General features: G+C 44.5%; 2 protein-coding genes across 12 annotated transcripts in view; both read right to left on the bottom strand.

Annotated features, from left to right (window-relative positions):
• Positions 1–6106: 6106 nt before the first annotated feature.
• PWWP2B (PWWP domain containing 2B) lies at positions 6107–40212 on the bottom strand. Of its 4 annotated transcripts, none has more exons than XM_083505985.1 (4): positions 39891–40212; positions 35190–35589; positions 16252–17896; positions 6107–6698 (listed from the first exon to the last, which is right to left on the bottom strand). In XM_083505985.1, exons 2-3 carry the CDS (start codon positions 35330–35332, stop codon positions 16270–16272), a joined length of 1770 nt encoding a protein of 589 aa, XP_083362111.1. In that variant the 5' UTR covers positions 35333–35589; positions 39891–40212; the 3' UTR covers positions 6107–6698; positions 16252–16269. The 4 variants fall into 4 exon arrangements, with proteins under 4 accessions (XP_083362111.1, XP_083362109.1, XP_083362110.1 ...); XM_083505983.1 differs by lacking the exon at positions 39891–40212 and adding an exon at positions 39119–39200; XM_083505984.1 differs by lacking the exon at positions 39891–40212 and adding an exon at positions 38654–39139.
• Positions 40213–52318: 12106 nt separating this feature from the next.
• Positions 52319–72089, bottom strand: part of LRRC27 (leucine rich repeat containing 27) — a 38586-nt gene continuing 18815 nt past the window's right edge. For 5 of the 8 annotated variants that reach the window (XM_083505992.1, XM_083505989.1, XM_083505986.1 and 2 more), the window contains 6 exons: positions 71717–71957; positions 69076–69219; positions 67945–68038; positions 56574–56707; positions 54218–54344; positions 52319–52506 (listed from right to left, as the gene is read on the bottom strand). In XM_083505992.1, the coding sequence (XP_083362118.1) occupies positions 52357–52506; positions 54218–54344; positions 56574–56707; positions 67945–68038; positions 69076–69219; positions 71717–71957 (890 nt within the window). In that variant the 3' untranslated portion in view covers positions 52319–52356. The remainder of the gene's footprint in view (positions 52507–54217; positions 54345–56573; positions 56708–67944; positions 68039–69075; positions 69220–71716; positions 71958–72089) is intronic. The other 3 variants (XM_083505993.1, XM_083505990.1, XM_083505991.1) reach the window with 1 other exon arrangement.

Below are 72089 nucleotides of genomic sequence, written 5' to 3' on the forward strand. Positions count from 1 at the left end.
AGAACAGTCTGGGATGCAAGTAAAGCTGTAATGAGAGGGTTTCTGATACAACAGAACACAATAAAAAGAAAATTTTGGAATGGAAAAAAGGAAAAAATCTTAGAGAAAATAAGTGAAGGAGAGAAAAAGCTGAGGACCAAACCAAAATCTAAAGAGGTATTAAGAGAAATCAAATTCCACCAAGCACAATATTCGAAATTGATTAATCAAGAAATTGAATGGAAAATTAAACAAATGAAACAGAGATCGTTTGAATCAGCAAATAAATGTGGAAAATTGTTAGCTTGGCAGTTGAAAAAAAGACAAAAGTTAAATACAGTTACAAATTTAGAGATTCAAGGAAAAATAGTGCAGAAACCAGAAGAAATAAGGAAGTGCTTCCACAGATACTTTAAAGATCTTTATGCACAGGGGCCTTAGCAAGAATTGGAAATAGACCAATTTTTGAGAACAAATGGTCTAACTAAAATAAGCCAAGACCAAAGAGTAATTCTCAATAGTAAAATAACCCAACAGGAAATTGAAGGTGCCATTCGAAATATGCAACTCGGCAAATCTCCAGGCCCGGACGGGCTCACCTCCAAATATTATAAGACTTTGAAGGACTTTTTGATACAACCATTATTGGAGGTTTGCAACCAGATTATGGAGGGGAAGAGGGCACCGGAAACGTGGAAAGAAGCATTCATCACATTGATTCCAAAGTCGGAGATGGAAAAGACCCAGCTTAAGAACTATCGTCCCATCTCACTCCTGAATGTGGATTACAAAATATTTGCAGACATTTTAGCAAATAGATTTAAAAAAGTATTAAATGAAGTAATTCATAAGGACCAAGCAGGTTTTCTCCCTGGCAGACATATGTCGGACAATACCAGGAACATTATTGACATATTGGAGCTTTTGAGAATTAGGAACACAAGCAAGGCTTGCTGCTCTTAAAGGAAGAGCTTTGCTGAGTCTTGGCTTCCCTGGATCACAAAAACTGGTTGCGCAAGCAGGCGAGTTTTCTTTGGAGCCAATGTAGTGTTTAGGGCAGGTGCTGCCCATTGCTGGAATACAACTCCCAGGATCCCTCATCACTGGCCATACTGGTTAGGGCTGATGGGAGGGGGGGAGGGAGTCCAGCAACTTCTGGAGGCTCCCAAGTCCCTCCACACTTTGGTTAGTAGGACAAGGGAGACATAGGTTCAAATCTCCAGTTGCGCCCTGGTCTCTCAGCCAGCCTTCCTCATGGACCGCTGCAGTGCTAAGAGAGGGAGATAACTATGGACACTCCTTGGAGGAATGGCAGGATACAAACATAGTAAAATAAAATAATACGAAACCGTTGTTGGGCGAAAACGCTTGAAGCCTGGGGGAATGGCTACAACTGGTGCTAGCCTAAAGGTGGGAAGTATTTTTTCAGGGGAGCAGGGACAAAGTAGAACATTGAAGGGGGACAGGGAGATTAGGGAGAATAGTACCTGTTCATTTTCTCTCATATTTCAGGCTCTACATGTTAGAAACTTGTTCTTTCTTCTATGTGAAAGTTGAGAATCTGGGGATTATGGCTCATTGGGAAAGGGTGGGTGCAGGTGACCTTGATGGGAAGTGCAGAAAACAAGTTCAGCCCAGTCTTTCTCTTTAAAGTGATCAGAATTACTCACAATGTATAATATACTCCCCTGGTGGTGTGACAGGTGCTTTTGATCTACATTTACACACACACACATTTTGCATTTTTAAATATGTGAAACTGGCTCAAATAATCTGAATATAAAGATATATCAAGAAATGCACATAAATTTGATGAGTGGCATAGAAATAATTCTGCCAAAGATTTTCTTCCTCGGGCATGCCCTTTGAATATATGTCAATTATTAGCCCCAAAATCTTATCATCTAGCTACTATATCAGTTCCTTGGTGAGACACGCTGCCAATAACCATTAAAGCACATGGGGAGGATTTTATTGTGTGTTGTCCAATCCTAGCTCTCCAATTACCGATCCAGTGTTCCAAGAGAAAGACTGAAAGGTGGGCCTCCTTCCTCTGTCTGAAACATATTTAGAAAATGAAATGCCTCTTTTCTCATATAAATTTGTTTTACCTGAACATATGTAACACTAGCGCATACTTCACACCGCTCTTTTTTGTTCTTTCACAGCAGGATAGGGGGAAATTGGTAGGGGTCCTGCTGGCTGTTCTTTCCAACATGGCTTTCATGCACTGTGGTCTAACAATCCAGTTTTCCTTTTTTAAAGAAACCCAAAAGGGGCACAAGTAAGCACTTATTGTGCCAAAACAGTGATCGCATAGCCAAACCCTTTCTGTGAGCTGTAAGGGAAGGATAATTTCTCATTTCCATAGGCCGAACAGTGTCCCTTAAATTATCATTATGTTGGAAGAGAAACGAGACCCTCTCTCTGCTTTGATAGTCGCTTCACCTACCTGTACCTTCAAGAAATTGTGTGATTTTTACAGTCAGGCCTTGGAGGGATCAGATAGGGACACAGAAAGATGGAAAAAAGACAGTATGGAAGCCTTGTACCATTCCTACCCCTATTTTGGTTTGATCTGTGGAACCCATGAAATGCAAAATTCAAGTATAGAATCAATGGTTGTACTAATCACCATCGTAAACAGTACGGACTCTGCCTTGAGAAGCATAAAGCAAAACATTTACAATAAAATTACATGATTAAAAAATTATAATTAAGGGGACAGGTTTGCACAATACAGAACGTCTTAAAGAGCAGTCTTGGCCATTCATGAGGACATGGGGGAAATGTAATGTGCCAAAAGCAGACAACAGATGCCATCAGTAATATTTCCTGCAGTGAAACCAATCCATTTTTCCAGATTCAGAGGCCACAGGAATTGTTGGCAGTTCACATATTAGATTTTTGTGTGCTCCAAGGTCACTCCCATGGGGAAGGGGAATATAAAAAGTATTGAGAGAAGTGGCTACACGTTTTAGTTCACTTCCAAGCAACCTAAGGTCTATTTACATGAACACCATGTCAAGTTTCATAAACCTTTCTGGAATTATTAACAACCCAGTAATGTAAAGTTTCTCTGAAAGTCTTAAAGCACTTGAAGACTTCAGAAACCAACCTGTTTCTTCTTTTTTAAAAAAATTAACTTCAGTTTGTCAGAACTTGAGCAGCTGGGAAAGTTTACTCAGCTGAGCAAATATTTCTGCAGCCTGTTTGTGAACCTCTCGACTTCCAAGCTTCTGCAAGATGGCATTTAACTTAATTTGACCAGGATATCTTCATATTCAGGCTGATCCTACACTATGAGTTTGGGGTGCGGTAGGCTGTAGGCCTGAGTGATGCAAGCAAGAAGTTGGATGCAAAAGTATCGGGCTGGAAAGGCAGAGAGAAAGAGGGAGAGGGAGAGAGGCCTAATTTCTGCTGGGATCCAAGGCTGTGGCTATGGGAGAGGTCAGACCTTTTTGCTTTGAGCCCCTCTATCCTAGGCTCAGGTTGTATATATGTGTAAACAAACCATATATCATAAAGACCCCACAGCCATTCCCTCCTTCTCAAAGGAAACACAAACCCTGGACCCTTTGGATCTTGCACAGCTTGGAGATTGAGGTGGCGTGCAACACCTACATGGCATCACAGTCAGGTGGGTGGGGAAGAAGTACATTTTGCACCATTTGCCAAAATGGAACACAGTGTCCATAGCTTTTATAACCCACAATAGATTTGAGTCTTTTTTACCATTCCCTTCAGAGTCTTAAAAATTGACTCCCCTCCCCCCCGCCCTGGAACGCTATTTGCAGAGACCAGGCTGCTTGCTCAAGAAGCATTCCCTGCCAGCAAAAGAACAGGCGGTTCTGAAAACTTAATACTGTACACACCAGAGCTGGATTCCAAAAACGCAGACGTCAGTTAATATGAATCAATGAAAGAAATACCTCTTTCATATCCTAATGCAACTTTGCATGTGAGCCACCAGTGGTTCTAGAACCCATGGATTCTTCCTTCTGAGGTTTTAAATATGTTTGGCAGCCTTCGAACCAGTATTTCCCCAAAACTATGTACCACGTGGGCACAGAGCCGTAATTAGGTCATCTTGTGCCCCTGGCAGAACTGTCCACATTGCGCCCCCTAGCCACGGACAAATTAGCTCTTCTTTCCGCCTCTCCTCCAACCCACCCATTCAATTCCTCATGCACTTCACCTCACACATATCAAATAAAGACCCTCTATTAAAAGACCTTTTATTTTGAGGCAATAATATTTTTATTTATAGACGTATTTTTAGCCAATTTTGTGGGGAGGGGCCCCTCGCCTGTGCCCCTGGCAGGGGCCTTCCTCACCACCCCCTAGCAACAGCCCTGTGTGGGCAAGGACATTAAGTTACTGACACATTGCAATGCTACACATGTCTATTCAGAAGTAAGCCTTCCGAGTAAGTAAGTGGGGCTTACTTACTTCCTGGTAAGGCTGCAAACAGTTATCCACAATGTGTCACCTACTCCAAGGGCAAGCAATTCTATTGTTTGCAAATGACCAGATCATTCAATTGCTCCTGAAAGAGACAGAAGAATTACTCACAGTCAAAGGAGGATTGCCTTTCACAGAGATTCAGCAGCCACAGGTTGTGGGCTTGCCTCCTTCCAGTCAAGGAGACTCTCAGACTTGGTGCAGAACCATCTGTAAAGCAGACCTTTTAGGCGCAAGAATGAAGTGATGAGGAACACGTTATACAGGAGGAAATAGAAGTGTGCATTGGTTATCAGAAGTTTCTGAAAGCCGAATGTATGATGTGCTTACCATGCCTGCCTCTGCAGCAATCCACCCTTTTCTGTGCATTTCCAGTGCTTGCACAGAACACTGTCCCTGGGTGAAGCCAAAAAGCAGCAATGACTAAATATAGACTGCATAGATGGATGCATGCCTATATCATGCGGAAGACACAGATGTCAAACTACAACAAGACATCTCTACAGATAAAATTACACGTAGGGAAACCACAATCCAGAGAGGAGCCTCAGGCACATAAAAAATTAAAGGGCCAAGATGTCCTAGCTCAGGGATGGGGAACCTGCAGGTGCTGGTGAACCACAACTCCCCTCACAGCCCTGATCACTTGGCTCATGAAAGGTACAGTATGACTACATAGAATCATAGAGTTGGAAGGGACCCTGAGGATCCTCTGTTGTTGTTGTTTAGTCGTGTCCGACTCTTCGTGACCCCACGGACCAGAGCACGCCAGGCACTCCTGTCTTCCACTGCCTCCCGCAGTTTGGTCAGACTCATGTTTGTAGCTTTGAGAACACTGTCCAACCATGTCGTCCTCTGTTGTCCCCTTCTCCTTGTGCCCTCCATCTTTCCCAACATCAGGGTCTTTTCCAGGGAGTCTTCTCTTCTCATGAGGTGGCCAAAGTATTGGAGCCTCAGCTTCACAATCTGTCCTTCCAGTGAGCACTCAGGGCTGATTTCCTTAAGAATAGATAGGTTTGATCTTCTTGCGGTCCATGGGACTCTCAAGAGTCTCCTCCAGCACCATAATTCAAAAGCATCAATTCTTTGGCGATCAGCCTTCTTTATGGTCCAGTACTCACTTCCATACATCACTACTGGGGAAACCATGGCTTTAACTATACGGACCTTTGTTGGCAAGGTGATGTTGGCAAGGATCATCTAGTCAATTATTAACCACTCTCAATTCCACCCTGATAACTGCCACCTGCCTGGATTTTAACTTGTCTGAATTAATTTTAAGATGTATTTTAATTAATTGATGTCTGTTTTTATGCTTATTGTGTTGTTTTTATGATGTTAGCTGTGGGATACAAATAAAATTAATTATTATTATTATTATTATTATTATTAGTCCAACCCCCTGCAATGCAGGAATACACAGGTGTCCCATATGGGAATTGAACCTGCAACCCTTGTGTTTTCAGCACCACACTCTAACCAACTGAGCCACCCAGGCCCTCATCTGGAAGGCTTCAGGGTCCCCACCACCCTGGTCTAGCTCTTTACTTGGGACGGCCAAAGTTGTGATGAGAAGGGAAGCTTGGCAAGATTCCACATGCAAAAGCTGACAAAGGAGGCCACAGCCTGTTGTTTTGAATAAAAGCCACCCAGGGATGATGCGTTGCTTACTTTTCCGAAGTTTAATAGACGCAAAAGTGAGTCCATTTTTAACTTAAGACTACACCGGTTCCATTCTATTGCATTTCCCTTGCAGAAGTGTACATAATAGGAGTAAACAGTTTGTGGTGTTAAAATCAAAAACAAGAGAGTGAGAGAGATCTTGTTACATAGAAGCAGCAGAAGCAGCAGTGTGTGTGTGTGTGTTTTTGTGTGTGTGTTTGTGCGCGTGTAGGGGAAGGGGGAGAGGAACAGGGGAATTATCAAGAGTAGCTAACATTTCATAGGTAATAAATACATTCCGAGGTGTTGCATTTCATTTCCCCCCAAGTCCACTGAAAAAGCACTCGCCAAGGTTGCTTTTCTCGCGTTAAGTAGCTTTGTGACTTTTGGTCAGACTAGCCCATGGAGGGCTTTTTACTAAGCAGTCCAGGTGCTTGTTATAACTTTCACAGATTATGAGCTGCGAGCCAGTCCGAAAACTCATCCTGCTGCCACGAGCACAGAAACCTTAAGATTCTCCCAGGGAAGTGTGTGTCAGGATGTTTACAGACTTTGTGAAACTCTAGGACAGCTGTGGTCTTATCTTCTGTTACCTTGAAGAAAGTGAAAGAGGGAGAGGTTACTGAAAGTGGCACTGCACACTCAAACCAGAATTGTCACCAGAAACGTACACACAGCCACTGGTCCAAATATAGCATGGGACTTCACAGTCTAAATTGGTCACAGCAAACTTGAGAGAAGGCACAGGGACTCTACAAAGCTCTTCAGTCTAAAGGAAGAACCATAGCTAAATGGAAAAACCACACACTACAGTGGGTTGTGGGTGGGACGTGGGTGGTGCTGTGGGTTAAACCACAGAGCCTAGGGCTTGCTGATCAGAAGGTCGGCGGTTCAAATCCCCGCGACCTGGTGAGCTCCCGATGCTCGGTCCCTGCTCCTGCCCACCTAGCAGTTCGAAAGCACGTCAAAGTGCAAGTAGATAAATAGGTACCGCTCCGGCGGGAAGGTAAATGGCATTTCCGTTCGCTACTCTGGTTCACCAGAAGCGGCTTAGTCATGCTGGCCACATGACCCGGAAAAACTGTCTGCGGGCGAACGTCGGCTCTCTCGACCAGTAAAGCGAGATGAGCACCGCAACCCCAGAGTCAGCTACGACTGGACCTAATGGTCAGGGGTCCCTTTACCTTTACCAATTTTTTTTAATTAAAAAAAGAATAATAACAATCTGACTAATCAAATCTGCTCACGCACATCTTGCTAAACCATGTTTTGGTGCTGGGGAGCTTGCAGCTCTTCAGATACTGCTGGGACTCCCAGCTCCCATCAGCGCCAGCTAGCATGGTCAGTGATGATGGGATTTGTAGTCCAGCAATATCTGAAGAGCCACAGGTGCCTCTTCCCTGGTTTAATGTGACACATGAACACAGGCCGCCTGCTCTTTGCATGTATTACTTCAGATTTTGTTATACATCTGCAAACACGCTTGAAGATCCATCTGTCAATCCAGCCCTATGACAGACACGACTTTGGCCCTTAGCATTCCCTGTCCCATGATGCAGTCCCTCAAAAACTCTCCCCTCCCTCTCTGTTTACACCGGTAAGTTAATACATATTTCTTCCAGTCATTCATTTTTATATTGGGGTGGGCAATCTGGTGCCATTCAAATGTTACTGGACTACCATTTCCAACAGTCCCGATGGCCAAGCAGTCTGAGGTGGAAGGGAAGTGCAGACACAACAATATCTGAAGGAGGCCGGATCGTCTATCCCCCATTTGAACATCTGTTTTACTGAGCAATGCTGAGCATGTTTTGCAGCACACCACATGACAAATAAGGCTGCAATCACACACCTACTTACCTAGGAGAAACCCCTATTGAATTCAACGGGACTTATTTTTGAGTAGACCGATATAGAATTGTGCTGCTTGTTAGGAACAAAATGCACACAACATACTTTATAATATATTAAATACTTTGGAATTTTAAAGCATAACCAGCTTGAGAAACAGAGAGGGAGACCTGACAAGATCCATTTCCGGAAAGAATTTACACTGTAGAGCAATAGAGATTTCTTATTTCTCGAGAATTTCACAAAAAGGAAGCAGTAGCAGCACACACATCGAAGTAAGTTACGGTAATCTTCACATGCAATATCAGCTTGTGCTGAAAAGAAGCCTTCAAAACACTTAGGATGAAGTTACTTTAATAGTGGAATAATTCTTGCCAGACACACCTGCTGCTTTAGAAATGGAATTAAATTTGTCAAAATGTTAAAAAAATTGAAAACATTTCTGTCTACCCAAGCATTTGATGGCTGAAAGATACTGTTCTTGGCAACCTTGAAATCGTTAGCTGTAAGAGTATGTGACTGTTTTACATGATTTTAATTGTTTTTAGATGTTCTTATTTTATTTTTAATTGTATTGTTTAATCACTGCTGTGTTTGCCACCCTGAGCTCTTTTGGGAGGAAGTGGGAGGGGGGAATAGAAATTAAAAAATTAAAATAATCACAATAATGTACTCCTTTTAGAACCAGTGGCCACTGAATTTTCATTTTGCCTTTTGTTGTTGCTGAGGTTGTCCAGTGTCCAACCACAAAACATCTGTATCTCTTAAGAATTGATTTTAGGATCTGTTTGAACAAAAATGATTTTAACCCACCCTGAGACTGAATAAATGATGAATAAATGTACTCATGATTATGTAACTTCCCCCAGCTTTTCAACATCTACAGAAGTTTAATAAATAACTCTACATTTTTTGATGCCTTAAGTAAAGAGGTCTCTTCCTGAAACAAGTGCCTCTTTCATAAATCCACAGAGATGGATCGAGTCCAAATATTACAATCAAAAGCTAAAGACCATTGTTTTTGACAACAAAAGAACAATTTGGGGTGACCATATTCTTGGAGACAAGCCCTGCGGCTGCAAGATACACCAGATAACACCACTTAAAAGAAAAAGAAAAAGAAATCTAGCTCCAGAGTTCATGATTCATTTCAGTTTATAATAAAAAAACCAAGAAAAGAATAATTACATTACTAAATCAGGGACTGGCAGAAGGTAGATTTGCAGTAGGTGAGCTAACTCCCAGTTGTTAAAGCAACAACAAAAAGGATCCCACCCTCTAAATTAGACTGCTGAAACAACAAAATCTTAGGAGAAAAACAGGAGTGGGTTTTCTGTGTCAAAGGACTGCAAGTTCCATTCTGGTGCCGAAAACAAGTTTCCTGGGCTGAACTCAGAGGAATCCTATTCCTTGATCCCAAGTGCTGAGCTGCTCTGGTTAGTGGACCTTGGGTTTGTAGTGAAACAACCACCACCAAGAACGAAGAAGATCCAACAAGCTTGGAGCACATCAACTGCACTTGCACCGTAAATCACACAAAATACTTATTCAGTTCTGGATCAAATACATAAAGAAAACTTGTGGCCACACAGAACATACAAGTCATCACAGGAGACTCTCCAAGGCTAGCTGTGTTTAGCAATATGTACCTACGCTTCAGAGCTTGGTTTTCTAAACTGTTTCCCAGAGAACCCTATGGCTTCTTGGAAACTTATCAGGTTCCTCAATGAGAAGGACCAGTGATAGCAGAGAAGCGTCTTTGGCTGACATCTTGCTTACTTTTACCAATCTTTTCCTGCAATGCGCTACAGCAGAGCTAGACTGCTAGATGCACTCTAGTTCATACTCTCCATGATCTCTTCATACTCTCCAAGCTGCCCAGCATGCTCCAGTTCAAACCACAAGGGCACAACAAGGAACACCTTGCTCACTGATGGGTTCCTTGGATGTTTTTAAACAGAGGCTGGATGGCCATCTCTTATGGATGCTGTAGCTGAGATTCCTGCACTACAGGGGGTTGGACTAGATGAGGAGAGAGAGTGGTGGTTCTGTGGTATAAACCACTGAACCTCTTGGACTTGCCGATCAGAAGGTCGGCAGTTCGAATCCCCGCAATGGGGTGAGCTCCTGTTGCTCTGTCCCAGCTCCTGCCAACCTAGCAGTTCAAGAGCATGCCAGTGCAAGTAGAAAGATAGGTACCACTGTGGTGGGAAGGTAAACTGCATTTCTGTGTGTTCTGGTTTCCATTATGGTGTTACATTGTGCCAGAAGTGGTTTAGTCATGCTGGCCACATGACCCGGAAAGCAGCCTGTGGACAAACACTGGCTCCCTTGGCCTGAAAACGAGATGAGCGCCGCAACCCCATAGTCGCCTTTGACTGGACTTAACCATCCAGGGGTCCTTTACTAGATGACCCATTGTCAAGGGACAATGACAGTATCTCTCTTCAACAATTCCCATTAATTTTGTCTCTTAATGAACTTCAGCATGGGCATTTGTAACCCCTCAACTACCCACCCAATAAAGCCATCATCACTTATTTATCTCCTCAAAGAAACCAGCTTTTTTTGTCTTGACAACTTCGATTTCACTCATCTCACCTGTATTACATTTCTCACGATCCCAAAAGCTAGACAGGAGTAGCACTGCTTAAAAAAAAAAAGAAAAGACAACCCAAACTAAGAACATTTCTGAGAGTGCAATCCTATAATACCTACTTAGAAGTAGGCCCCACTGAGTTCAATTGGACTTGCCCCGTGTAAGCTAGTATAGGGTTCTATCCTCAGAAATATGGAAACAGGACAAAAGCTCCACCAGCACAGAGGCCGGTTGGTGTCATATTGGTGATGCTAGAGAGCTCCAAAAGGGAAGGAGGGGGGCAATCATAGGGCTATAATAAAAGAAAGCTTGCACTTCTCGCAAGCATCTTATTCAATGACTGCAGATTTGTGACCAAGATTGCAAAAACAAAAACCAAACGCCGAATCAGTCGACCATAAATTTTGTTTGGCCACCTGCTAAAACACTAATTGGCCTTTCTTCGTTATGTAGCCCTGCATTCTTATTAGCCGCTGCATTCTTATTAGCCTCTGACAGCTACACATTACATTTAGTGGCTGCTTAACAGCAGGACTCCACACTACCAGAGTGCAGCTGGTCATCATAGATTATCTATTTCTAGGTCAGATAACTGCAGTTATTACCCTGACTTCCCACTAAGCATTTTCTTTCCAGTCTTATCGCGTGGAAACCAGTTTGAAATGACTGCATCTGATCCCCTACAACAATAACCCTCTACAGGGGGAAAATGATAAAAAAACCAAATTACATTAGCACTTTTATTTCAGCACTATTACTGCCTGCAGTTAGAGAAAATCCTTTAGAATTAAGATATACGGTCAGAGGCCCAGCCTTCGCTAAGAAGAGAAGCCCTTCAATTTACATGAAGTGATTTCCTCTGGAACTTCCTCAATTTCCTTGCATTCATCCAGCAGAGTTGTTCATTTGCCCCTTTCACGCAGACACTTATTTTCTCCATCCAACTCTCGGTCATCTTCGGTAGCCCTGGAAACAATTTCCAAGGGAATGGTTTTTGCTGAATTGACTGGTTTGGCTGAACAAAACAGTTGACCAGCAAAGTTTTACAGATCTGAGATAACTCAAGCTAGAGAAAAAAAGGAGATGATTTTTCTGGGCAGGGTGGAGGGTAGGGGGAGGCACAGTGGATGATGAAGTTGGGGTCTTTGGTTGCGTTCAATGACTGAAAGAAAGAAAGCTGCTAGAGAGGTAGTTACCATATTTTTCGCCCTATAGGACGCACCTTTTCCCCTCCAAAAATGAAGGGGAAATGTGTGTGCATCCTATGGGGCAAATGCAGGCATTCGCTGAAGCCTGGAGAGCGAGAGGGGTCGGTGCGCACCAACCCCTCTCGCTCTCCAGGCTTCAGGAAGCTATCCGCAAGCCATGGGAGCCCGGCGTGAAGTCGCGCAGCTCTCCCACAGCTTGCGGAGAGCTGGCTGCGCCCCGAAGCCTGGGGGGTGCTGAGCTCAGCGCCCCCAGGCTTCAGGCTTCGCGCAGCTCTCCGCAAGCCGTGGGAGAGCTGTGCGAAGTCGCGCAGCTCTCCCACGGCTTGCGGATAGCAGCCTGTTCTGGGGGCTGGGGAAGCTCGGGCTTCCCCCGCCCCAGCCTCACGCCTGGGGGGGAAATAAAAATGTTTTTCTTTATTTCCCCCCCAAAAAACTAGGTGCGCCCTATGGGCCGGTGCGCCCTATGGGGCGAAAAATACGGTATCTTCTTCAGACAAAGCCCAAATACCAAAGCATAACAGATTAACTGCTATTCAGAAGCTGAAGCTCCTTCAAAGCCATCCCATCTGAAGCAGGTTCCACAGCAATGCTTTCCCCTCTCCACTTCCTTCAGGAGCTGCTGTGGTTGTGGATAAATTTGATTTTCTTTTTAAAGAAAAAAAAAATCAATGGTGACTTTTACCTGGAAGCTAGTGGAAGAAAGCTCACTGAGCAAAGTGGGAGTTACATCAGAGTCAACCTGTGCAGAATCAGGCCGCTTACAGGATGACTTCAGCAGGGATGTGTGAGAATGAAGCAAACAACCTGGCAGATGAAGCTGATTGACTGTATGGGACTGGCAGAAATGACTGGCAGAATCCGTGACCAGGGAGAAGAGTCGGCAGAAGAAGACTGGAAAAAATTTAAGGACTATCTACAAAAATATTGTAAAATTAAGGAATGTTGAATGATGTTGGATTGAACTTAAGATGTTTCAAGCTGTAATTATGATAAAATGACTTTCTTCTTGTAAGTAAGAATTTAAAGCTACAACAATTTAAGAGGTTGAGATAAGGATTTGCTGTATAAACAACTCAAACTGGGTATACAAGAAGGGGAGGTACGAGGAGGTCGGGGAAATAAGTTACAAGAAAATAAGTTGTGAAATTTATGTGTTTTTAATATTTTTATGTTTGTTTTTTCTTTTTGTTTGTTAAAAATTGAAAACTTTAATAAATATCTTTTTTAAAAAAGAGAGAGAATGAAGCAAACAACCATGTGGATGGGACGATTGCACCCTGCCCACAAACTTGCATCACCCCCACAATATTTCTTTCCATAGGGTGGGGGTGAGAATTGTTTTAGAATCAGATATGAAAGCTAGGAGCTAAATGGCACCTTAAACCTAGGTTATGGGCGCCACAACCAAGTGCCTAGGCACACTTTTTTATAACAAGAATACAAAGCTGAAAATGAATGAACTGCAGCTAAAATCCTATGCTCATTTTTCACATGGTCTTGTCCTCATCTGAAGACTGTAAAAAACAAAGACATGCACCCCCTGCCTACCCACCCAATATTCTTATGAGGGTCCCTTCTCTAGTCTTCAGAGAGTGGCTGGAAGTAGGGAGGCAGAAAAGGCTCCTCTTTTCCTTCCAGCAGTGGCAGTTTTAATCTGAAATCTTAGGCACAGTATTGTGCCCAGAGCTCAGAAACTGCTCGCATTAATGAAATTCCCTGTCGCAAAACGCGCCTAGAACAATGGGAGTTTCGAAGGCTGGGTGTGAAGCCAGGAGGCGGGGTTAAGTACCCCTTCTCTTACCTTATATTTATTTTCCCCAACCTGGAGTTTGTCATTCTGCCCAAACATTACAGTTCCCAGTTGTTTTTGTTCCTACCTTGAGAAACCTGGTCTAATTCAGCTAGACACAGAAGGGGAAGGGGGAACTTTAACATGTACCTCAAATAAATTGGATTGCTTTGGGCAGAGAAACCCTTGCTGGACCACAGAGCCATATTCCTTATGCTGAGTAAGCTATGAAGAAAACTAGCCGACAGGATGAACCAGCTGATATCTGCCTGTTGCCTGGCAGCTAATGCACCAAGAAGCTGCAAAAGAGGGTCTGTGCATTAGGTGGAAGGGGAAGCAAGAGAGAAGTGCAGAGACCCACATGGCTCAAGAGCAACTTGCAATGACTATGGCTTAGAAATCAGTTTCCAGATGCCGCAGGTGGGGGGGGGACACACCATAAATAGGCACAATCTGCAATTACTGCAGCAAAGCTCCAGCCATTTTGCATGTTAGGTTAGATAGGCTGCTGGCAGGGGAATCCTCAAGTGTACTCAATGCTCACAGTGAATGTGCCGACCCAGACATATAATTTAATTACCAATATCCATTTTAAGAAGCTGCTGGTTTTACCTTTGCCTTTAAATGGATTGCAACAGTCCATATAAGTGGTGTACAAATAAAATTGAAAATATTTGTACGCCACTCAGAGATTTTTTTTATTTTTTTAATTGAGCAGACTACATTTTCCCTAAGTTTATTCACTAAGTATCTTTCCGGAAAAAAGGATTTTGGAAGATATGCTGAAGGAATGAGAAAAAAGAGAGAGGCTAAGAAGCTTCTCCAACAGGATGAATAATACATAAAAATCTCTTTTTGACACTATTTTATGGAAATATTTCATAGCAGCCATTTAATGCTGGCTATTTAGCAAACATAAGATGTAAGAGAATAAGGACACACACACACACATGCACCATCCTTTTTTTTTTTTTAACAGGTAATGTAGACTTGCAGAGCCTAATGACTGAAGTGAGAAATGATGCGGGGGGGGGGAGAAATATAGCATTCCCTGTAGCCTCTTGGTTAAGCATGTTTGGGGCCAGAGTATAAAATAGGTTAAGAAAAAAATGCATGAAAACCAAGCCCAAATTCTGCATTAATAATAATGTACACCCTGATAAGAATTAAGTTTGCAGAGATCTGCTTAGGTGGTTTGGAACAATTTATTCTGAACTCACAACTTGAATTCTGGCAACAATGGACAGCTGGTGAAGAGAAATAACAAGTCATGGCAGCAGGATGAATACGAAAGTGGAGAGCAGGAAGAGACCCAAGGGGGGGGGGGGATAAGAGCATAGAAGTCCCTTCCAAAATGGCAGCTTGGTTTCCCAGAATCTGTTTTCATTACTAGGGTCAAGTCCTGTAGCATGTGAAGAAATGATGAAGAGGAATGCACTGAGCATGTGCCAACTCCCTGTCATTCTCCATGGAACTGACACCACTGGCTCTCACATTTTCAGGCTTTATAAACAGGGTTTCCAGGATAGATGGTCTTGTTTCTAAGCAGGCCTGGTCTCCAACACCTCCTGTGAGAAATCAAGCAGCGTGCAGGTCCTGCCAGCACATTCCAAATGTTGCATCATTTAAACAAAGATGGAGCTAACAGACAGCAGATTACACCCAAGATCACCTGCATTTCTCACACTGCAGGAAACAAGAGACAGTGTTGTGCGATATAGATGGTCTACAAACATCTGGTATTCAGGTTTTCTCTACCCGGATTTCAAAAAAGGAGGGAAGTAACAAGCTCTGACAAGCTAAAGGATTAGCAATCCTTACTACAGCAAAGAATATAACAGAGGGCAGGAATGAGACAGGCAGGCAAGTCTCTACATGGAGGCATGAGCTGGGTGGGGGAGCACCAATAGTGTGTCCCCCACAAGTGTGTGAGAACAATTTCATCAAGTTTTGAGGGAAAAGCTACCCAACAGAAAAATAGTTTATTGATGATGATGATACCACAAGAAATACAGGGTATCTAGATGGTACTTTCCACTACAAATTCATTCCCAGTTGTCATTGTTTAAAAAAGACCCCCAAACTAAACACTCCAGGCCACACAGAGGAATTCCCTAAATTATATTTTCTACCATACGCATCTCATCAATACAAAGCGATTTGTAGAGAGTGCTGTTGTGTGTTCAGGTTCTGCTTGCAGGCTTCCTGTCAGCATCTCATTGGCCAGTGTGAAAACAAGACACTGTACTACAGAAGCCTCTGGCTGATCCAGGAAGTTTTTCTCAAGTTCTTATTTGTCATGAGGAACAACAAGACCCATACAAGACCAATTCACAGTTGTCTTTCAATAAGGGTATTTGGCAAGCTCTCTAAAAAATGCTGACTTAATCTCCCCGCACCCCCGCCACCGAAAAGCTCTAACTCCAAATTTTCCAATTTCAAAAGATGGAAAAGATACTCTGGGGTGACTTGGTGGTGACCAAGACTAAGCGCTTAATATACCCAAACTTTTATATCACAGTGCAAGATACCCCCAAATTGCACACACTTTTAATAGTGTACTATACAGCCCCTTTGATTAATTCCCACTGAAGCAGTCCATCCCTCTCACTTTTAAAAACTCTGAAAATCAAACTCCAATCACACAGGTGCTTAAGTCAGCTTGTGTAATGCTCGTGTCGTCTCCCAAATGCGCTTACCTGCAACTGAAGCCAAAATTATGTTTCAAACTGCGTTAAGAGGTCTCTTATTTCTGGGGTTAGGTGTTCCACTGCCTTGGCAGCTTCTGTTATAGCTTTCCGATACATCCCTTTCTTCTTACGATTAAATCGCAGTTTGAAATATTCAGAGAAAGGGGAGAGTTTTGAGAGAGACAAGAAAGATGTCGTTGGAGAACCAAACCATGAAACTTTTGCTTCTTGCCAGGAAGGGTCTCCATTCTCCTTCTGGCTGACGTTTATGTCAAGCACACGGGCCGGCCACCAGGGGAAGCCATGGATTTTGCCCCAAACGATATCCCCGACTGAAATAGTCCTTCCATCTTCAGTGATACACTTTGTGACACTTTGCGTGTGCAGTCTTACTGTTAATGGGGGCACAATCTTTCGCTCATCTTTCGAGGACGAAGAGACGGACGCATCGTCGCCAGGTAAAAAGTCACACATGTCTGGCGATGTTACTTCCGAGCTAGAAGATTTGGATTCGTCTAGGCTGTCATTGCTACACACCGATAAGCTAGAAGAATCCGCTTTCCTCTTACGGTAATTCATAAGGAAAGCCAAGTTATCGTGTCCATCTTTACCTTGGGGAAACCTTTTGAAGTCGTCGTCTTCACAGGAGCTCCCTGAAGACATCTCGGCTAAACTTCTATCCGCAGACTCATTGGTATAAAAAGAAGCAGCACGAGACTCTCTGTGACCAGGAAGGACATTCATCTGGTCGATAAGTTCCGCTTTGTAAATTGAAACGTTGTCCCCTTCGTTGATCCGATGGGGTTTCAGCCTGATCTTGGGAGGTGGAACATCTGCACTGGAATGCACAGGCCTGGTTAACTTTAACTTTGGAATGGAAGCAAGCTGACCGCCTGCAGACTTATCCACAAAACATTTGGTTTCCCGATCCTCTTCCGAGTCTCTGGTCTCCTCTTGGTCTTCCCCTCTGCTCTGAGGACAAAACAGCTTCCCTGAGCCATGAACCCGGGAGGGGATTTTCACCACCTCCCCTTTACCTTGTGGGGTGCTGTAAGATATTTTTATAACCGGAGTCCGGTGCATCAACTCCCTGGGGAACTTCTCCTCCTCCCGCTTTTCTCTTTTGCCCCTTTTCTCTCCGTAGTCGGACTCGCTGTGCCTCTTTTGCTCCTTGTCCTCGATGCTCAGCTTCCTCCTGGTTTTTGTGTTCTGCCTGGCCTTGTTCCCCTCCTCTGGGCTCAGGGTGTTCTTGCACTTCTCACAGAGCACTCGCCTAGGTCTCAGCCTAATGGTGCTCATGATGAGCCGGCCAGGGTCTCTATTGCGGGACATGCGCCGCTTTGTCCTTTTTATAGTCCTTGGAGGGGGCTGAGGCACCCACTGATTATATGAGCGCCTTAGCCACAACGGAGGGGGGAAGGGGGCTCCCTCAAAATAGGGAGGGTAAGGAAGAACATTGCCCGACGGTGGTGGAGGCAAGAGAGGGGGGACTTGTTCCTCGCCATTGACTTTGGAAGGCTTTTCGTCCAAAGTCCACTGCCCAGTCTCCAGCTGTATGGACTGCCTGTCTTCAGACGTCCCGTTAGTGCAAGTTTTATCCAGAGGCTCATCTGTCTTTGGTAACGAAGCTGGTGGAACACAAAACAACCCAGACCTAGAGCAACGTGGGTAGGGAACAAAAGGCGGGGGAGGGGGAGAGAGAAACACAAGATCAGAATCAATTTAACCACCCCTAAAAATTACAGAGAGAACAGTTTGAAAATATTTCTACGCAGCAGAATTTGAAAGCATCCTTCTTATCTTACAACTCTGAAGAATATCACCTTCCGCTTTAGAAAGGTAGTTTTGCTCTTTGTATGGAGAGCCCAAGCAAAGCTATGTGCTAAAGATTCCTCTCATGTGTGGCCAGTGTTAGAAACTCAGGTATATAAGCTAGGGGCCAAACAGTTCCTAGGTTATAGTCGCCAAAGTGGAATGCCTAGTTACCATTTTGGGGCCCGGCAGCTCTAAAGTCTTATTTTTAAAATGATGGACCAACTGTGACATCTGGCTAGTTCAGATGACAAGCTTGACCTAGGTTAAGAGCTTTGAGAACTTACAGAAAAGTCACTTTATCCAGGGGCAGTCTACACATATATTAGCCAATTCCTACCTCTTTTTTCTTAATGGTGACACGAATCATACATAACATTAAGAATATCTGTGAGCAGGGCAGTGGGGTGGGGTAAGTATAGACAAGCTATAATAGTTAACTATAACATTTTTCACTGCTCCTGCTCAGCCTGAACAGAAAAAGCATTTTGGTTCCTGAAATTCACTCTTGATTGTGCAGATAAAATATAACTGATAGAATTCTACAGGATGGGGTATTAGCGTGTGAAAACAGTCAAGATCCAATTATCCCCAGGAATGCACCTCCAGATGGTGGAGGTGTCCGGGACCATTCTGGCACCCAGGCATCTTCACTTGGTTGCAAGTGGACAATAGTTAGGTGCAACATGCGCCTGGCTAATTTCGAACACTAAAAAGTTCCAATGAAAAGCAAGCACAACGCAGGAAGGGTGAATTGTGCATAGCCATCAAGTTCTCAAGATAGACTCTTATGCTGTGTCCCCCCCCCCAAAAAAAAAACCCCTTAGCGTTGCTTGGGAACTCTCAAGGAAAAGCGGTCCTCTTCACACAGCAGTCATTACGGTGCCAGGTGACAAAGCTACTTCTTGTTAGAATTCCTGCTCCATAATTGCAGTCATGGGATTTTTGTCTATCACATGATGGTGTATGTTTTGACTCCACAGAGTGGGAAGTGACGGAGACAGGATGTTTGTGTTACTGTGTTCTGTGAAGTGGGACTATTGTCCTTTGTTCTTTTTCTCTTTGTTGTCTGTTGCTAGAGAGAGGGGGAGCCATGTTGCAGTGCTCCGTGTGTGTTTATATGTAAATAAAGTAGATTAGCCAAAATGCTGAGTTGCTGAGGTCTGTCACTCAAGGTGTGCAAACTCTGCGGATCCCTAAGTGTGCTGGTGTCTGTTGGCATCGGTCGCTGTGATGTTCAGGCTGAAGAAAGCTTTTGAAGCTCCCGAACGATCGACCAGGAGGGAGAGAACATGCCAGTCGGGCATGTGTCTCTGCCAGGGACCTACTCGAGAGTAGGGACAAACTGCATATGAATAATTCCAACCTGTGGTGAAGCATGCTCACACATACAAAACAATGTGGAGAAACAAGCAAGAGTGAAGATTGTTGGGGTTACATATTTAGGTACAAAAAAACCCCCATGAAGACAAAAGCTTTTAAACAGAGGACAGCAAGGGCTGTGACATCTAATTTATTGGGGCATTCATTTGATGATGGACTTCTGCTCCAGACACAAAACTCATTACTCAAGCAATAAACCAGTTGTTCTTCTAGGTGCCCCAGCATTTCTGAGTAACTGGTTCCCAAGGAACATATTGGCTCTTTTTCTGTTACTCAGCTCCCATGAGGAATCCTGAAGTTTGTAAATTATATTGCACCTGAAAGAAATGAACTAGCTGTTCTCAGGCCACGTAAGGGTGGAGCAGAAAGTTTTCTAGTGAACTCTCTGGCTCAAAAGGCAACAGGTAGATTGGGATGTTAGAGGAGGATCGGGGAGAAGACACGGAAATTGAACCTTACTTCTCTTTTCTGTGGCCTGTTTGTTTGTTGCTGCTGCTGCTGCCAGCACCACAGACCTGGTGCAATTTGCTGCCCTTACCAGTCTGGAGGGCAGTAAGCTCTGACTTCTGAAGCCAAATCAGAGCAAAGGCATTATATAGGCCAACCTCATTGGCTATGTGGCACCATCACAAAGCCAAATCTGAGTGACGGCGGTGTTCTCTCCCCACTATTTCAGCATCATGGGAGCAGCAAGGGGGTCATAAGTACCATCCTAGAGGAATGGATGTTCTCTCTTTGTAATTTATGAACACAATGGGGAAGAAGTAAGGGCAACAGTCATTTCAGCTCATGCTCTACATTCCAGATACCCAGCCTTTTAAAATGCAATTCCTGTTTATATCATATCATTAATGAGCAAACTGAGGATGGACAAACATGGGTTCGTTTCATTAGAATGAAAAACATACCTTTGTCTATTTGATGTCGCTCACCTCCCCCACATTTAGACTAGATTAGCCCACAGGAAATAAACCCAGACTGTTGAAAATAAGGCTTATAAAATAAACCTTTTTTTGGTATAATCTTCTTTCAAGTAAAGCCCTTAATAGCAAGCAAGAGCTTGAAGCAACTGAGACTGCTGAATATTTGTTTAGAAGCAGGCTTTTGATGAAGGTCAGAAAAATGCTTAGAGACGAAAAAATTATTTTAAAGCAGCCGGTCAGTTATCTCATCCGCTTGAGGAGAAGGCAGGTTTTAAAGGCATCAAGGAGGATTAGGGTAAAAGTGTTTAATGTTCAGTAGGTTGGTGGGCAACTGTTGCCTGCAAGTTGGATCTGAAGACCAAGTAAACTCCTCTTTCACCTCTCTCCTGTTCCCCTACAACCCACCCAAAGCCTCTCTGAATGGTCAAGAGTCCCTCCTGAACAGCACAGTGCCATGGCAGGGAGCAGGGGGCTTCGAGGTATGTGTGTCAAATTGCCCAAAAGGAACCTCTTGCCATCCCCAAAGCTGAAATGGCATGGATGTTAACAGCCACTACAATGATAAATTAAAGGAGTTAAAGAAATGATATACAGTGGTACCTCAGGTTACATACGCTTCAGGTTACATATGCTTCAGGTTGCAGACTCCGCTAACCCAGAAATAGTGCTTCAGGTTAAGAACTTTGCTTCAGGATGAGAACAGAAATCGTGCTCTGGGGGCGCGGCAGCAGCAGGAGGTCCCATTAGCTAAAGTGGTGCTTCAGGTTAAGAACAGTTTCAGGTTAAGTACAGACCTCCGGAACGAATTAAGTACTTAACCTGAGGTACCACTGTACTGAAAGTTAGGATTTTCAACAGCCTGGTGCAAACCCATATACAGTCGTACCTTGGAAGTCAAACACCTTGCAAGTCGAACGCCTTGGCTCCCAAACACCACAAACCTAGAAGTGAGTGTTCCGGTTTGCAAACGTTCTGTGGAACCCGAACATCTGATGCAGCTTACGCGGCTTCCGATTGGCTGTAGGAGCTTCCTATGGCCAGTCGGAAGCCGTGTCTTGGTTTCCGAATGTTTTGGAAGTCGAACAGACTTCTGGAACGGATTCGACTTCTGAGGTACCACTGTACTCTATAATCTGTGCATGGCATGGATCTGAATATAACTTCTACGTTTGCCCTGAAGTTAAGAAACGAAACAAATATATATATAATTATTCTTCTCATTAACCACCAAATTATTAATATACATAGCCCTACAAATGAGATTTAAGCAGCCATAATGTGTGGCATTTCCAATTGCTCTAAACCAATTAATTTTCTCATTTGGCAACTCGTCTTGCTCTAAAAGTTCCCTCTTTGAAGGCCTTCTTGTTTCACGTTAAATGTCAAAGGTTTAGGTGCAAAGGTAGGAGGGCAGGTGGGATGTTGTAAATATGGCCAAAGTACAATGTTCTTTAGTTGGGGATGTGGCCTAAATGTGACCAACTGACTAATTTTCTTTTAGAGATGATGAGTCACCATCTAAGCTTTTACTCAGAAGCTCCTCAACCAAACAACATGTACCATCTTCCTTCATGTTCCACCTTTGTCTCAAGTGGCTTCCAAAATGGCCACCACTCTGGTTATAATAAGTTAAAGGAATCATTGACTTACTGCAATTTCTTCAGCCACCCAATAACTAACAATCTCTGAGCCATGCACAGTGCAATAGAAGGACAAAATACAAAAAACACTATTCTAAAAAGCAGCGCAGAACAAAGAGAAAACTAAAGTCATGCTTTTATAACGCAACTGCAGTTCAGTTGTATATACCAAGTTCTCAGTACTCTGCATAGTGGAAGAGGGCAGGATTGTGTCAACCGCACAATACCTCTATTCCAGAGAGTGAACAGAGTTAGACAGGATTGCCAGCAAATCCACAAGAACATTCAGGAATCCCATCAGACGCCATTAGCCTCCAAGGGCAGATCACCTTCATGGGTCCTTTGTCCTTGCAGAGCGGAGAGGCCATCATGTGCCTAAATTTCTACAGGAAATTATCTGACCGGGATCCAAAATGCTCAAGTCAGGAGGTGGTCTGTTTGAAATTAATTTCACTACACTATGTCTGGTGGAACTGCCCAAGGGTTCAAACCTACTGGCAGCAAGTCTCTTAGAGCCAAAGCCAACAAACAGAGAGAGACAAGCCCCCAACTCCCAAACAGTGCAAAACATTGTTCAATTTAATACACAGCAATCTCAAAACAAATAGGGAGGTGAAGAGAATCAGGATCGCAATGGCTGTCCCTGCTCCTGGCTTCAGTTCGTTCTCCCAATTGTCTACACTAACCTGGTGTGGGGTGTGTGTGTGTGTGTGTGTGTGTGTGTGTATGCATGTGTACAGCACTTGTACAGGCATGGCTCTCTCCAAATGACCTAGAACCCTAAGAAATTGCAGATTACTGATCACATGGAAATCTGTACATGTTGCAGATGCTTGGGCTATGTACACATAATCAAATGAATTCGTGGAACAAGATTGAGATGGCATTTCCTGATCCAATCCTTTATTGTTCTTTTAATTCACTCTGCCACTCCTCCCGAATTCCAGTTTAACTGGAAAAACTCTAAGCTTAAATCCCAGAATTAAAGAGCATGCTGTTTTCACTTGCTTCTGCTTAATTGATCAGTCAATTAATTGGTGGGGGGGGGGCTTAATCCATGAAAAAGGTACATGGTTGCACGTAATCTTGAAGGGAAGCATTTTTATTTCTCTCACACAAAGGAGGGACTCTAAGATTTATTCTTTTCCTTACATTTACACGCCACCTTTCCCCCAGAAACTCAGGGAAGCATACATTGTTCTCCACCCATTTTATCCCCATGTCAACTCTGTGAAGTAGGTCAGTATGAGCAGTGATGAACGAGCCAAGATCATCCAGGTGGCTAGACAACATAATAAGGATTTGAACCCAGGTCTGCCCAGTCCTAGCCAGACACTCAGCATGTGTACATCATCATCAAAAAAAAAGCATCCCTCTTGTTTCAGAAATCTTGTTTCTACTCATTTTTGATGAATCTATATTTCAGAGAGCTATCAAAATATCTTTGGTCCAGTTGCAGGCCTAAATCAAGTATTTAGCATTCTCATTTATATTTCTACAATCAATCCATATACAGTGGTACCTCGGGTTTACATACGCTTCAGTTTACAGACTTGGGTTAAGAAGTTTGCTTCAGGATGAGAACAGAAATCGTGCAGCAGTGGCGCGGCAGCAGCAGGAGGCCCCATTACCTAAAGTGGTGCTTCAGGTTAAGAACAGTTTCAGGTTAAGAATGGACCTCCAAAATGAATTAAGTACTTAACCCGAGGTTCCACTGTATACAGAAAGTATATATATGTTACAGCAAAGAACTCCCGAGCTGTTGCAATAGCAGCAGGACACCAGAAAAGAGGCCAGCACAACATTTGGCTGACTGAAGTCTAGCGCAGGGGAGACTGAAGTAATATTGGCAGCCAGCTTTTGAAGACTCAGCTCTCTTGCGTGGGAGACTGCACCAACCACTTTGTACTCAGGTCTGCAATTTAGGGGTCAAATCCAGGCAGCAATAGCACTCCAGAGTGCCGTTTCTGTGCCTGGGGAAAAGATTTGCATGCAACATGGGTCACAGGTCTCCATAAAAGTGCCACCTGGAAATTAGTCTACTAAGATACATTATATGGCCTCAAGTGCAAGGTCATTTAAAAAAAAAACAAAAAACCACCCACAAAACCCCCTAATGTTGGCACTTGGGTTCTTTTTCAATCAACGATACCTGGCTTCCACAAACTCCCCAGGGATGCAAAGCTGCTTTTGCAAAATTTCTAGTCAACTTTGATGGGCGCAAAGAAAAGTACGCAAGCAATGCAGAACTGTCTTTTTGAAAGTTATCAAGCCATATTTGCCTCCCAAAACTGCAGTCTAGTGCCTTGGCTATTTCAGATAATTTTTTACTTCTGATTAGCAGGGTGCCATTCAATTCACGAGCTCAAATCCTTACAGAGATGCAAGCAAGCAGCTCCATTCATTTCAATGGAAGGGCATGGTCTGTGCATCTGTTCCTTGGCATTTATAAGCTGCTTCCATCCGCTGAATGAAAAGGTTTTCCATATAGGAGCATATTAGTGCCCTTGGACAAGGAACAAGTATACCAACTTCACCCAAAAGGTTCACTGAACCTGTGGAATAATTCTACTTCATGAAGATTTTAACTTTCATTTTCCAAAATATTTTTTTTAAAATGATCACTTTTCAAATCTTCACTGCAGCACAAACTGAAACATAACTTCAGTCTCTTCTTTCCCATATATTTAGCGTGTTCCCTGTCAAATCTTTCACTGGTCCCTTACTGAAGGGGGGGAGGGATATTTCTTTTGCAAAGCTTTCATTTGGCAAAATAAAAACTGAAGCCAGAACTGAGCAAATCTGATTTCTACAGTAGAGAATGTGTGTTTCCTTGGTTCAGAATCCCATTTATTATCCCCGCCCCGCCCCCCCCCCCAGTGTTGCCATCTCTGGCTATTGCATTTGGGACAGCAAGTAAATGTTCAGAGACAGCAATTGTACTCCTTACAGCACTGGTCTACTTCTGAAAGTGTCAGTGGTATAAAAGAGAACAATACCCCCAATTGTTCCTCATTATGCCCTGGGAGGGGGAGAGAAGAATACTTCAGCCGGAACTATTTTAATCCCAAGAGGATATTATTGCCCTGATCTTAACAGAGATTTTTGAATTAAAGTGGTGCTTTGCAGAGAGGGGAGGCTTTCGCTGCTGCCTTCAAGAAAGTTGCCATTAACACCCGTAACCAAAACGATACCTCCTTGCTGTCGAGAAGGCATCTCCTAAAAACTTCTGGGTAAACACAGACCTGCCCTCTCCAAAGCCAAGCCTCCTTTCCCATCAAATATAAAGATGTTCAACGTCTACTATTCCTTCTCTATGCTCAGAAGAGCCAGTTACCAGAATGGGCATGCTATACTAAAGCCAGGACAGGCCACACACATCCGTAAAATCTTATTTGTGTGTGCCTGAGTACTGACTGACAAAACCCCAAGTACTCAAGCTTTACAAAGACCAATTTGCACAATCCAAAATGGAAGTAGGATGAGACAGTCTTCCAGAGTACCTGATGTCCTCCAGCTGCTTTAGGCCACAGTTACCGTCAGCCCCTAGCAGCGTGGACAGAGGTCAAGGATCATGGGAGTTGTAGGTCAACAACATGGGGAGAACCTGGGTTATATGGGGTAAAGGGATAGGGCACTCACCTCACACACATTCCCAGCATGGAGACAAACACACTCAATCAGTGGCAGCTAGACTGGTGACTGGGAGTAACCGCTGAGACCATATAACACTGGTCCTGAAAGACCTACATTGGCTCCCAGTACGTTTCCGAGCACAACTCAAAGTCTTGGTGCTGACATTTAAAGCCCTAAACGGCCTCGGCCCAGTATACCTGAAGGAGCGTCTCCACCCCCAACATTCTGCCCAGACACAGGGAACCAGGCAGAGGGCCTTCTCGGTAGTGGCGCCTGCCCTGTGGAATGCCCTCCCATCAGATGTCAAGGAAATAAAAAACTATCTGACTTTTAGAAGACATCTGAAGGCAACCCTGTTTAGGGAAGTTTTTAATGTTTGATGTTTTATCATGGTTCTAATATTCTGTTGGGAGCTTCCCAGAGTGGCTGGGGAAAACCCAGCCAGATGGGCAAGGTATAATTTATAAATTTTTATTATTATAATTAGAACCTCCTACCTCAAAAAAGAAATTAATAAGTAGCATGCTCACTGGCTTGATATTTCACTTCATTAGACAGATTGTTCTAATGAACTTTTCGGCAGGGAAATATTTTATTTTATTTTAAAGGAAAATTGAGACTAAAATATCTGAAGGGCAGTCACATGGAAGATGGAGCAGGCTTGCTTTCTGCTGCTCTGGTGACTAAAATTACAAAAAGGAGATTCTGAATAAACATGAGGAACAACTTTCCAGAAGACATCTGAAGGCAGCCCTGTTTAGGGAAGTTTTAAATGTTTGATATTTTATTGCTTTTTTATTCTGTTGGGAGCCACCCAGATTGGCTAGGGGAACCCAGTCACATGGGCGGGGTATAAATAATAAAATTACTACTACTACTACTACTACTACTACTACTATCATCATTTCTGATGTTAAGAGCTGTTTCAACAGCGGAGTGGACTACCTCGCAAGGCGGTGGGCTCTCCTTCACTGGAGGTTTTTAAACAGATGTTGGGTGGGCATCTATCAGGGATTCTTTATCTAGGATTCCTGCATTGTAAGGGGTTGAACACAAATCAAGAAGGAGAACACACCAGGGCATTCAGATACATTATACAAAATACTGGATGCTACGGATAGAGGCCAATTTTCATCAAAGCCACAACCATGCGTTATCAGTTGTCGCTTGGTATATATGCGCAAAACGCATGCAGTTTAGTTTATGCAAAATTCATGAAGGTGTGCCCATTCTATGCAGCCAAGAAATACCTTAGTCAGCTGAGGCCCAGCATCAAAACAACATTTTCCATTAGGCCCTTAGAGCTGAACAAATACGCCCTGGTATTCAACACGCCTCCAGCTGCCTGATCCTAATGCTGAGGCAAAGCTGTGCTGGGCTGAGCATCAGAATCCCAGGACAAGCCATGCTCAGTCCTCTTCCACTGACAGTGGAATCAGTGTCTGGAGTAAGTCAGAGAGCATCATCTGTGACGGTGGCTGGGCCAGTGTGGGTGGGTAGGTATATTTAAGGAGCAGAATAAGGGTGGGAGAATATGGTTAAAAATAGACATGTAAAATGAGACATTTAGCTCATTGCGATTTTAAGTTTCCACTCGAACCTAGCTTTTTTGTTATAAAAACAAACAAACATGAAAAACAGTTTGCCATCACAACGAGGACACTATTTTTCCAATTCTGTATCGTGTTTACCTACAAGATAGCGATATTGGGAAACAAAGCCAATTAATTTACACACAAGAAAGAGAGAGAGACCATATAAATAATTTACATGGTATCTGAAGAAGTGTGCATGCACACGAAAGCTTATACCAAGAACAAACTTAGTTGGTCTCTAAGCTGCTACTGGACAATTTTTAATTTTTTTTATACATATAAATAATGTAACCTCAGATGACATTAGATATAGAGTGAAATTTAGTTGCCTTTTATCAGGCAAACGGCACAAAATAAGCGTCAACCTGGGAGACAACGATACAAAAAGATCTGTGGTGAAACATTCATTTCAGTGTGAATGCGACCCCAAGTTACTCCACAGCCCTCCTCAAGGCTGGAACAAAATTTGCCACTGGCACTATGAATTTGAGATACTTTTCCAGCTCTGTTTCAGAGTCCTTTATTTAGCACATCTTACAGAGCCTTGAATTAATACCCTCATTTTTCTCATCAGAGTATACATGCCATATATTGAAGTCTATGGGCACAGAGTATATAGGGTTTCCAATGATGTGTTATCCTATACATTTTCAGGGGAGAGTTGTCTGGTGGAAGAAGAGGCCTTAGCCTTCACACCAACTGTGGATTCTCCCTTGCAAAGGCAGTTTTAATTTGTTCAGTCCTTAAGTTGGACTATGGAACAGGCTGTAAATCCAGTTGGGGGGGGGGGACAAGCACCACCAAACACAGATGTATCTCATGTAACAACTGGTGAGAAGAGAGTTAAGTATCTTTCTCATAAATCCTCCTCTACAAATGCCCCCTCCCTTATATCTGAGAGACCGCAGAGACTTTATCTTGTGATGGAGTCAATATTATTCTTCCCAACGTTAGCTGCCAAGGGGTGGCAGAGGGCAAAGGCAAATCCCTGCAAAGCTAAATAGCTACAGGAAAGACTTGAACAAGGGCACATCTGAACTCCTACCTGCCAGATGACTAAGCCTGCTAAATAACTAAGCCCAGACTTTCCAAAGGGCACTTCCCTCTGCTCCATGAATGACTAACACAAGCATGGGCACTGCTAAACATGACAATTCAATAAGCAGCTGTTAACTACCTCTTTAAAATAGCAGGCTTTCACTTTCCTAACACCTGCTCCCTTCTTCTTGGCCTGGCCTCCATTTTGCGTTTTGTTCGGTGCGCTTAATGTCAAAATAAAGATGTTCCAGAGACCAAGCTGGCTTGGAACAAGACACCCTTTAACTGGGAAAGAATCCCATACTCAGATTCATTCTCCTCATTGTAGCAAGTGCTTCAAACTGGTCCCTGGAAATTCAAAACAGTTGGGCCTTGGCTCTCCTCTCTTTCTTTCTCTCAACCATCCATTCTTAAGACTAATAGAGATGGATGAAACCCTGCATGCCCTTAATACCGATCTTCTCCCAACACAGTTCTTCAATGATGGAAGTATCTGCTGGAACAGCACAGAAGGCTACATATTGAAAATACCCAGTTGCCTTTCTGGGCCAATATGCTCACACCCTGGAGATCACCAAAGCGAGCAGAACTTGTTGGGTTTGGGGCACATCAGTCCCTGTCTTAATATGTACACTTGCAATGCTTGCATTACAGAGATGTTATACTGGGTTTATGTTAAAAATAAAAAAATTCCTTCCAGTAGCACCTTAAAGACCAACTAAGTTAGTTCTTGGTATGAGCTTTTGTGTGCATGCACACTTCTTCAGATACCAAGTGTGCATGCACACGAAAGCTCAAACCAAGAACTAACTTAGTTGGTCTTTAAGGTGCTACTAGAAGGAATTTTTTTATTTTTGACTATGGCAGACCAACACGGCTACCTATCTGTAACTGGGTTTATGTTACACAGGGCTAGATTTTGGCATTTAAGAGAAGAGCAGCTTGCCAGTGAAACCAGTTACTCAGAGGGCTGGTGAGTTCTCCCCATCACTCAAGGCCTTCAAGCAGAGGCTGAACGGACAGAGGGCTGGATCCTGAATTTCTTGCACTGAACATGGGGAGATGGAGCAGGAGGCCTACAAGGCTCCCTCCAACTCTAGGATGGAGCCTTCTAGCAACTGGTAGATTCAGATGCACAGCATCTATACTTGTGTGCCGTATAAACCTATTTACCACATTTGCATCCTTAAATACAGCCTGGAGGGAGCAATGAGATTTATTTCATCTTTGCAACAACTTCATTGGAGCAGAGGTGAGTGAGTTAGGAAGGTGTACCTTCATCAGCTTTTAAACAGCTCCATTCAACTCTTGAGTACCTGCTCCCAAGAATCCCTTTCAACTGGCAGAAGTTTTCAGCCCTTTGTTCTGCCATTCCAAACCCTCAGGGCTTTTTCTCCTACTATACTATGTTATCCATGTCTCATCTGTCCTGTTGCTGCCCTCCTCCCCATTCTCATTTGGTTCTCTGCAACCAAAGTTGCTACATTTCACAAAGCACTGATGGCACCCCAATAAAGCCACAGTCTTATGCAAACTGACTTGGGCAGTACATCCTACGCCTTGGTACTCATCCATTTTGGTTCTTGAATGCCGCAAACCTGGAAGTGAGTGTTCCGGTTTGCGAACGTTCTTTGGAAGCCTTGGTTTCCGAATGTTTTGGAAGTCGAACGGACTTCCAGAACGGATTCTGTTCAACTTCCGAGGTATCACTGTAGATGGCAGCAGGGGAGGGGAGGGGAGGCAGAAGTATTTACAATCTGTGGTTTCATAGAGATGGAGAGCAACAAAAAATTGTAACTTAGTAGTTGGTCAAAAAATTGCAGAACCTTTTTAAAAAAATAAATAAACAAACAATTGGGAACCAGAAAAAAGCCCTCCCTGTTATCATATTATTCCTGCCCAAAGCAAATACTTGTCAAAACAAGGCTAAATAAAGAGATGGGCAGCACACCTACTTTTATCCAAAATTTAACCCCATAGGCAGAATATTTGGTGTTGCAAATGGGTGAAGGGCAAAGCAGCTGGGTGCATTGTAAAACGGGCTCAACATGCCTCTGTGTGGACAACCAATGTTCAGGCGACTGCAAATCCATCCAACAGCTTACCAGGGGATGCAGCCCCAGCCTTCTGGTGACCAGGACAGCGAGCAGCACACAGATATCCTCCACAGAGATTCCATTTGCTGTGCTGCTTGGAGAATATAAGAAACGCCAGGAGTCTCTTCCACACAGGAGAAACCTCTCCTTTCTTACCTTCCTCAGCAGCACAAATGAGAGACACCCCCCCCCCCCTTGTTCTCTCTATGTGCCAAGAGAGGGACGGGGGACCTCAGAACAATAACAAAGTGGTAAGCCAACCCCGTCATTTGTGGATACTTAGCTGCAATATAAGCACAGTTTCATTTCACTGTAAAACATACAGGCATTCAGATACTGAATTTAACAATGTAGGAAAACAGCAAAAGGACATGCAGATTTGTCTGCCACAATAAATCAGGAAGTCAAATGGTTGAGCTGGAAGCCCAGCTGCTTTCTGAGGTCCACTCTCCTCCCCCTTTCGATTTCAACCTCTTGATAAGTGCAAATTAGAAACTCCAGCGCACATCAGTCATTTGAAAAGAGAAGCCGCTCTTCTCTTTCCCAACCCTCATGCTGCAGGCATTCAGGCCATAACTTCTCTGTGCAGAGACAAGGGCTCCCTTCCCTCTCCCAGATCTGTTCTTTATAGTCATATTTGTGCATCCTTCCTTGGGCGTTTAATTCTTCTAGGATCTTGTTACATCTTTTACACAGCTTTGGCTATTCTTACCGTTTCCAATCGCATTGATTTCCACATGCAATTCTTTTCCTTCGTCTCCCACCTATACTTTTTGCTCTCTAGTCTAGCAAGATACTGCAGCTTTTACTTATGTTGGGTTCTTTCCCTTACTCAGCCATTCTGCAATCCTGTGCACATTTACTTGGGAGTAATGCCTATTGAACTCCATGGGGCTTACTTCTGAGTGGACATGGGTAGGAGGACTGCACCATCAATATCTTACGCTCTTCTCCAGGATGCCCCTTCAAAGAAATCTTTCAGGTAACAACTTTAAAGCTCTTGGTTTGACCAGGGAGTGTATGAAAAGGGCAATTATGTTAAACCGGCCAAATAAATCAACCTGCAACAGATGGCAAGGCAATTCTGGAATCATTTTCGATAGCTGGAAAGAAGTACATCAAACTGAATATGAAGTATCTTAGTCCTATTGAAAAGAAAGAGTAGAAAGAGGTTAAACAAACCAGGAGGAGGAGAAGGAGGAGGAGGAAGAGGGTGGGGGGATGGGGCCAGGAACTGTGCTCCAAATGGATAGGCACCAAGCTTTTGAACTGCCTGGGAGGTTTGGAAAAGAAAACAATAGATAAGCTATTTAAGCCTTGCATTAAAAAGCAACCCAAAAGGGCTGGTTTACATTGCCTTTACCCAGGAAAGTCTGCTAGGAGGAAACTGTCATCCAGCCAAGGCAAGAAAATTACAGAGACCCCTCGATCCTGCCCTGTTATTTGGGGGGAAACATTTATTTATATCGAATAAGCTCAAGCGAGCAAGCAGATGCAACGCAGAGGAGTTAAAAAGATTGTAACAAAGGCACCTGGTTTGAGAAGTGTGACAAGTCAGACAACAATACACTGCACTAGGTACATACACCAATAGACAGGCTTTGATTTATTGTCATTTTGTATAAATATAAGTATATGAAGCCCATAAAATATGGGTTGAATGTAGCCTTTAGCACAAGGGTAGGGAATGTTGGGATGCGGGTGGCACTGTGGGTTAAACCACAGAGCCTAGGGCTTGCCGATTGGAAGGTCGGCGGTTCGAATCCCCCTGATGGGGTGCGCTCCCGTTGCTCGGTCCCTGCTCCTGCCCACCTAGCAGTTCGAAAGCACGCAGTGCAAGTAGATAAATAGGTACCACACCGGCGGGAAGGTAAACGATGTTTCCATGCACTGCTCTGGTTCGCCAGAAGCGGCTTAGTCATGCTGGCCACATGACCAGGAAACTGTACGCCGGCTCCCTCAGCCAGTAAAGCGAGATGAGCGCCGCAATCCCAGAGTCGTCCGTGACTGGACCTAACGGTCAGGGGTCCCTTTACCTTTTTAGGGAATGTTATTCAGTCTGAGAGCCAAATTCTGTGCAGGAGGGGCACATGCCACTGGTGTGCAGGGCCAAAGGCAGAGCAGTGAACATGAATACAGTGGCACCTCTAGTTACAAACTTTAATTAGTTCCGGAGGTCTTTTCTTAACCTGAAACTGTTCTTAACTAGAGGCATGCTTTCACTAATGGGGCCTCTTGCTGCCACTGCGCCACCTGCACACGATTTCCGTTCTCATCCTGGGGCAAAGTTCTCAACTCGAGGTAACTCTTCCAGGTTAGCGGAGTTTGTAACCTGAAGTGTTTGCAACATGAGGCGTTTGCAGCTCGAGGTACCACTGTATTAGCTTTGTACATTAAACTGGTTTCTACAAACACGCGGACATCAGTCTCTGTCCTCCACCCAGCCAAGCAAGTAGCATGATCACAGCACAAGGACACATCCCAGCTGGGCAAGAACACTCAAGGAGGGTGCAAAGCAGAGCGAGTTAAGGGGTGTGGCCTGGGGAAAGTCCCATGAGCCAGAAGAAAGGTTGGAGGGCAACCAAGAGCCACAGGCCCACAGGGGATGCAATGGTATCAAACTATTCAGCCTTAATTCTGCACCAAGTTAAATAGCAAACTTAAACTGTTACAGTAGTGTGCTTTGTGCTATTTTTTATTTTTTTTTAGGGAGGTGGTGTAACTTGAAATAATGCAACAGCCAGGAGAGAAAAAGAGTGAATCTCAGAAACCAACATTCAAAGGGCTGGAACTGCCTATATAGAGGAGGAGGCAGAATGGCAGAGAAGCAACACAATGTACAAACAAACACGAAAACTGCTCATTTGGTTGTCTGGTGGAAACTCAAGGGGCTTTGGTGAGTGAGCCCCTGCCTTCCAATGTGTTCCAACAGGGATTGCACGCAAAAAAAAATCCCAGTGCACTGTGGCCCATGTTAATTTGCTTCAGAGTCTCAGGTGCCAGGAAGAAATCAATACAGCTGCAGCAATGGCTGGACACATAATGCAAGCATTTCTGTGGCTAGTTTGACAATATCAGAAGCAGTAACTTAGCTACCTGGACAATGAGAAAGGTGGGGGGGAGGGGGGAGAAGAGCCACAGAAACCCACCATTAGACTGAATATAGTGTCTGCCGATGAAGCAAATTTTACATTGTTTGGTCACGGAGTGCATGTTTACATGCTGAAAATAATGAAAAATATTCACTGCGGGGGTGGGGTGGAATGCACATGAAGCCGTATGTTAAAATCACATGCCATTTCTATTAATGGCTGCTGGCATATCTAATTATGAGATAACGCCTGCAGGATAATTGTCAAAGGCTAATGGCTGCACACTGCCTGTGGGTGGGGGGAACAGTGAAGCTGTCACCAAGATCAAGTCCTTATTACAGAAAATGAATTTGGGGCCTCCAGAAAGTGGCAGGTGTTTATTTACAATTTCTCATCAGAAAACAGAATGGCCCATATTTGAGGAGTGCCTTGTGATCACTGCTGTAGAGACTCTCGATTTGCAGTTTGGGGTAGTGGGTGTATTCCAAAGAAGTTTTGGCTATTTTAGGACAAAAGAATGTGTGCACAAGGGAGAGAGAATCAGTGCCATTTCAGGTTATTTAGAAAGGAGTGTTTCAATAACATGGTTAAGCTCAATGTTCTATCATTGGTTGCTTTTCCAGCTTTGGTTTGGCCAAGACAAGGCTCTTTTATTAGAGGACCTTATATGTGCACTTTAACAAACCATTAGGAGCTTTATTTATTATGCACATGGAATTCTTTCATTTTGATAATCCTGCAAAGCAGGCAATTTTATACATACTACATGTGGATAACATTATTCTCTACTACAAACACAAAGCACCAACCTTTGTTCATTTGCAGGGATTTCACCAAACATAATAAACCCTAGATTGGGAAGGGGGGGAGGGCTTTGCTGCTCCCCTTTATATTATGTACCTATGAGGTTTCCTTCCTACACACACACACTCTCTCCAATGTCGGTACTTTTGCTAATTTCAGAAAGAAAGAAAAATGACAAGCTGAGGCTGTTTCAACTCAAGATAAAGGCTTTCTGAAGTGTGCAATATTTTTGAACAAAGAAGTCTGTAATTATGGCAACATGTGACATCATGAGGTTATCATGTTGCTGCACCAGCAGCCACCCATAGGCAGCACAAAGTGGGGCTTTATCAGGGGGGAAAGGAGGAAAAAACTTTTAGCAAAGTTGCAACATTTGGAGGCAACCCCCCCTCCCTCCAACAGAGGAAACACAGAAGTTTGCTGGTTTGAAAGGTGAAGGCAACGCTTCTCCTCTACATGATGCACATTTTCAAAAAGAACATGCACCCACAGAAATTATGGCTCACTGCAGAAACCTTTTCAGAGGACCCGAAAGCCTTTTGCACCAATCTGAAAACTGGCTCTCAGAGAGGAGAAAATATTTCTTCCACGAGGAATTTCGAACAGAAAATGAAACCAGAACCTGCTGCTCAGAAGGGGCAAGAAAAGCCAACCTCCCCGCCCCCCCTCTCTCTGCACTTTCCTCCCCTCCCCCACTGCAACGTGCCATGCAACTTTAACTCTTTAATCAGATTATGGCCTAATCCCTCCTCCTGCCCAGCTGCTCTGCCCTCGCCCTGCAGCAGGCCCCGGCGGGGAAGGCAAAGTTCTCCGTTGCAATCCCCGCTCCCCTCCCCCGCGTTTTTGGAAGTTTTGCGCGTGCAGTGGCGGTGGCGGGGAGGGGGCGAGGGGGGAGGAAATGGGAGAATAAAGCAATTCGCGTGCCTACTTTTTAGTGCAATCCAGGAGGATCCCCGTGAAGCGCCTCTCCCCGCAGCTCAAGGTGACCACCAGGGTGTCGTTGACCATTTGCTCCACCAGCACGGGTAGCCAGGAGCCGACCTGCAGCTCCTTCGCGTCGGCCTCCTCCATGCTTTTGCGGAGGAACTCGGCGGCGGCGGCGGCAGCCTCGGGTTGCAACTGGAGTGCGGCTGCGGGATCCCAGGCGGCCTTGCTCGGGCCAGCTCCCCTCCCCCCCCCAACCCCGCCGGCCTCTGAAGCTGCTGCTGGCGCTGCTACAGTGGCCGCTGCGATGACCTCATGGCTCCAGGCTCCCCCTCAGCAGGGAGGATTAGTAGGTGCGCTGACGTCACAATGCTTCCCTCCCGGGAACGTTCCACGACGGAATCCTGAAACAATTGGCTACATTAAGGTGCTGATTATAGAACAAGGGGGTGCTTTTGTGTCCCGCCCCCTCTGCCTCCCCGCCCCACTTTAAACGGGGTGACCCCTTGAAAGGAGGACTGCCCTCTGCCCCCGCACTTGTGCTCAGAAGCACCACGCGCAAGACCGGTAACGTGGAGGGTCAAGTGACCGTCCAGAGCTAAAACAGCTCCCGTCTCTATACTGCAACGTTTTCAAACGAGCGAGCAGGAAAAGCAGATTAACCTCCATGCATTCCCCACCCCCACCCCAACAGATAACAGTGGCTGAAAACATGAGATTTTCTTCCCCAAGCTAGATATTTACCTGGAGTGGGTGACACTGCAACACACGCCTCTGCGTCCAGTAGGTTTCTGAACAAGCTCACAGTTAAAGTGAATTATTTCTTATTTCCCTTTAGATACCCGAGTTAAGCAAGGGCAACCTTTTTTTGGTTTGCAGACCAGACAAAGGTTCTGACTACTTCAACACCTGGGGGGCCGTGTGTTCGAGTTGCCTTTAAAGTTGATAAATACATAACACCACTTTCGCCCTTTCAAAGCTGGGAAGTAGCCAGGCATGCTCAGAAATGAGTCACATTGAGTTCAGTGGGGCCGAATCCTAACCCTGTCTACTCAGAGGTATGTCCTATTGAATTCCAAGGTGCTTATTCCCAGGTAAGGGAGGTCGAGAATACAGCCCTTGCCATTTACTCCAGGTGAAACTGTACATTTCAATGGTGCTTTGGGCAAAATGTCCTGGGACAAAGGACTTGTGTAACCAAATCCCCAAACTTTCCGCCTACATGGACAGAAACATTTCCCACTAGCACAATTCAAAGTCCTCGGATTTGTTGGCTTAAAACAGATGGTAGGAAAAGCTGTGAGTTTGCATTTGGTGGGCAGGCCAGCCACTGAGCTCCTTTTTTTCCCTTTTCTTTTTCCTTTTTATAAAGTTTGAGGGTGGACGGAGTGTGATGACAAGAGGTCATCTTCTCCAACTTACATGGGAAATTTCCAATGCCAGCTGCAATGCAAGATATTTCATATGAAGTATGAGCTGTTCCCAAAAGGCATAAAGTCATCCCAAAACAGGATGCATGACTTTAGCTCAACCCGCCTGCGTTTGGAAATACAGATTTATGACCTGCTTTCTTCTTTGCGACACAGATTCCACATAGCTCTCTGTCTTATTAGCAGTGTACATTTACTCAGAAGTAAGGGGCTGCTTGCTTTCAGCCAAGCATCCTTAACCCTATATGTACTCACCTGTGAATAAACACAACTGAATACAGTGGGGTTGACTTCTGAGTAAACATGCACAGGGTTACATTTACAAGAATATTTTTTTCCCAGTGGTGCAATCCTATGCATGCTTACTCAGAAGCAAGTCTCGGGGTGTTCAACAGACTTACTCCCTCTTTGGTGTTAAGGACAGCAGCCCTAAACCAGGTTACAGTCCACACACTACTTTTTGTCTAGGCTCAACAGATGGCACTCTGAATGGGCAGTGTAGCTACAAAATCCTAACTTGCAAGGTTGCTACATGCAGCCAGTATTGTGCATATTCACTGAAAAGTAAGCCCCACTAATAGGATTTACGCCCCAGTAGTAAGTGTGCATACAATCATAGGCTTTGAATTGCTAATTTAAAAGGGAGGATAGTTTAGTATTATAATGCATCTGTTTAATCTGCCTGGCACCTTGATCCACATAGGTAAGTAAGCAACACAAATTTATGTGGGCGGGGAGGGGATTAGACTTCCAAGTATAACATGTTCAAGACCAGGGAACTTAAGTATCCACCCGCCTTCCATCACATCATCAAATAAAATGCTTTTAAAAAACATTTAGAAAACCAGAATCATGATTCAGCAGCAGTCTTGCTTTTGGTCACAATCAGTGGAACAAAAATAGAATGGGCAAAAGACCAGGCCACTCTCAGGGCCTGCTTTGGCAAAAACAACAAGGAAGTTAAAAAAGAAAAGAAAAAAAGGAAGGTTGATAAGTAAACACAGCGATTTGAACAAAAAGGGTTAAAGCTACTACTGGGTGTCTGTACTGTACTTGGGGGATTGGGGGAAGGGTTGGGGAAGAGATCCAAAGATTTCTTGGAATTGAAGGCCTCTGCCTGGTGTTGTGTAGAATTGCTTTCTGAGGCCTGTACCCAAAGGGAAACAAAAAGAGGGCAACTGCCTTTGAGAGGGGTGCAAGGCCACCAGCTCCTCCTGCTCCTGCCACTCTTGCAATGGCTCTTTTTAGACAGAAATCTCCAATGCTGTCAAAAAAAAATCTGTTTACTAGCACAACCTTTAACACAGTTTATCACATGAATAACACACCTAGATGGGCTGCAAGCTGTATTGAAAGACAGCCTTTCTACCTCAACATATAGTGTTCTATCCTTTGGAAACAAAGGGGGGGGTGTTTAAGCCCATTCAAAGGAAGTAATGAGGCCAAGACAACAACAAGGACAACAACAACAACAACAGCCTTCAAACAAAGCCTTTAAAGCAAAGTTCACTTCCTTGGCAGTGCAAGCCTCTACATGCCTACTCAGAAGTAAGCCCTATTGAGCTCAATGGGACATACTCTCAGGATTAAGTGGATTGCAACTCTTAAGCATGTTTTTTTCCCCTTCAAAGAACAAAGTGTTTGGCATAATTTGGAGACAGAGTAAAGAGAATGTATGGCAAACGCCACCATTTTGATAAAATAAAAATGGGTAGATTTCTTAGTCAACCCTCTTAATTTATTTTTTAAAATTGTATTTGAGTTGCATAATTTTGCTTTTGGCTCCAGGTATTCAAGCATACTGAAAACAAATGTGATTTAGAAATACAGTGTGCTGGTTATTTGAAACATTCGCTAGAGGCTTCTCCTCCTCCCCCCCTCCCCCAAAGCCCTGTTGTCCAGAAACCGTTTCTGAAGCAGGGCCAGGCAAATTCTGCACAAGTCAGGAGAAACCTTACATCCGCCTTGCCACATTTCAAGCCTCGTAATTAACCTGACAGCAGATCTATTCAGGGTGCGATCCTAGAGCCACACTTACCTGAGAGCAAGTTCCATTGAACTCAAAGGCCTCAGTTGCTGAGCAGACATGTATAGCAGCACTGCAGTCTCAATGGACTTTCTCTCTGCAAAATTATGCTCCTGGGCTTCTCGCCCCCGCGCCCCCCCCCCGCTGCTTCAAAAGCTCTTAGCCCAGACTGCAAGCAGGAGCATCGAGGATATTTATGGCCACGCTTTAATCATTCTCTCTTTCGGTGGGAAAATGATTTTGCTTTATTCGAAGTTCTCCCACCGTCTTCTGCAGCCTGGATCGGATTTTATTTGTTGTTGTTATTATTATTATTACTATTACTAAGAGCGGCTAGAAAAACGTTAAAAAGGCAAGATGGGCGCAGGGGTGGGGGGAAGAGGCTCCTAAGCAAGTCTGAATTAAACCTTTTCAAACGAGACTAATCGGAATGCCCGGAAATAACGAGGAGGAGAAAGTCTGCGGCTCCCACATTACCTGAGCGATCACTGTCTCTCTTCAGCCCCTTTAACCGTGACAATGTTTGACAATTCAGCGAAGTTACTATGCGCGGCGTTTCGTTTCCACCACGCTCCCCCTAGCGGCTGCTTACTGCCATTGCCTCGGTGGCCGCTTGGAGAGAGGAGGCGCCGCCCCCTCCTCGCCTGACAGGCGGCTTCTGCTGGAGAGGCTTTTCTGCTCCGAGATTGTGCTCATACATGTTGAAAATTCACCTGTGCAATTCTTAGACCTCTAAATCAGGGGCCAATGCTCCTTCCGGTATGGTTTATGTTCCTGCATTGCAGGGGGTTGGACTAGATGACCCCTGGGTGCCTCCCAGCTCTAAAAATTCTATTATCCTATGTGCACTGGGCTGTTCTTAATGTTGGCCCCTTTTCTGTGGGAAAAAAGCTTACTACGTTGGTGCTCCGTATGTATTCCTCTCCGGGTTCAAGGCTCTTCACAATCTGGATAACCTCTGAATGGGGCATATAAAAACACAGCTAAGCCTTAACTCTGCTTTTGCCAACCCGGTGCCCTCCAGATCTAGGGCTGATGAGCGTTGTAGTCTGAAACATCTGGAGGGCGCCACGTTGGCGAAGGCTGCCATAGGCAAGCAGGGCAGGACGCCACCTTGAATCTCAGGCACGCCCCCTCCTCTTCCGCCGGCTCCTGAACGCATTCCTAGCAGAGGATTTGCCAAAGCACCGCCCGCCCGCTCCAAAACCCTCCAAAAATAGAAGTAAAAGAAAACGGCCAGGCTACTTACTGCAGGGGTTGGGCAGACTTCAGGCTTGCGGGATCTGCTTTTTTCCCTGTTGCCACTAAAACTCTGGAGATCCACCCACGGGAGCCAGGTGCAAAATGCTCAGGCAGCGGACAAACGCTTAGAACTAAGTCGTGCACATGCTCAGAGCAGGACTTTCTGATCAATACCAGAAACCAAGATCACAAATCCTTTAAATTAATGCAGAAACTCACTCCTGGTTTCTCTCTCCACCCCCACCCCAGTCTTCTTCTTCTTCTTCTTTTAGTCTGAGGGTAGGGCAAGCTTTTTAGACAATTGGAAGCCGATTGCTTAATCCATTTGCAAATCACTCAGAGATCTTCTGCCCACCTCTAGCAATTGAACAGCAGATGATAAATGCTTGTCACGGGGGACCCGCTGCAGAAACTAGTGAACAGCTAAACTAGTAAATAGTGGCTTAGTGATAAACTTTGAAATGCAGGAGCACATCCTGACAGCACTCTGGCGGGAAGGTAAACGGCGTTTCCGTGTGCTGCTCTGGTTTGCCAGAAGCGGCTTAGTCATGCTGGCCACATGACCCTGAGCTGTACGCCGGCTCCCTCGGCCAATAGAGCGAGATGAGCGCCGCAACCCCAGAGTCGTCCCCGACTGGACCTAACGGTCAGGGGTCCCTTTCCCTTTACCCTGTGCACAGTTTCCTGGGGAGTCTGCTCCATTGAACACAGTACTGCAGGGCTTTTTTCCTGAGCTTATAAAATATGTTGACATTCCTCTGCCATACACACAGCATCTTCTATTAGTTGTCTTCTTTCTTAGAATCAGGGAATTGTAGAGTCGGAAGGGTCCACAAGAGTCATCTAGTCTGAGCCCCTGCAATGTGCAGCTCGAACTCATGGCCCTGACATCTGCCGACTGAGCTAGATTCTCCCCACCCCCTCCCAGTAAGATTAAACCTAATTGCTCAGTATGCATGTAGCCACTATGCTATCATGAAGCCTTGTGGGAGTGACGAAGCTTTCTCATTCCAAGGATTCCAAGCTTCTGGGAGCCGCATACCAGATTTTTGTGTGTGGATGGGGCCAGAGACAAAAGCGGGCGGATCAACAGATGTGACTGTACAGTGGGCACACAAAAGCCAGATGTTTCTACATGCATGCTCCATCCTCCATTCTGGCAGGCGTGATCACAGCTCGTGTCCCAGCAAGGCAAATGTAAGGAGGATGCTGAGTAGGTAAGCAGGGTCCTTGGGAGATTCCCCAAGGGCCAGACAGAGAAGCTGGGGACGACGACACACATTTCCACACCCCTGTCACATTGCAGTTACTTCATGTGGAAAGTGGAAAGGGACAGGTACAGATTTTCCAAAACTCTGGGTCACACAGTGGATAAAGACAAAGGACCACAAGGAGTGACGGTCATTGGTGGCTATTTGGTCATTGCGGTTCAATGTGTGTTTCGAGATGTAGTTCCCTGTCTCAAAGCCAACAGAATGTCATTGTGCCTAGGAAGCTGGGTAAAGAAGGAAACAGCGGTTAATATCCTGTTCCAGCTGAATCTGGGAACACCCGCAAGGGCATGTTGTGTGTACACAAAATACATATTACATTTGTGTAGGAAGGTGCTCTCTTAAATGCTGTTTCCATCTCCGCTCCACTTCCTGGTTGCAACTGATTTTTATCCCTTTTTGAGAGGGGCAGCTGCATCTCCAAATGCCTCCTGGCTTAATAGTCTTATGTCAAACAGACATAGTCACAGCGTCTGAAGTGACAGAGCAAACTGATCCTTGACACTGTTGTAAGTGAAGCAGCAGAGATCTTTCCACGTGCAAATTAAGGGTTAATTCTATTAAGGTTAAAGTCAACTAACCAAGAGGGGTGAAGGTGCTGTTTAGCAACCAGGCAGAGTGGCATGATGTGTGCTGGGGTATCTTGGCTGTGGCGTTTTGAGGGAGTTTTCCTCTGTATGTTTGCTTTAATGTCTCCCTGCTATATACAAGGCCTGAAGTAGGAAAGACATAATCTCTCCGTTCCTTTCTCCTCCAGTTATACACTGCTTTGTTTAAAGCTTGCTCAGTGCGGTGTTATCAGGTCTTTTCTCTCTCTGGATTCCATCTGTTGATGTGGCTTTGCTAACGGACACCAACTAAAGGAGTGGCAATACCTGGGAAATTTGAAAGACCCGATCTTCCAGAATCTTCTTCCACACCCTCCTCCCTAGTGGATTTATCTGAATGGGAATTGAGCAAGATCGCAGCTGTGCTCTTGCTCAACGACTGCATTTCATGTAAACGCAACAGGGTTTGGATACAGAAAGTTCCTGGTGGATTGTGCCCCCGGCAGTCACCAGACCCTTCCTTTGAGGAGAAGCTCCATTGCTCACTCTGACCAGGCTGCTCCATTGCACTTTCTCTTCTGTTGCTGCAGTGGAATCACATTCCTTGCGAGTCTGTCCATGTTGCTGCATAGATATTTGGCAGGTGCTGCACAGCACACGGTAATAACCTTCCCTGCGGTTGCTGTGCAGCCACAGCCATCAACGTTGCTCCTTAGCAGCAGAAAACAAGGCAACTTGCTTGGAGGGCAGCACATTTCACATGGACTAGCTCAAAACTCCAACGATGTCTAAACACTGTTCCTAAGCTACCACAAAGGGGACTTTGCAAATGTAGCATAAGCTTGTGTTCCTCTGAAATCTATTCTCACGCTTGGCTTCCCTCCTTGGATTCAACCCAGAGAACACTTAAGAACAAGATCCCCGCTGCAGATTCTCGTTTTATGGATGATTTATATCACAGGCAACTGAGGAGGTTAGGATGGGGAAACCTGTGGCCACACCAGATACCAGTGGACTACATATCCCACCCGTTATGTATTCAGTGGTCTGTGTTTGCCTGAGCTTGAGTCTGGACTAAGGATTCTGAGCTCCTGTGTTCTGATTTTATACATGATGTCCAATCACAGAACAATTCAGAATTTGGGCCTCCGCCATTGGCCCGTTATTCGCAGCTTGGAAGTTTAGACAGCCAATCACGTTGGGAGTGGGAGTGGCCCGGACTTTCAGGAGTGTATATAAGCAGTTGCTTTGCCCGTTTCCCAGTTATGTTGTTCAATAAAGGTTCTTGCTGTTATTGCCGTGCCTTGCCTCGTGGGAACCCACCTACATTTCACCACCAGTGCTATTTTTCTAGAAAAAGAGGTGTCAGACCTCACCATGAATGCCTCCCTTGTTCTCTTATAATGGCAATGGCACCCACTCGAGAGGTACTGGAACTGAGTTCCAGTGATCCCATGTATTTTTGTGTGAACCGCCCTGTGATCCTCAGATGAAGGGCAGTATATAAATTTAATTCATAAATAATGATAATAAAACAAACCATTCCTGGGCATGCTGGCAGGAGCTGATGGAAGTTGGAGTTCAACAGCATCTGGAGTTCAACAGCATCTGGAGTTCAACAACATGTTCCCCATCCCTGTGTAAAGTGACTTCCAGCACGATCCCAAGCATGTTTACATAGAAGGAAGCCCCACAGACCTCTATGGGGCCTGCTCCTTCGTTCATGTCCTTAGCAGGACCAGTCCAACCCTCAGACAGAGGAAAGTCACTTCAAGCACCAGGTGTGGCGATCAGGTGATCGAGTACAGAGATAGTGCTGTGCCCCCCAAAGCTAGCCTACTGACCTCAGGTGTGGTCAGTTCAGACCTCTGGCCAGGATGATCTATGTCTCCCTTGGCAGCTTACTAGGGGAGGGGTTGTGTTTCTGAAAGCGGCAGGGGTCCCATTCACTTTTGCCTGTAGTCCTGCCCATGGCTGGCTTCAGCCCTGCCCATGGCCAGCATGTGCCTCCGCCCACCGACAGATTACACGCAAGGGAATGCAGCCTTTGAGAAAAAAATAAATGTTGCCCACACTTGGGATAGATAGCACTAAACTGAAGTGGACAGATAGTCTGGTCTGCTATAAGGCAGCTTCCCAAGCAGGTACCGGGCATTAGAATTCCCAAAAAGATGGCCAATACAATGCATGCATCTAGCACCCTAGGGACAGGTGCATCAACATTCCAAGCCACGATAGAAAATGCTAATAAATATATATTAAAAAAAACATTCCAAGCCACGAGAGACCTCTAAAAAAAAGAAGATTCATTCGTTCGTTCGTTTCACTTGTACAACAGTATCCCATGCACAAAGAAATCATGCACGAAACGGCTTACACGAAGAAACAGGGTGCATTTCAAACAGGTACTACCAAAGCAATTTCATAATAATGTACAGTCAAACCACAGTTCACAAACGGCTTTGTTCTGGAACGTTTCAGCTCCCAAATGCTGAAAACCCGGAAGTAAATGCTCTGGTTTTCAAACGTTTTTCGGAAGCTGAACGTCCAACACGGCTTCCGCTTGTGTGCAGGAATCAGAAGCTGCGCCTCAGTTGTCGAACATTTTGGAAGCCAAAAGGGCTTCCGGAGCGGATTACGTTTGACAGCCGAGGTTTGATTGTAGCAACTATTTCATAACATAGCAAAGCAATAACCACTATAATAACATACCCCAAAACCCACATTCCAATACTATAGATATGACAAGATTACTCAGACAATGCACAGCATCCAATAGTAAAAGTAACAAGGGAGCTTCACAGTTTCACCACACTCCTAGAAACACACCCACACCCTGCAATGGTCTTGCTGTCAGTCTCTCTACAGCCATAGGTCCTTATCAGGCTTCCAAGGGCAAAAGGTGAGAGAGCTGGAAACACCCCTCCCATGATGTTACTCCCTCCAAATGAGCTTCCCTGTCATACACTCATGTACAGAAATACTAAACTGCCTGTGAGCTGTGCTTACAGGGGTCCACCTACCTGCAAGAGATGTGTGTACATTTATGCATGACTGTCTCATGTATCTACTGAATGCTGGCAAGAATGAGTAATACAGTTCCTACGCCCATCTCCATGCCTAGTGTTGTTACTTTAATGAAAACAATGTGCCTGCTGTATATTTTGATAAACTAGACTAGCTTTTAGCTGGTTTTAAACTGACCTGAAAGCTCATACTTTCAGAGGAGTCTTTTTTTCACCTACCAAGGAAAACTGAAATCTACACTGAGCTTGTTTCTAAAGGCTAAGCCTATTTTTTCATAATCTGGGCTGACTCTCTCCCACTAGCTTGATCTATTTGATGCAAAACTGTAATTATTTGCGATAATTATACTATAATTATTATTATTATTTTTACTCCTTCTCCAAAACTGAAGTTTAATATAGCTTGCTATGGCCCCCTGTTGACTGTTTTACAAACAAATAAAGGTGGCATTTAAAACACATGGTTAATAACAGCCTACAATGATATGAAAACAGGTTTTTTTCCCATTGGCAAAACTGCAATCTGTTATACCTAGCTCTTGCACATCTTGCAAGTGCAGGAGGCTTGCCCGACCCCATTTCAGCAGAAGCAGCAGAAGCGTAAGCCACACAGAGAGAAACCTATGGCCTAGATTGTAATGAATGGGGAACCTGCACATCAAAGACCTCCTGTGCACCACAGAGCACATGGGAGTCTGTATCAGTGAGTATTTAGACATTAGGTGCATCTGGTGTCTAAATGCTCACTGATCCAGACTCCCACGGGCTCTGTGATGCACAGGAGGCCTTTGATGTGCAGGTTCCCCATTCATTTCATGTTTTAGGATTCAGGTGTTAGCAGTATGCTTGCTGCCATTCTTGATGACTGATAGAGATATTTAAATATATCAAAACATGTCTATATTACAGCCTCTAGATTTGCATAGTCACCTGGCAGCATCCCTCCCTATTCTTAATTAGCCCAACCCTGGGGATGTTTTTATTTTCTAGGAAACGCCCAGTGGGTTGGATCCAAATGGGCGGCTCCGATAATGAATCTTTCTCATCCTCCCCTCGCCCCATCTTCCACAAGAAGATCAAGGATACCCCTCCCACCCCAACCAGCCTGGGCTCCGTCAAGGGGGTTGAAGTGGGAGGGGCAGGGGAATCACTTTAAATGAATGTATTTATTTGGGTATTACCATAACACAGGGCTGCATACAACTTCTTAAAACACATCAGTGCATATTCCTAAAACCAATTTAAAAGGCAATGCGAAGTTAAACACTGCATAAACTAACATAACAAATGAAATTAACACAAAACAGAAAAAGTTACAATACTAAACTAAGCTCAGACAGATTGCACCTCTTCACCTCCCAAAGCTTGGTAAAAGAGGTATGTTTTCACCATCTTCTTAAAAGAGTATAATGTTGGGAGTGCTGTTTCTGCAAAGTGTCTCTGGCCAATTTTTGGCACTCTGTCCTCAAACGGTCACTTCCTTGTCACGGCTCATCCTGTTGTTCAGAAAGATCCCCTGACCCTCCGGAGAGGTTTTGGATGTGCAGGGAAAAGAAAAGTCTGCCCTCGCTGCCAGGCTAACCTTTGGATCCAGCACAATACTCTCTAATCATGTGCACACAGATATTCAAGGCAAGTTACGAGCTAAGCAATGTAGCATGATATGATACATCATGATCAAACATGGGCGGGTACTGACTCAATTCAAAATGGATGCTACCACAGGAAAAAAAGCCAAAGTACAGTTGAAGGTTTTAGTAGCTGAGTAGGAGGATTGGTTAATATTTAGCCTCCGGAAAACTGCCTTTGTCACTCCCAAAGGCAAGGGAATGTTGGAATGCAGCTGCAATGTCTAACCATTTCTGCATTACATCACTGCTCAGTCCAATGCTGTAGAGATCAATTCTTTTTAAGGACAAAGGAAAATAAGCAAATGATTAGAAATTGATCCCAGAACGGAGAAACCAAAGGAAACACTGTGACATGCAGAATTAATCATGTGGCAAATTTAAGTTGCCCATAGCTGACACCGGCAAATGTACCTGCATTTTATTTTTAAGATGTGGTTTTATACACGTACACATTTGGGAAATGTATCTAAACTTAGGCCGCTCACTAAAACCAACAGCTGTTTGAGCACGCTGCAGTTAATTGATGATTGCAATTAGAATCAACTACATCAATTAATTTGCAACGAATGAGCCGCAACAAACAGTAGAATCAATGGCTCTCTCCAAGAACAAAAAACCACCACCAGATTTGTACAGTTGCAAGAAAAGGCACTTGTGGATACTTTGGTGCTCTCCTGATAAATTGTGAGCTGAGCAGTTGACCTCTTTGTAACTTTGTTATTCATATGTTGCAGTTCCTTGACGAGGTCAGTGGTGCTGTAGGCCTCCTGTAACGCTCTGCCCTCATATTTTACTGAGGCAATGACCCTGTTCCTGGGCTGTACAATATCTGAGAAATGTTCCCTAGGAGAAAACATTTCTCTACACAGAAACATACCAGGTCAGGGTTAGAACTGTTTTCTGTGCACAAGGCCTTTTTGTACGGAGGAGTGCTCAATGAAGCCACCCCTACTGGCTGCCTGAAGTTCTGTAGCTCTGACACCTTAGTGAAAAGTAGCCCTCAGTACGTGGAAGGTATCTTAAGCCACATCTGCACTATTAAAGCACTATTACACCATCTTAATGGCCATGGCTTCCCCCAAAGAATCCTGGGGGCTGTAGTTTGTTAAGGGTGCTGAGAGTTGCTAGGAGATCACTGTTCCCTTCACAGAGTTATAATTCCCAGAGTTCCCTAAACAATTCTAGGAACTGTAGCTTAGGAAGCAAGGAGTTAAGACTCAATGGCCTATGCAGCAGTTGATGGTAGGTGGCCTATGATGGACAGAAAAAAGAGAAGGGGCATTCATAGCTGGGACACTTTGCCCTGGACGATTGTTCTAGCTGGAACCCTACGATAAGGGTTCCAGGGTTCCAGAGAGGCTGACCCTCTCTGTCAGCCTTCCCCAACATTGCGTCATAGAATTGTAGAGTTGGAAGGGATCCAATGGGTCATTTAATCAAACCCCCTGCAAGTTGGTGACCTCCAAATGTTTGGAACTACAACTCTCACCATCCCTGACTATTGGCCATGTTGCACCAGAATTGGGAGTCTAGGAAGGTTTGGAGAGCAACTAGGATGGAGAAGGCTGCTCTGTGCTGACCAACGAGTCACTGCTGATGTGTTCTGCAGGCAGAAAACCAGAACTGACCCATGATCAACCTTCCAGTATGATTTAAAGCACATTAAATGTCTCAGGACTGCAATACCTCAAGGACCGCCTCTTCCCATATGAACCTACCCGGACCCTGAGACCATCTTCTGAAGCCCTTCTTCGTGTGTCTCCTCCTTGAGCGGTCAGGAGGGTGGCAACACAAGAACGGGCCTTCTCTGCAGTGGCGCTCCCCAGGGAAGTTCCCATGGCACCTTCACTATACAACTTTAGGCACCAGGCAAAAACATTCCTTTTTAACCAGGCCTTTGCCTGACTTGATCTACATCCTACACCCTTTTTAAAATGCTGGCTCTTTTTGTTTTTGTTGTATTGGGTTGTGCTTTTTTTGTTTTGATTTTATGTATTTGCTATTTTATGTGAACCGCCCTGGGATGTTCGGGTATAGGGCGGTATAGAAATTAAATAAATTAATAATAATAGTAATAATAATTCAGACTTGGATATGCCTTGTGAGGTTTCCACACGCCTTCTTCTGGATGTAATTATCAAAGCTTCCCTCTCTGCCGTCTTGTTTTAGGTGCTCACCTCCAACCACATCCAAAATGCTGAACTGGGCAGGCTTAGACATGCAATACACAAACCCATCCAGGAAGCCAAGAAGATGTTATGCAGTTTCCCAAGCCCAATAGATGGGAGATCAGGAACAATTCTACACTGGAGGGGGGGCCCATGGGAGCTATTTAGCCTGAGGACTGTATTGCCTCAGAAGCAGCATTCTGGGGCTACATGCCAGTGGCGAGCAGAGCCAGAGACTAAGAGAGAGTGGGCCAGAGGCAAAAGCGGCGACTCCCACCTTAGTACATTTCAGTCATGCCAAAAGGTAGAGGTTTCTACACATACATCTCTTAATACAGGCAACCGAGAGGCACTGTTACAAAGTACAAAGATGCATTCCAGCTAGGCAATAGCACAAGGTGAGGAGCAGGGCTGGAGACAGGTGAGAGGGGAGGAGACAGGGAGAGGGGCTTGGCCTAGGGTTGCCACATGTCCAGAAAATGTACAGAATACTGCAACGGCAAGCAGTGTCCGGGCGAAAATTGCCTAAATGTCCAGGGAAATCTGATTTTCCATAGAAATAGCTCAAAAAAAGTCCAATTTCTTTGCGATTTTTCTCAACAAATTTCTCTCCCCCCTCCCCCCGCTCAACCCAAGGTTCTCCATCCCTACTTTTCCAAGCACCTTTGCTGTTCAGGTATATCAGTCTATTCTGTCAGTGCTGGGTTAACAAGCCAAATTACCAGTATGATGCGCCACCAAAACACTTCTGTAGCTGGGATTCCCTGCTCAATAGCAATATATTTAGCTGGAGTTGTGGATCCAAAGTGACCCTTGTAATCTCAGAGGTAACTCTTGCTCATCCTTTAGCGCTGGGAATGTGGCTCTCCTAGTGACATGGCCATCTACAATTAAACATGTTTTTTCCCGTGACATTAGGAGGAGGGACAGTGCAACTCTGGTTGTTTTAACTGTATCTTTCCCAAAGAGTCAGCTGATAGGATCTATGTCCAGAGGGCAAGGAACCCGAAAAACTAAAACAGACATTACCCCCCCCCCCCAAAAAAGTTTTATCACCAGGCTCTGTTGCTGCAGTAACCATTTTGTGATCCCTGTTCTTCCTTCCAAAGATTTATCACTTGGCATTTCCATTCCCTGTTCACCCCACCCCTCATTTTCTAGCAAGCTAATGCTCCCCCTTTGCTGCATGAAAATGCGTATCTCCCAACTGTTTTGAAAAGCTAAAAAAATCTCTCCTGCTACAAGGCCAGCACCATCCCTCCTGTTCGTTTTGTGGCTATAAAACTACAGCTACAGATGGATTTAGAAATAGGGATGGAACACCAGCTATTTGTGGAATCCGGAGGGGGAATAACAGCTGGTACAGCCACACCCTGAGATGAAGCATTTATCTGATCTGCTTAAATCTCAAATCCTTCCTTCTACCCAAGTCTTTGCTATTGGGGCCTCTCCGGACTGGCATTTTTTTCACAGGTGTATTTGGCTGCATGTTCTTGAGACAGCAGTGGATTTATTCTTCTTTATTAGTTGTGCTGCGATGCCTCCCCAATGTTACCACACTATTGCTGTCTAGGAGGGCTACAGATAAAGGAAAGTGGGTGTTTGCTGGTGGTGGGGGAAATAAACCAGAACATTTTGGTATAAAAAGTCATGGGATTTGAGCAAGAAGCTATAGGATATGCATTGATTGGAAAAGAAGCAGTGTGAAACAAACAAGCAACAACAACAACAACAACAACAACAACAACAACAACAACAACAACAACAACAACAAATCACACACCTCTGCAGGTGCCAACAGCATTAAAAGCAGGATTGTGTGTGACTGCCCTGATAGCATCAAGAGCACATCGGGTCATGAATGTGCAACAAAAAGGATGTCTTGTTCCTCGAATCTTCATGAAAAGGTATTTCAAAAGGTATTTCAAACAGGGTATACCGTATTTTTCGCCCCATAAGACGCACCGGCCCATAAGACGCACCTAGATTTTTGGGGGGGAAATAAAGGGAAAAAAAATTATTTCCCCCCCAGGTGCGCTGCGCTACACCAGGAGCTTGGGGTGTGCGGAGCTCAGCGTGCCCCAAGCTTCTGCGTGCCGGCAAGGTCTCCGCTAGCGTGGGAGAGCCGGGCGCCTCTCCCAGGGCTAGCGGACCCCTGCGCTAATCCAGAAGCTTGGGGCAAGCTGAGGTCAGCGCGCCCCAAGTTTCTGCGTGCCGGCAAGCAGTCCGCTAGCCCTGGGAGAGCCGCGGGGCTCTCCCAGGGCTAGCGGATCGCTGCGCTATACCAGGAGCTTGGGGCGTGCTGAGCTCAGCGCGCCCCAAGCTTCTAGGTGCGCGCAAGCAGTCCGCTGCCGCCCCAAGACTCGCGCACCCGGCAGGAGGTCCCACTGGGTGCGCGAGGCTTGGGGCGGCAGCGGACTGCTTGCGCGCACCTAGAAGCTAGCAGTCCGCTGCCGCCCCAAGCCTCGCGCACCCGGCAGGAGGTCCCACCGGGTGCGCGAGGCTTGGGGCGGCAGCAGACTGCTTGCGCGCACCTAGAAGCTAGCAATCCGCTGCCGCCCCAAGCCTCGCGCACCCAGCAGGAGGTCCCACCGGGTGCGCGAGGCTTGGGGCGGCAGCGGACTGCTTGCGCGCACCTAGAAGCTTGGGGCGTGCTGAGCGCCCCAAGCTTCTAGGTGCGCGCAAGCAGTCCGCTGCCGCCCCAAGCCTCGCGCACCCGGTGGGACCTCCTGCCGGGTGCGCGAGGCTTGCAGACACTCGCCCGAAGCAGGGGGAGCCCTCCCGAGGGCTCCCCGTGCTTCGGGCGACAGGCTGCCGCCCCAAGCCTCGCGCACCCGGTGGGACCTCCTGCCGGGCGCGCGAGGCTTGCAGGCATTCGCCCCATAAGACGCACCCCGATTTCCTCTTCATTTTTGTAGAGGAAAAAGTGCGTCTTATGGGGCGAAAAATACGGCATCTAGGAAGGCTGGCGAAGGTTCCCTGCTAAAGTGATATTTGATCTTCATCTCAGTCTAAGTGTGAAACATTGCATCGGGTTAATACTTGCATAAGCAAGATGATTTATTTTCGAGCCTTAGCTTCTCAAGTTCCTCCTGTAGTTTCTAATCGTCCACAACCACAAAGACCTTGAAAAAATATTGCTGACAACAAAACTCGGGGGGGGGAGGATTTGACTCTTCCCAAGGACATAGAAACCAAAATTGCATGTTGAGCCGTAGTGAAAAAACTCTTGAAATAAAACATGATGGCTTTAATGATGAGTTACAAAACTGATCTGCCTAAGGAGGCACAGCAGAAAGCAGCTAGGTGAGTCACTTGCTGCTCTTTAAAACCTCCAAGAGGTCGAATGCCAATCTGATAACCTTCCACGCTCTACAGCTGGAAATATGTTTATTAAGGATATTACCAATCACTGGGTTTTTTTTTAACTCTTCATTTAGAAGGTGTGAACTTTTCCTTTAATTAGAGAGGCCTGTTACATTAGAATTGTAGGATATCCTGCAATTCTGCTCCACTGGATCTTAAAAGAAATTGAGAATTATGACAAATATTTACGAGGCTCATCTCGGAAGCAGGGTTCCAGGAAGGTAATATTAACAATAATCGGCATTAAAACCATGCAGTAACGGAAGGCACTTCAAAAACTTGTAGGCACATATTGAAACGGGGAGGGTGATGAGTGTGAAAGATTCCAATTTTTACGTTCCAAAGCAAAACAAACAAGAACAAAGGAGAAAAGGACATATTTGAAAGCCTGGTTAAAAGCAGATCAACTGCAAAGCAAGCTGGTGTAGGTGGCTGCTGCATGACAAATTCTCTTTAATATAATTTAAAATGTCGTGTTAGAAAAGATATTTGGAGGCTTGTTGATAGGCAGTGGATTCTCTGGTGGTTGCACTTCTCCTGTAAAGGCAGTGAAACGATATTCCTGGTTCAGGTCTCTTTTCAGATTTGCTAGCTGCTGTTCTAGGTTTTCAGCCTGTGGCAGGAAACATAAAAAGCGTGAACACTAGAGTTGTTATCACCTTAACAAGGCTAGTGCCCAACTATTCATTTGTGTCTCAGGTAGCTATCTATTGCTGTACAGTGGACCCTCTGGATACGAACTTAATCGTTCTGGGGGTTCGTACATACCCCAAAGTCCGCATCTAGAAGCACCGCTTCTGCGCATGTGCATGGCACGATAGAGTGCTTCTGTCCATGCACGAAGCACGCAGAGCGCTTCTGCGCATGTGGCGAAACCCGGAAGTATACACTTCTGGGTTTGCTGTGTTCGCAACCCAAAAGTTACGTTACCCAAAGGTAACATAACCTGAGGGTCCACTGTATTTGTGTAACTGGATTCCAAAGCTAAATGGTTCCTACACTGGTCCCCAAAGCAAAGAACTGAATCCACAGCAACCTTTGGGCAACAAAGCTTCAAAGAAACCTTTTGCACAACTCAAAACTTTGCTGCCAATACCAATTTGAGAGGGGTAGCTGTATCAGTCTCTTGTAGCCAAAACAGCACGGGGTGTCTGGTGGCACCATAAAGACAAATAAATTTATCAGGAATTATCTTTCTTGGGCCAGGGCTCACTTTGCCAGAAGCATGGAAATGTTAAGCTCATTTGGCAGAGAGCTGCAAAGAGGTCTGACTTAATCTAAGTGAGTCTTGCAAAGCTCCTCTTGCTTCTTACGCAGATCAAACTTATGGATGTTTACTTAGAAGTAAGTCCCACTTAGTTCAATCGGATTCACTCCCACAGAAATGTGCACACGACTGCAGCTTTATTAACCAATATAAAAAAAATGTAAGATGCCCTAAGTTTTTGGCAGCACTTGAGCATAAACTTACCGGAACAAAAAAAACTGTATTATCATGATATGTCAATTCAGATGTAAGCCCAAATCTGATTTGCTGCCAGATGAATGAGGGTTGGTGACAGATGACTAGCAAACCATAGTTTTGCACTGCATCTGAAGTAGGGAAAAACTAGTTTTGCAGAAACTGTGTTTTATTTATGACTAGAACTGCAGAGCAAAATTTGAATGTGGTTTGCAATTTTGATTTGTAGTGTTACCTTGACAATATTGGTATTTCTAAACATGTCTTTTGCAAAAACTTCTGTGGCACACAACTGTCTCCAGTAAGAATCCCTACAGTGATACTTCATTGAATATGTATATAAGTTGTATGAGTTAGAATCATAAAACGGTAGAGTTGGAAGGGACCACTGAGGGTCATCTAGTCTAACTCCCTATAATGCAGGAATATTATAATAATAATAATAATAATAATAATAATAATAATAATAATAATAATAATAATTTATACCTCATCCATCTGGATGGGTTTCCCCAGCCACTCTGCGTGGCTCCCAACAGAATATTAATGATGATGATGATGATAAAGCGATAAAACATCAAACATTAAAAACTTCCCTAAACAGGGCTGCCTTCAGATGTCTTCTAAAAGTCAGATAGGCTTAAGAATTCATGAGCAGATCTGGTAACAATAGGAAAGCTACGGTTTTGTTTCTGCTTGGGTACTATTCCTTGTTTCTACTTTTTGTTTGTTTTATCTTACTCTGTGGACTTGTAATTTTGTCCTTTTTATTTCTCAATAAAGAATATAAAATGAGGATAGCCACGGTTTGCAGAAAAAAACAAAAACAAATGGAGCAACAAAATGTAATCATGCAACCTACAATCTCATAGTCTTGTTTTGCTCTCTCCATATCTTCTTGAGGGATCCCTGTTAACCTTTTCCTTCTTTCGTTCATCGCTTGCGTGTGCTGTCTGATTCGGTTCTCCACTTCCTTGCGTTTGACTGCTCTGAAACAAACAGAGAAGAGTACAGCAGGAATAACTTTCTGATAGTAAGAGCTGTTTGAAGTGGAGCGGTCTCTCTCGGGAGGTCTCTCTCCTCCTTCCTTGGAGGTTTTTAAGCAGAGGCTGGATGGCCACCTGTCATGGATGCTTTAGTTGAGATGCCTGCATTGCAGGGGGTTGGACTAGATGACCCTCGGGGTCCCCTCCAACTCTGCAATCCTATGAATTTCTCAGTATGTCCTCACCTCCATTTATGGATCTACTGAAAACATTTCATCAGCCCATTACTGTAATAGCATTTTCCTACAGATAACAAAACATCAAAAACACTAAACTGTCTGAAAACCCAGAGATTATTTCAATATGTACACAGTGGAGCAAACGGGGTGTGGGTGTGTATGATGGTGCCATTGTTTTAGAGAGCAAGCCACAGAAATATTGTCCGACGCAGGGGGAGAAAAGGAGACTGAGCCCCGGCTGCGTAGAGGTTTAAATTGGGTAAGCCAGGCTCCCCAGTCGACCTGATTGGTCAGCTGTAGGGCATGACACGGCTGGGACTCCCAATGACGCAGGAGGCATCGCCATGCCCCCCCCCATGGAACACGGGGAATGCTTGTGGCCTGCCTGCAACTCTGCCCCCCTGGGAAGGGGAACGGTCTTCTCATTGCTGGTATCAATTGCTTTGTTATCAGCTGCTGTTGAAGGAGAATAGCTTGAGCTGATTAAAGAAAAAGTGTCTGCCTGCTATCTTCAAGCTCTAAAAGCAATATTAAAAAGTTTTTCTACTCCCTGAAAACACCCAACTGTGAGAAGCCTCAGAACACCAGGAAAATATCTGCAATGACTGATGTTAGTATGTTGCAGCAAAAACAAGTATCATGGTATCTGTGGCATAAACTTTTTTTTGTGGACTGCACCTGCTCCCGCACACAAACACAGGGTATGAAGTTGTGGGCTTTTCTGTAAAGGATGGAGGAAAGTGGCCGCAAAATGTGAGGGCTAGAGTCTGTAACATTTCTACATAATCCAGGCTTAAAAGTAACTGGCATTACAGTTTTTAGGTTCCTCTCCCTGCCCCCGCCCCCTATTGCTAACTTGAAAATGCTGAGCCTTTGACTGAATTTGCAGCTTTTCCTTTGTCCTCATAAAAACAAAACACTGTAATCAGTTGTGTTGCCCTATTATGGAAGCCATATAATATTGGCAATGTACAATGGTGCCTCGGGTTAATTACCGGTACTTAATTCGTTCTGGAGGTCCGTTCTTAACCTGAAACTGTTCTTAACCTGAAGCACCACTTTAGCTAATGGGGCCTCCTGCTGCTGCCGCGCCGCCAGAGCACGATTTCTGTTCTCATCCTGAAGCAAAGTTCTTAACCCGAGGTACTATTTCTGGGTTAGCGGAGTCTGTAACCTGAAGTGTCTGTAACCTGAGGTACCACTGTAATGAATGTCACCTCCCTGCCCATCCACCCTCTTCAGGCTTAACAACTTTAGATCTTTCAGAACTTTCAGATATTTCAGAATATCTTACACAGGATCAACACATTTCTTTCTTTCTTTCAGTATATGACAGATGTTTCTAATTTAGTATGATATTTGGGTTCCCTATCTGGATGATGTTTTAGTGCATTATGAAATAAAGATGTGAACGAGGAATCAAAACTGAAAACAAAAGAAGAGTAAGAATGCATCGGGACCTTTTATTTAAAAAAGGTAAAAATAGAGCTGGCTGATAATTGCTGCTGGGAAGTCTGAAAACAGGTGGGGCTGGAATGTGACAGAACTGCTATCCCGGTCCCCTAATGAGAAAATATTTGCAGTGCATCCATTAGTACAAAATGTAAATGCACCGTGGGGGTTGAATGAGTACCTAATGGTTTAAAACAGGCCTGGGGCTACAACATTGGCCTAGGGAGGGTGTGTGGTGGTGGAGAAATACACTTTCTTTTGAAGATCGCATCTGTAACTAAAACATTACTCATCTGCATTCCATCTTACAGTAACTTTGGACCTAACACAGGAGCAGAAAGAGAGGAAGGAGGTGTAAGAGGAGAGTGATGCTTCAGGTGCATTCCCAGTTGTCCAGACCCCATACACCAGATGCAGGGAACCTTGGGCCCTCTAGATGTTGCAGAAATACAACTCCCACAAGCCACAACAAGCATGGCCAATAGCTGGGTTTGATGGGAACTACGGTTTAGCAACATGCAGAGAACATCTTTGTTCTCACCTTAGCTCGTCAGTCGTTCTCATTAAGTTTAGGGTCATCTCCATTTGTTCATCTTGCTTGCTTGTTTCTTTCCAGTCTTCCGGCTTGTCGTGGTTCTTTATATTGTCTGTTGCGTAAGGTGCGTTTCGAGAAACCTAGAGGAAAGGCAACATATTATGGCATTAAAATGTCAGGGGGCGGGAGGAGAGGCAGTAGCTCGGGCTGCCAAAAGATTCAACATTGGACATGCCTGGGCTCCTGTGCTTTAAACTATGTCAGAGCAGGGAGAATTTCACCAGATGCAGTCTATCCCATTACTATTGAAGTTACATGATTAGGATATTTTTTTTTTAAAGAGAAGTTTCACCTACTGAATTCCTTGTTCACCACAAGAGAAAGAGCAAGGGCCCAGCTCTGTACTGAATCCGGCAACTTCAAGTACTACTGAATCTATTCCCTCATTGCAACCTTTTGTTTGACTGCCTGTGGCCATTACTTCTGCCTCTGATCCCCTCCTACTGCAGCCTTCTATAAGAAAATTAACAAGAGCCCTGCAGGATCAAGCCAAATGCCCATCTAGTGCAGCATTCTGTTCTCACCATAGCCAACCAGATGCCCGCAGCAGGACCTGAATGCTAGAACAACTTTCGGCATTTGCAGATCCCAGCGACTGGTATTCAGAGGCCTACTGCCTCCAGCAGTGGAGGTGGAGCATAGCCACTGTCGCTAGTAGCTACTGATAGCTTTATCCCCACATGCATCTGTCTAAGCCAGGGGTCAGCAAACTTTTTCAGCACGGGGCCAGTCCACTGTCCCTCAGACCTTGGGGGGGCAGACTATATGGGGGGGGGGGGGAATGAACGAATTCCTATGCCCCACAAATAACCCAGAGATGCATTTTAAATAAAAGGACACATTCTACTCATGTAAAAACACACTGATTCCTGGACTGTCCATGGGCTGGATTTAGAAGGCAATTGGGCCAGATCCGGGCCCCTTAGTTTGCTTACCCATGGTCTAATCCTCTTTTAAAGCCATCTAAGTTGGCTTTAAACTATGGAGCAAATTCCAGAGTTCAGCTATGTGCTGCGTGAAGCACTTTATTTGTCTGCCCTGAATCCTCCGACATTCTGCTTCGTTGGATTGCCCCCGGTTCTAGTATTATGCAAGAGGGAGAAGAAGAAGAAAAACCTCCACTTTGTCCACACAGCGCCTAAAGCTGGGAGCCAGACCTTATAGGTAGCAGATAGACAGCAACTGTCGCAGCGGTAACTGCTAGATGAAGTCCTATTGGAGGTTAATCTCGCCACTTCTCACCCCGTAAGCAAAATTAGCCAGCACTTCAGGTAAAGAAGGAGTGAATCGCTGATACCTATCCCCATTCCAGCCTGTGTGGTACAATGCACAATTTACCCCTGGGAGGCCTGGGTTCAAATACCCTCTCAGACATGAAGCTCAGTGGATGACGTTGGGCCTCCCTCTGTCTACCAAACCCACCTCACAGGGTTGTTGTGAGGATAAAAGGAGGCTTATCTCCCTGGAGGAAGAACAAGTATGGTGCTTAAACACACACACACACACACACACACACACACACACACACCACTACCACTGCCTGCTTCATATGAAGATTTATTTCTCACCTTAATTAAAACAATATAGCACTATAGTAAATAATATAGTATATGTAATGAGCATACTCCTACCACTGAGCCAAACCCACAGCATGATTTATTGTCCCTGGAAATCAACTCCGTATTAAAACATTTCTGAAACCGCAGTTTCTTAATAATGGAAGTGACTAAAAACTACTTAGTCTTTTATTGCAACTGGACTGATACAACAAGTGTTCTTGGGTAGGTGGGAAGGTTGTGGACTTGCATGTTGGATATGTCACTGGTGGTCAAAGGTGCCATTTCCCCCTTGCATTTCCCTCCAGTCCAAGTCAGAACTTTTGCACCTCCAGCCACACCTCACTCCTTTTAGAGAAGCCTGTTTCTGAACCAAAGGGCTAGTGGTAATGAGTGGACATTTGTGAACAGCCTGCGATCTCAACACGGGGCCCTGTGGCACCCAGCCTTGACCCCAGCTTCCAAACTGTTGGTACTGCACAGTTTCTTTGGCAACTGCAGGACATGTCAGCCTTATGTGGGAGGCAATACAAAGGTGACTTGGCTGACATCCAGGATATGCAGCTGCAAAAAGATGGTGTTTCCCACTGGAATTCGCCCTAGGGTTGGTGTCACAATCAAGAGGCTTTGGTGAAGAACACTCTGCGTTCCACACTTTAATTGCCATTAACAGAGACAGGGGAAGCAGGGCCTCAGATAGAACACTCCTCTTTGATGGTGGGTGGCAGGTAAAGAACCACGGGATCTGAATTTCCACCAGCTCTCATGAATCAGGGGACTTCATCATACACATCTTAGGATGCTCAAGGCTTACAAAGTCCTATCCTATCATGTGGTGTACCTCTACCTGCAGTGAGTCACATACCCTATTGCAATTGAACTTGCCTAGTCAGTTATTCTGTCCAAGGGCAGGTTTTCATCTGTGAGTGAATCTTTATTTCTTCCCATACATCCAGGGGGCATACCTGAAGTGTGCAATCTCTGCCTCTTCTGATCTTAACGGTGACTGGAACACCATGGCACTGAACACCACCCCAAGGCGATACGAGGAGCTACGGGAAACTGACTGCCTCTTCTCTTACACAGCAGTCTGCTGCAAGCATTGAAGGAAGCCACTGAACCAAAAACCTAAACCCCCAAAGGAATCCTTCGCTCCCAAAAATAGCAAAAAAGGAAGAGGAAAACAGCTCTCTGTACACATCAACCAAATTACTAAAGGAAGAAAGAAACCACTGTCAGAATTACCATATTTTTCTGTCTATAAGACGCCCCCATGGGGGACTCAGATTGTCGCCAGTCCACACTCGGGACTATCCATGTATAAGACTCCCCCTAATTTTTGACATTATTTTTTAGGGGGAAAACCCTAGTCTTATACACGGAAAAATATGGTACCTCTTCTACTTGCGATCAATTAGAGGGCAGGCTGCTCTCCTTGCGAAAAATGCTGCATATGCAGACATCCCCAATATTAGAGGAAAAGATGCCTCTCTACTACTCCTCATCACTCACCTAGGACTTTAATCTGTCAAGTGCTTTACAGCCCTCATTGTGCTTTCCTTCACAACAGCTCCCTGAGGATTTCCCATTTTATAGACAAGGAAACAGCAGAGGCTAAGGGACAGTGATGTCAACAGGAAGAGGACATACCTAAATTTCCCAGAAGAAAACCCAGTTGTCTACTCAATGAACTACATCTTGGCTTTTGAAATTAGCCAACACCAGGGATGAAAGATGAAAGCCATCTTGAAACAGGTTTGTTAAATAGGAAGCAGCCCAAAGTGGAGGTTTCCCTATATGGGAGAGATTTATCTCACTCTGTCCCACTGGTAAAGATGCCCCTTATGGCAACAGCCCTACTGTAGCTGCAATATGTAATGCAGATTTTGGGGATCAGTCTCTAGGGGAAGCAAAGAAGTCTGGAATACACATAGGGCCACGTGGCTAACAAAAGGCACTTTGTTTATATTTGCTCATTTTGTCAGGCCTCCAATACAGTGGTACCTCGGGTTAAGTACTTAATTCGTTCCGGAGGTCCGTTCTTAACCTGAAACTGTTCTTAACCTGAGGCACCACTTTAGCTAATGGGGCCTCCAGCTGCCGCTGCGCCACCGCCGCACGATTTCTGTTCTCATCCTGAAGCAAAGTTCTTAACCCGAGGTACTATTTCTGGGTTAGCGGAGTCTGTAACCTGAAGCATATGTAACCCGAGGTAGCACTGTAATAGAAGCAGAACTTTCAGATTTGACCTTGACTCACAAAGCTATTTCCAAAAAGAAGTCCGTGATCCTTCCCATTTGCCATAAAATAAATCACACTGCCTTTTGAGAAACAGCCTAAAAGAATGTGCCAGTGACCTTCAATGTGAAAGCTTTTGATGAAACCCAAGCTATCTCAAGACCTTATCAGTTCTTGAAGACTTCTCAAAGAATCCAAGTTTGTTTATTTACAGAGAAATGTGTTGTGTGAAAGAGCTAGACTATGCACATTTCAGTAAGTGAAAGTTTGAAAAACATACTGTCTTAAAAACAAAAGACTGTATTTTTTTGCTTTATAATACTGGCATCTTGGCAAGGTCTTAATGACTTAATAAAGTGGAAAATGTTAAACCATCTTTTTTTGTTAAAAATGCAAACAGCTGTTAGTAAACAATGAGAACCTAGAGAATAAACACATCCGTTTTTGTACTCTACATTAAAGCATTTGTCTTACGTGAGATTAGAAAACAAAGCTTTTCCATTCAAAGAAAGTGATTGTTAAACTACTCTGGGAATTGTAGCTCTCAGGGGAGTAAGAGGTCTCCTAATAACTCTCAGCACTCTTAATATATTACCATTCCCAGGATTCTTGGGGGCGGGGGGGGGGGCGCCATGACTGTTAAAATGGTATCATAGTGCTTTAAATGTATAGTGTAGATGCTGCCTCTAATGGAAACTCTGTTTCTATATTCCCAACCCATGACGCATACTTCAACCAGTGGTCTCCACTGACAGCAACAAGAACTCCCAGTAATTCTGAGCTCCAAGATTCTTCTAAATCTAAGCGATACCAGCCTGAAGTTATTCTGCCAATATTATGAAAGTATTTCGTATGAAACTACTGCACAATTAACAACTTTCCCCTCAGATATATTCTTTGAAACCAACATTAGTCTGAGCCACGTGCCAGGATAAACTGGGGCAATTGTTGGTAGACACTAGACAGTTTAGCATTCTGTTTGTTTGTTTGTTTTAGCTCCAGAGTTTAGCAGAATGAACTTTGTTCCCCAATGCTCCCTGATCAGCATCTTGCTGCAAGCTTATTCAATAAGTACACAGCATTAGCAATGTTACACAGCCCTCTGCTGGGCGAAACCTGGGTCCACTTATGGAAGAAGCTGCCAAGCTGCTGTAGAAACTCTATTGTGCAAACTAGATTATGCAATCAGCTAAACCCTCTGTGTTTCCCATGTTGGCCCGTTTCACTGCAAGCCTGGGAAGTAAACTGGAAATCAAATCCCACATTAGCTGTAAGAATCGCTTGGTGACCACTGGCACGTTCTTTGTTTGTAGTTGTTTAGTTGTTTAGTCATGTCCGACTCTTTGTGACCCCATGGTCCAGAGCATACCAGGCACTCCTGTCTTCCACTGCCTCCTGCAGTTTGGTCAAACTCATGCTGGTAGCTTCGAGAACACCGTCCAACCATCTGGTCCTCTGTCGTCTCCTTCTCCTTGTGCCCTCCATCTTTCCCAACATCAGGGTCTTTTCCAGGGAGTCTTCCTGGCCAAAGTATTGGAGCCTCAGCTTCATGATCTGTCCTTCCAGTGAGCACTCAGGGCTGATTTCCTTCAGAATGGAGAGGTTTAATCTTCTTGCAGTCCATGGGACTCTCAAGAGTCTCCTCCAGCACCATAATTCAAAAAAGCATCAATTCTTCGGCGATCAGCCTTCTTTATGGTCCAGCTCTCACTTCCATACATCACTACTGGGAAAACCATAGCTTTAACTATACGGACCTTTGTTGGCAAGGTGATGTCTCTGCTTTTTAAGATGCTGTCTACACGTTCTTAGTCTCCTGACTGTAAAGGACCCCTGGACGGTTAAGTCCAGTCAAAGGCGACTCTGAGGTTGTAGTGCTCATCTCGCTTTCAGGCCAAGGGAGCCGGCGTTTGTCCACAGACAGTTTTACGGGTCATGTGGCCAGCATGACTAAATCGCTACTGGCGCATGGAGGACCGCGACGAGTGCCAGAGTGCATGGAAATGCCGTTTACTTTCCCGCCACAGCGGTACCTATTTATCTACTTGAAATGGCATGCTTTCGAACTGCTAGGTTAGCAGGAGCTGGGACAGAGCAACGGGAGCTCACCCTGTTGTGGGGATTCGAACTGCCAACTTTCCAGTCAGCAAGCCCAAGGGGCTCAGTGGTTTAGACCACAGTGCCACCCACGTCCCTCCATACTCAGAAAAATAAGTGGAGTCACACCACAGGCCTAGCTTCTGAGGTCACATGACTTCTTACCCCCCATCTCTAGGTATGAAGCCTCAGAATTCCAGCTCCCATGGAAGCCTAGAGATCTGTGAATATAGCCTTCTCCATCTCAATACATGGATGCTAGAGGGCAGGATCATGAAGCTGTGTGACCTTGGGTTAGAGTCAATAGTGTGCTCCTGCTGTCCCTGTGATTGTGTAGAGCCTCTTCATATTTAGCTCAGTGGGTAGAGCATGAGATCCCAGGGTCTTGGGTTCGAATCCCATGTTGGGCAAAAGATTCCTGCATTGCGGGAGGTTAGTCCCCTCCAGCTCTGCAAATCTATGATTATTCACATAATTAATGTGTGAGGGGGGCTTCTGTCTCCCAGCCTCAGTCCTTCCTGCTCCTCTGCTAAACGGGGATAACAACACTGCAGGGATATTGTCAGGATCACTAAGGTAATACACAAAATCCTTTGCACAGTCAAAAAGCGTTGAAAAAACTCAGTTGTAGAGTAAGTATTGCTGCATGTAACTATTACTGCATGACTGCTTTGGGTGTTTCCTCCTGCTCTTTATAGCAATTCATATAAATGAAACCTGAACGCTACTAATAAAGGAAGCAGCACGTTAACCACCCTGCCACTTTCTCCACCCACAAGAAGCAATGGTGAGATGCTGAGCAGCACTTTCTCCCATGCTAGGTCAGAAACTCTAACTCTCTCATTGTGCAATCCCTTGAAAGACTACCCAGTGGACAAGATGACAGAAGTGGAATAAAGGAAATACGATCCTATTTGTTCCTCTGCTACTTGCATGGTGATTTGCGTTGTCAGCCTGCAGGCTGGATATGTGGCACTCGAGTGCCCTCTTGTGTTTCAGATATGTATTCATCCACGCCACAATGCATTTGTGTGTGTGTGTTTGTGTGTGTGTACATGTGTGCATACACTAAGCAAACGAGGCAAGTAAGAACAGAGATTCCAAATGCTGACTGAATAAGCATTTGAGCTACCCGGAGCTTTCATTCAGGCACAGGTGATCAGAATAAAAGAGAAAGGATTTATGAGGGTGTGACTCAGTAGATATTAATCTGATGCAAAAGAAGGTTCTTCAAATAAAGAATAGCAGGCTTGAATGAGACGGACGCTTGTATTACAAGCTTTTTAGTCAGCGTAGAAAGATCAGGTTAACCTGCCCTCGCCCTGTCTCTGTTGCTCTTGAAGCCTTTAAGAGATGCACCAGAATATGATGGAGAGAGTATGGTGAGTGGAAGAGACCACGTGCTATAGGCTTTAAGAAACTTGGTTGCCATTTCCTGCATTTAGAATAATAGAATTGTAGAGTTGGAAGGGACCACGAGAGTCATCTACTCCAACCCCCTGCAATGCAGGGATCTTTTGCCAAAAGTGGGGCTTCAGCCCACAACTCTGAGATTTCATGCTCTACTGACTGCTGATCAAGACCTGACTCCAAACAATATTTTTTTAAAAAGCAAGTCTGACTTTTGACTTACATATTCTAAAATAACATAAACAATATCAGTTGCAATATAGTTTATTGATTGGTATTGCCTATTTTTTTGAATGAAATTAAAATGTTACCATGTTAATTTTCTCAACGTGAATTGCTTATTTGGATTGTGATGTTTCGAAATGAATTGGTAGTAAGGCCATTTATGGAAACACTGTACAGTACTGATACTCATTTTTGTTGCTGTATTGCTTGCTCTGGTGCTGCGAGCTGCTTTTGGAAAAAGAATGGAAATATAGAAGGTGGAAGATTAAGCTTTCTAAGTGATAAGGATGGAAGGCCATGGTAACAGGAAATGGAATTGGAAGCATCGGGTGTGAGCAAATGTCTACATAACTCATAACTAATAATGGATATTGTCTTATTTTAGAAACACAGCAAAGAAATTTGTGAGGAAGTTGTGAGGCTGGACTGAAGGAAGTTCAAGACTGATTTTTATATTTGATAATAATTGGAAAACCTCTCTTGGACCTCTTGGATGAAAAGGATAAGAAATGAACGTGAGGTGCCTGAATTGAACATTGGAAAAAAATCAACTAGCAGAGGAAGGAAGAACGGGACGCCATTCAGGACTGAACAATGGATTATTGTGAGGACGCTTGCAGTTACCACTGACAGGTAGTTGGAAGCCACTTTTATTCTTCTCTTCTCTTTTGCTTTACTCTGTTATTATTCTTATTTCCTTGCTTTTACCCACCTCTTTTTTTATCTTTCTCTATTCTTTTATTATTTCCTTTCACTTTGTATTCTTCTAGCTCTTTTCCCTTACTTTTTTATTATTGTTTTCTGTTTAGAATAGTTTGCTTTTTTTGTATTGTGAAAAGCCTTAATAAAACTTATATATATATCTACATCTATATATCCTACAATGACTGGCATTGGCTCTCCAGAGTTTTGGGCAAGGGATGTTCGCAGTCCTGCTGCAGATGCCGGGGATTGTGACTCTCTGAAAGATCAAGGAAAAGGGAGAGCCTGGAACATGGACTCTGATCACCGACAGCCAGGGACCTAAAGATTCTGACTTGGGAACAGCAGAAGAGCTGCTTCTGTGGGTTGACTACTTAACCTTTAGCCAGGGACGTCTTCCCTCACACAACCAGAGAGGACAATGGAGTCCATACCACACTACTGGTACGGAAGGCCAGGAACGCTGAATAATAGCAGCAGGAGCTGTTGCTGTTACAAAAGCAAGATGGTGAGGGACCAGAGACAGCACAGGGAAGATGTGCTATTGCCACATGTTGTTGTTTAGTCATTTAGTCGTGTCTGACTCTTCGTGACCCCATGGACCAGAGCACGCCAGGCACTTCTGTCTTCCACTGCCTCCCGCAGTTTGGTCAGACTCATGTTTGTAGCTTCGAGAACACTGTCCAACCATCTCGTCCTCTGTCATCCCCTTCTTCTTGTGCCCTCAATCTTTCCCAGCATCAGGGTCTTTTCCAGGGAATCTTCTCTTCTCATGAGGTGGCCAAAGTATTGGAGCCTCAGCTTCACGATCTGTCTTTCCAGTGAGCACTCAGGGCTGATTTCCTTCAGAATGGATAGGTTTGATCTTCTTGCAGTCCATGGGACTCTCAAGAGTCTCCTCCAGCACCATAATTCCCCTTCATGGATCACTGACTTGCCATGACAAAGGGGCTTGAATAACTCAGAGAAGCTATGAACTATGCCGAGCAGGGCACCCAAGATGGACAGGTCATAGTGGAGAGTTTTGACCAAACGTGATCCACCTGGAGCAGGAACTGGCAAGCCACTCCAGTATCCCTGCCAAGAAAACTCGATGGACAAAGACAACAGGCTATTGCCACATACTGCGTTCTAATACACTCTGGATCCCCTATGTCCTCTGGTGTAACATGGCTCTCCTCCCCAGCATCTTTGCCACTTCTCTCAAGCCATCCTTCCTGGGTATACTCACAGATCTTTTCCCTTTGGACCTCTCGGCGCCCTTTTGTAGGATTTTCTTTTTTTTAAAAAAAAAAACAATGTAAAAGAGCAGTAGTCAACGAGCTGCTCTAAAGGGGTTTCTTTAAAAACAATGCAGCTGTCTCTTGGGATCAGGATGACAGATTTTTCTCTCCTGGATTAATTGTAATATCCAGCCTACATTGGCTTTGACTTGGCAGAGGCAAAAACCTCAGGAGGCCTCCATCAATTTTAACAATCCTATTTTAAACGAAAGCTCTTCTGCTTCAACGCCTCCAAACAGCTTGGGCAGCCGCAGTTTTTGAAAAGCTATGTGCCGGATGTTTTGACACCTACAACACACATGCCCCCCTCCCCCCGACTGAGCCATGATGCCATCGCCTAAGTGTTTACTTAAATTTGCACCTGCTTCCTCCAAAAAGCTGAGCAGCAATCATTTTAGACAAACTCTCTACTGGGGAGAAGTTTGACGGTGGGGGTTCAATATGCAGGGGGCTGATCTGTGTAGGACCCTGCCTTGGCACCAAAGGCTGGACCGGATAATCAAGTGGCAATTCATATCCCTGGAATCCTATTATTGCAAAGGTGGTCTTGCGCTGCTCTCTGAATGCCAGCGAAGTGACTGGTCTATGTAGGAAATGCTGCAGAGGCAAGGATCTGATAATGTACTCTGTACCCTACTCACACCAAATGTTCTGCGCCTTCAGTAGTCAAAGCAAGGTTTCCTAAATAGCATGCCTGCATATAAATAATGGGATCCACATGTTTGCCGTTTCACTGAAACTCACTGATTGTGCATTTACCCCTCACAGAGCTACAATTCCCAGCACCCTTTAACATGCTATGGTTCCCAGGATTCTGTGAGGGGGAATCTATGTGCTTGAAATATATAGTGTAATGTAAGAAGCAGCCCAATTGTGTTTGGAAGTCCTCCTCCTCCTCATTCTGCTGATAAAGTTCTCTCCTGGTGGTATCACTGCTTATCAGATTAGATCGAACAGGTGCAGGTGTAGTTTAAGGACAGAAATGGCACCCTGGTGCTAATGTCAGGAACCAGCCAGAGTTTGAATTGGTTTACCGACAATCCTTGACACTTTGCCTGTGACCTAGATAGTTGCCCTCTGGTGGGACCAGAATCAACCTCATGTAATCCTGCACAGTATCTCTGACTTTGGGTAGCAAAAAACTTTTTAACATGAGGCAGGGGATGAAAAGAATTTGGTGATGAGTAGGGACACGGGTGGCCGTGGGGTTAAACCACAGAGCCTAGGACTTGCTGATTGGAAGGTCGACGGTTCAAATCCCTGCGATGGGGTGAGCTCGCGTTGCTTGGTCCCAGCTCCTGCCAACCTAGCAGTTCGAAAGCACGTCAAAGTGCAAGTAGATAAATAGGTACCGCTCTGGTGGGAAGGTAAACAGCGTTTCTGTGCACTGCTCTGGTTTGCCAGAAGTGGCTTAGTCATGCTGGCCACATGACCTGGAAGCTGTACGCTGGCTCCCTCGGCCAATAAAGCAAGATGAGCACCGCAACCCCAGAGTCGGCCACGACTGGACCTAATGGTCAGGAGTCCCCTTTCCCTTTTTAGGGCAGGACTGGATGGTTCTATTCTACACTTGCCTAAAGTAAGAGGATGTTTCAACTGTGAAACATCTATGCGTTCCCTAGCAGATAAAGAAGCTCCTTAGGATGGGATTTCAAGATGACTGATGGAGTAACAAGCAGTAAGCTGTCGGGGGTGGGGTGACAACTGCACAGAAAAATGGAGCAGCTAGACCAAGGTTAGTTAGCATGCCAGTGTCAGAGATGAGAATCAACTGCAGGTTTCTACAGTGTAGCTGCTGTTACATACCTCAGTGTCTTCTTTATCAAATGAGTACGATATGCCATTCTTCTCTTTCATCATCCTGCTTCGTCTCCTCCATTTCTGAAGCACTTCTTTATCTCTACCAAAAGAAATGAAATAAAATTCTATCAAGCTCTCTCTCTCTCTCTCTCTCTCTCTCTCTCTTTCTGCAGATGTTGAAAGCAACATGTATGTGCTACAGAGGTGCTGAAAAGTTGCACTTGGAGATATATTCAGAGAGAAAGAACCGCATTTGATTTGTATGTAGCTATAGATAACCTACTTTACATTCCATAGGTGTGATCTAGGTAGATGTTGGATCACAGCAAATTTAAAATGATCATGTCATTCAGACCAGCAGTACTCCCAAACAGACCCTCCATGCCATACTTAGGTTTAGAAAAACACACACCAAAAAACCCTCTCATTGTGTTTCTAAAAGGTGAAATGTGATGTTGGGGAAGAGTGGGGAGCTAGGAGCACCGGCTGTATCAGGTCCTCAGTCTGGCAATTCCTATCTGGAGTCTAAAACCTCCAGCAAAGGTATTTACCAGTCCTCCTACCTGAGATCATTTTAGCTGACAATTGAACTGGGAACTTTTTCAACAGGAATGGGGTCTTGTAGCATGCATGTGAAGATGGCACTGAACAGTGACAGGAGACGGCCTATGTCTTTGACAGCACCTTGCCAGTAAAAAAGCAATAAAATGGAAGCTGCACAACTGCCTGAAGAGAAACACTGGGTGGTTGTGGAGCATCTCTTTCCAGCTGCGGTTTCCCCCGTCCCTCCAAGTCTGCCCTCTCTCTGGACTATCAACCCAAGCTTGATTCAACCTGCTGGGAGAAACTTGGCTGGTGAGAGAGTGAAAATTGGTGGGTGTGGAAGAGTTTGGCACCTTCTTCCCACCTGCTGTTTCTGTTCTGGGGGAAGTCTCGCCCTTCCCCATTGCTTGTTCATTGCAAAGGAACGCAAAGCATCAAAAAGCAGGGCAAAGCTCCTACAGATTCCTGTCTACAGGCAAACAATCTGCAATGGTTGTGCATTCTGTCAAGTAGGAAACAGCCGTGTGTGTGTGTGTTCAGAACAGCATGGCAATTTCCAAATAACTCGCTAATAATTCCAATAATAATACTTGCTTTCTCCGCTGTTCGATTAAAGCTTGTTTCTCTTTCATGTCCTTTAGCGCTGCCAATCGGCACTGCTCTACCTTCTTACTCTGAATGAGCACATCGTATGATGAAACTGCAGGGAACAGGGTCTTCTTGCCTCTTGCCAAAGTCCTTCAAATTTTACATTAAAGGTCAAACAAAACAACTGTTTAACATCAATAGTTGAAAAGAAAGGGCACTATATATAGAAAATATCTATTCTATTTCCCAGACTATTTCAGCTTCATAAAAGATAGCCCCTTTAGATCAGAATGCCTGGTTCTCCAGGCAGAACCTTCAACACAATAACACAACTGAATAGTATCCTTCATATTATAGAAGTGTAAGTCTCAGCATCATACATAGCTAGGGCTGTTAATGTTTGGTTGAGATGCCAAGAAATCTTGTTTTGTTCCTTTGATTTTTCCTGAAAAAAATGCAACGTGTCCAGTTGTTGTTATGATTTTGGTCACATCTGAGTTAGCTATACATGCAGAATAGACATAAAAGCAATCAAAGTGCTTTGAGCGTGACTTTTTCTATAATTCAGGAGAGCAATAGGAATTGCCAGGCTGTGGGCCAAACTAAGCACACCATTTGGGTGTCCCCATTTGGCTCATGAGGCCTGGTGACTTGATGCCATATATAGTGTCAGATGTGGGGCAGGTAAAGATGTGGTTGGGCCAAAAAGGGGAGAGGAGGTTGCAGAGCTCTGTGTGGTGTGCTATGTACCTGGCTTTGCAACTCCAATGATCAGGTGATCGTTAAACCTTGCAGATTGCTGTGCTGTGCTATGATCACCTGATCAACAGAACTTGTGAAACTCCACCCATCTGTCAAATTTGGCCCGTGGGGGATTGAGGAGATAGTTACAGTAAACACACATAACAGCAACAAAACTAATTGCATTTAGAGACCATATGTTATTATTTTTACACTATATTAAGATACAGCTGCTCCTGCTGAATGATCAGTTGCACACTTACTGCAATTTATGCATGTATGTATGTGGTGGAAGCACATACCCCTGCTCCCTTTGCCAAATGATGCTCTGATCCTGACACAGCATTTTTTCTTTTAAAACTGCCCTATGCTTCCAAAGCGGGTTGCTGTTTGAAAAGCATGAGTGGAAGCTTGCAATTTGTATGGTACTATCCTGGTCTATTTTTGAAATTCCTGGGAACTAATTGAAACCTAAAGAAGCGCTGCAAATTTCAAAGAGAGTGTACACAGTCTGCCACCTTCTGGTTTTCTTCAGGAAAGGGGAAAAAATACAGGAACTTTGTTTGTGCCACACAACACACTGTGCTAAGAATGTTATTCATTCTCCAGTGTTCCTCTGATATAGCTTGTGGGTTAAGTGCCGTTCCTGCAGTATAATCTGTCAACCATAACTCTAGATTGTTCAACATGTACTTTTGCTGTCTCCTCTGTCAAATGTGCCACAATTTATTTCTCACCTAAGGGAAAGGTAGGCAGCTATTTAGCCCATCAAGCAATTTATAGCTCTGTGCAAGCTGAAGGGTAGCTAGCTTGTATATTGGTTCTATGTCCTCAAGATCCTACAATGTAGAATTATACTCTGAAACACAGGGTTGGCTTTTGAAGAATTATGCAAGAATGGTCTGAAACGATGGCAGCATCTACTCCTGGAACTTCTGAGCCTTATTTATTTGCATCTGAAATGTGGCATGCTTGAAGTTTGAAAATACAGAAAGCAAACAGCTAGAACAGCTGTCACAATAGCATAGGTGAAGGGAAACATTTGACAATTTTAATTACGATTCAAGGATCTCTACAATGGTTTCATGTTTAAAAATTCAACATATTCTAATTCACATCATGCGGTAGACCAGTCTTTGCCATCCTGGTGCCCCCCAGATGATTTGGATTTCATCAGCTGGGAGGGCACCTGGCGGATGAAGAAGACAAGAGTAGAAATGTAAGAAGAAAGGTGCTAAGTGATGTGCACTGTCTAGGATAATATTAACAAGGTTTCATTTCACAACTGTCAAACCTTCATTCATTCACCCAGGACATTTGTACAGCTGGCTGATTAATTAATCACATTTACCATGTGTTAAATTATAATAGTGATACTTATTTATTGGATTTCTTAGGCACCCTTCACTATAAGATTTCAGTGCAGATTACAACAGGGTGGGTTATAAAAAAAAATACAGAATTAAAATCGGTAAAAACAATTTATTGGTTATTTGTGCTAGTTTTGGATTCTAGTACAGACAGACAGACAGATAGATAGATAGATAGATATGAGTTTTATATTAGTTTTTGTACACTGCTCAGGGAATTTATAAGATGAGACAACCAGCAAATATAAATCATAATTTGATTTTTAGCCTGTTTTTCAATTCAGAAGAATCCCAAAGGTGGCTCACATAAAGTAATAAAATATAATTACCTGCGGACTCTTTCTATCCCTTCCAAAATTCTGATTCCCTCACCCACCTTATGAGGGGTTTTATGAAAGGCTCCGATTTCAGAGGTCTCTTGTGGGATATTAAATGCGTAAATGCAACTTACTATTTACATGCATTTTAATATACTAAGTATATTTTCACCATAAGAAACTTAAAAGCAGAGCAAGTTGCACAGTGCATTTTGTTACCTGCATGAAAACATGGATGATTTACGAGAGAGCTTCTCTTTAGTCTTTGGTCTTCTTAACGAAGGCATGGATTCATTGGGTACCATTTTGTTATCCAGGTACTCCTCTCTTTCATCTTGTATAAGTTCGTTTCTTAGCTTCTGAAACCGTACCATTTCCTCTTCATTAGGCCATCCATCTGACAAATCCAAACTGGATTTCGTGAAGTCTGTCAAGTTTAACTTTTCAACAGGAGGAATTTCTATTGGAATCAAAAAGAGGTGAGTGTAGTAAACTCGTTGGTGCAAGCAGTCATGAAGGGGAAATGGCAAAACAAGACCTGGTTATTTTCTCTCTTTCTCGCTCCAGAATTAAGCATAAAAAGCAATGTGAT

The sequence above is a fragment of the Podarcis liolepis genome (assembly GCF_965112155.1).
Source record: "Podarcis liolepis genome assembly, chromosome: 5".
NCBI lineage: Eukaryota > Metazoa > Chordata > Lepidosauria > Squamata > Lacertidae > Podarcis > Podarcis liolepis.

Bases quoted from the DNA above. Each gene is read 5' to 3' on its own strand.
- PWWP2B (XM_083505985.1), bottom strand. From the start codon at position 35,332: ATGGAGGAGGCCGACGCGAAGGAGCTGCAGGTCGGCTCCTGGCTACCC. The intron at 17,897-35,189 runs GTAGGCACGCGA...ACGTTGCTCTAG, and splicing joins CTCCTGGATTGCACTAAAAA to GTCTGGGTTGTTTTGTGTTC.